Source organism: Hibiscus syriacus, unplaced genomic scaffold, assembly GCF_006381635.1.
Source record: "Hibiscus syriacus cultivar Baekdansim isolate YM2019G1 unplaced genomic scaffold, ASM638163v2 tig00111156_pilon, whole genome shotgun sequence".
Taxonomy (NCBI): domain Eukaryota; kingdom Viridiplantae; phylum Streptophyta; class Magnoliopsida; order Malvales; family Malvaceae; genus Hibiscus; species Hibiscus syriacus.
This window is the reverse complement of record NW_024063003.1, coordinates 464,980-537,068: the sequence shown is the minus strand read 5'-3', so window position 1 is coordinate 537,068 and position 72,089 is coordinate 464,980. Positions and strand designations below refer to the sequence as shown.

The window sequence follows — 72,089 nt, the reverse complement described above, 5'->3', positions numbered from 1 at the left end:
AGAGGCGCCAAGTCACACATGGATCGTTTTATCCCAACTTTACCAATTTTAGAGGGTATTGCAAACATACCTTGGTCTTTTAGTTTCTATGGTAACTTTTGTTGGAAGATGGTAGAGACATGTTCTCCCAAATTCACCTTCTCGATCCTAGTAATTTTTCTCTTTGTTGTGCAAAGGTCCTTCAAAAACCGGGCATATCTTGGAACCTTTCGGATAACCGCAATGAGAGGTATATTGATTTCCACCTTCCAAAATTTGTCTAGTATTTCTTTTTCCTCAGTTTTTATCCCTTTTTACTAACCTCGACGAAAAAGGTGGTGGCACGTCATAGGGAGATGGCGTTGGATCTATTTGTTCTTCGTCACTCTTCTTCTAGGATCCTAAATCAATAGTCTTCTTCCCTTTTTAGATTGTTTCATCTTTTGGAATAGGTGGCGCCACTACTATACCACTCCAAAGAGTGATGGCGCTGACATTCTCCCTTGGATTTACCTCGGTTTGAGATAGAAGTTACCTTGTGATTCCAAGTGTCCTACAGTATCAGCCAATCGACTCATCTTCTTGTCTATCTCTTGGAAGTGGGCTTCAGTAAGAATCTGGAACTTTTCCTGGGAAAGTGTTAATCTTTCAACTATTGACTCTAACGATGTCTTCTGTGGCTATTGGTGTGGTAGAGGTGGTCTTGCTTGATAATCTTGATTCAACCTTGATTTTTGGGCGTAACTAAAATTTGGATTATCCCTCCATCCTAGATTGTAAGTATTACCGTAGGGATTATAAGACCTTTAGGGAGGTCCCAAAAAGTTCCCGACTGTATTGACTTGAGTCGTTGTGTCTTCTTGAATCAGTGGACAACCGTCTATTGGATGATCAAGTAATGCATATATTCCACATAATCTGTTTGGTCCTGTCTTTCCTGCAACAAGATAGTTGACTACTTCAGTTAATTTATCTATCTTATTTTCTAAAAAAGATAAACTTATCTCATGAACCCTTCGAAGAGGTCCATTAGTTGTGCGGAACTATTGGGAATTTGTGGCCATTGTGGAAATTAAATCCCTAGCCTCAATAGGAGTCATGTTCACAAAGGCTCCTCCGCTAGAAGGATCGATCATCTTTATTTCCAGGGGAGTTAATCTTTCATAAAAGTATTGAATGAGTGTTTGTTCGGTTAACCCATGTTGTGGGAAACTAGCACATAATTTTTGAAATCTCTCCTAGTAGTCATAGAGTGACTCTCCATCAAGTTGCTTGATTCCAAGTATTCTCCTTTATAATTCACTTGTTTTTGCCGCAGGGAAAAACCTATCAAGAAAAAGACGAGTCATTTGAGCCCATGTAGTAATAGAATTTGGGCGTAAATAAAGTAATCACTCCTTAGCTGAATCGGCTAAGGAAAAAGGAAAAGCTCTAAGTTTGATATGGTCATCGGTTACTCCCAGTGGTCTCATGCTGGAGTAGACCATGTGAAATTTCGTGAGATGTTTATGTGGATTCTCCTTTGGTAATCCATGGAAGGTAGGAATGAGATGAATAAGGCCAATTTTTAATTGGTTTGGAGTTTCTCCTTGGGGAAAATCAATGCACAAAGGCTCTTGTTCAGTAGGTGTTGTGGCTAACTCTCTGATAGTAGGATCGGCCATCGGATTTGGTTATGTATTAATAGATTCACCTAAATTTGATTATGATTTTGGATTTGATTGTTGTCTCCTTCTTTCCCAAAGCATCTGTGCGTGAAGTCTCCTAGCTCTGGTTTTGATTTCCGGGTCGTACTCCACTAATACGCCCGAATTTTTCCTGGTCATAAATAAAAAGCAAACAAAAATTAGTAATTTTGGTGAAATCCCCGGCAACGGCACCAATTTGACAACTATCGTTTTGATGTCAAAATAAATTCCTTCTTCTCAATTAATAAATAAGGAAATACGTAGTAAAGAGAAGTAAGGGCCGATCCACAATGACTTAGAAAAATTCCAAATTTATATCTGAATTATTTAAACCAAGCGTTATACAGTAAATAGGGGTTTTGGTAAAAAGATTTTAAGTAATAAAAAACAATTTAAAGAAAAAAATAAAGAAAATAAAGATTGTACCGTTGAAAATGAATTCGGTAAAAACAGCCTCAAGCCTCTCTTTGACTTAATTTCCTTCAGATCATCGAATTAGATTTTCCCTCCAGGATTCACGTCGATTACTTTGTCTATAAGGGTAATCCTCGTGACTCTATTTTGTATACCGAATACCCAAGGCAATCTTTGATTTCGACTTCAGGAACTGATATGATCAACATCAATTTTCGTATATCAACTACCGTTTAAGTTCGTAAAGACCGACTCAGATTGTTACTTCAATAACCACCAATTTCAATTGTAATTCCCTATTGGCAAGGCTAGCTCGTCAAGTGTGTTCCTAGGAAGTCGAATGTGCTTTCAATAAGCTGATCCTTCCTCCCACACGTTTAATCGTAACAATAATCTTGACCAAAATCAATCTTTGATTTTGAAAATTGTTTTGCTTTTGAAAAATAAGCTCATAGATCGAGAGAGATATTTCGAAGTTGTTAAGGGTCTTTTTCAATTCTCCCGTTGGAATTAAGTCATTGCTTCAACTCTCGTCTTATGAGAAAATTAGCAAAGAATGACAAAAGTCATACTTAGCATTTTTAAAAACAAAGCTTAAAAATAAAGGAAAAAACCGAAAACTTGAAAAAAAAATGAGAGAATTTTTATAAAACTAGAAAGGAGAAGAAGATTGTAATCTGAGTTGTGAAATTAGGCTTGCCCCAAGAAGGTATTTATAGCCTCTAAAAATCTAGAGATAAACAAAGAAATTAAAATAAAAATAATCCTAAAGATAATTATTTTTCTAATTCAAACTTTAAAATAAGTCTCCTAATGCAACTATGCCCGTCCATCTTCGAGAATGCGCGCTGACTAGATCTTCTAGAAACTGCCACTGACTGGACCTTCTAGAAACTGCCACGTCAGACAGTGTCAAGCCCAAATTCGTGCCCATGTCTCCATACGTGACCAAATAATAAAAAATTGCAGAATGAGCTCATTTTACTATTAATTCTGGAAAGTAAGACCCTGCACGAAAACAAGAATAACACAACCAAATCAGTAGCAATAAATCCATAAGATCGAATAGTTAACGAGAAAATATTACCGATTCAGAACACTCATCAACGAACTTCTCATGCTACCAACCTACCAACAGAAAACATACAAATGCTGAGCTTACAAAGCCCAATAGTATAATCTCTAATCTAGAGCAGCATAAGAATTTCATAAATACAAGCATGCTAAAAACCTGATACTAAGTAGTATGTACATGTATGATCTAGATCAAGTTCTACATACTTAAGACTTAGTTGTTTTATCTCTAATGTAGAGGTCTCGTGCTTCCCTAAATTCTCTGCTAAGGGTTTAGCCACGAGTACACCACTAAATGGTCTCTAACCCTAGTGTTTGTATCTGATGCATATTGTCTAAATGTAATATTGGTTCTACTGTGCATTATCCGAATGTCATACTAACTCAGTCGTGCACTATGTGAATGCAATATTGACTCTATTATGACTCATACACTAGCTAAGTTAGGCATCATGGTGTGGCTGAAGGGTTGCATTTCAGAGGTCACGCACCCTCTATCATGTCAGATACTAATATATGATACACAACAACAAATATGAAGTTGTGGTAGGCATCATGGTGCAGCTGAGGATCTGTATCTCGGAGCTCACATACCCCTCTATCCTGTCGAAATATCCTTGGGTACCTGAGGTGAGATCCGAAACTGCATTGAAGATGTACACCCGGTCCTTCGGATATGTAGGGTAAGATTCGGAGTTGCATAAAAAATGTACACCCGTCAACTTACTTCGTCGAGTCTTAAAGCATCTACGCCCAGATGGAAAGATAAGTGCCTTGGCACGTACTAGTACATGGACATATTGTCAACAAGATAATCACCCTACTGCTAAAGTAACTCAGGTGTCCTAGCTATTTCTCGACTGTCACACAAAGGCTAATTTTATGACGTCCTAGTTGTAGCTATTTATAGCTGTTATTGCTATTATTTTTAACTGTTACTGTTACTACTTCTAGGTCTCTTGAGTTATTATTAATCTTATTTACTATTCACCCAAGCTGTTAACTCACTCATTCTCTAATCTAGAACATTATGTGAGGAGTTACTTGTCTATTATTTCTGATAATCTGTATTGTTCTGGTTATACACTACTCAATGATATTTTAGTCATTCTCTGACTCTAAGGAAGTCTCTACGTGTTTCGAGACTTCACGACGATTAAGTTTTTTACTGCTTACTGAATAGGGTTCTAGTTGGTTCAATATCTGAATCGGGTTCATTTATGGGTAGTGATGCTCTATTCGTAATTCATATGTTTTACCTCAATTCGTAATTCATATGTTTTACCTCAATTCGTCCTCGAATTAAAGGAATAATTGTGCGTCCAACACTCTCAATTGTTCTTGCGGTATACAACACTACTATCTCATAATATGATCACTTAGTCGCACCTCTCGTTAGTACACCCTATGCACTGATCTCCCATCCATGGATATTTATTACGTGTTTATTGAAGATACTTGGATGCATTATGCCTACTATGGTTACACTGGTTGTAAACCACTCCTACGAGTGACTCTGTGCCTCTTTGGCCATTTACGTCTCTCTCAGGCTAAGGCTTATCCTTACGGACCATCACAAGCTCTTACAGACATTAATCGGGTCGAAATTGATCGCAGAAAGAGTGTAGTATCGATACTCTAGCTTTAGTATCGATACCCTAGGGTCAAGTATCGATACCCCCATTAGTACCGGTACAAAAAATGCATTTTAATCCAAAAATAGAGCCTTAGTATCGATACTACTACCCAATAATATCAATACTCACCTTGGCATTATCGATACTCCCTTTGAAAACCCTAATTTTAGCCCTCAATTTAACTAGTATCGGTATTGTTCATCCTAATATCGATACTCAAACCCTGAAACTAATATTTTAGGCTCGAGAAAATACCCAAAATATCTTAAATGACTTAGGTTGGTTCCTAAATTGATTCTGAAGTTCTAGTAAGTTATTTAGGATCCTTAGGTTCATAAAAACACGTCCTTAACACCTAAAACGTGATTTAACCTTGAAATCAAGTTTGAACCTTAATATGCTCAACTATACAATTCTTAGCATGAAATTCATGGAAACTTAATACTCCAAAGGATTAGAAATACACTACTTTGCTGATTGAATCATGAAATTTAGCTCATTGCTTAGCCAAAATCCTTTCCTTAGCAATTTGGATTAAAACCCCAATTTTTCTCTTGCAAACATAAAATCCAAGCTTGAATCTTTAAAATAATGTTGTTGTTTTAATTAGGACGAATTTAAAATATAAAAAGGCTAAAAAATCTTACATTTGCTATGGCTTTGAGAGGAAGGAAATGGAAGAGAGAAAGAGGAGAAAATAAGGGGGAAATAATGATGAAAATGATATAAGAGTTTCATCTTTAAGAAAATGGGCTAATTACACTGTCGATCTCTCTTCACATTTCTACTATACAAAATGTCCTTTTTATGGATAATTGAGCCCAAGTCTAACCCAATTAAGCCCAACAACTTGAATTATAATTTTTGCATATCCACTTAACTCTCGGGTAAACCTGAAACTACTAGCCCAGAATTTGGTGTGTTACACAACTAGCTAGAAATCCTTTTTGTTCTGGTCATTCATACTAGACTCATAGATCCTAGGGGTTTAGGGTAAGTCCTTATGGATGCCTATTATGGGGAATTACGTATTGGTGTTCGGTTGGAGGGCACGATCTCTAAACTTTGTTTTTCTTATATACAAGAAATTATCTACCTCTAAATTTATGCCATTACTGATTACTGTTAAGTTGATTTATAGTGGGGTATTGATTAAGTAGGATTCTAAAGTTATGAGGTTCAACTAGCTGGTAATTATTTTTTGTCCTGTATATTGGGTACTGCATATGGAGTGTCTGGGTGGAGGTATTACATTGATTTTAAAAATTTGTTTTCTGAAATAAACTACTACTGTTTTTAAACTATATGTACAATATTTTCTATTTTATGAAAACATACTAGACGTATGTTTTCAATCTCCTGAACTTGGTCCTCTGAATGTTTCCTCTGAACTATAAGCTTCTTGTCAGTTCCCTGAAAAAACATCAATGGAACGTAAAGTTGTAGATGCCTGAAACAATAAGAAAATTTTATTCTTGTAAGTTATTTGCATGGCCTTCAACATCATCTGATAGTTCTATATTATTGAGCTTCACAAAGCTCACTCTGTTATTTATCATTTTAGGTTAAAGAGTATATCATGTGCAGTTATCGATATCAGCAATGGGAGTTCTTTCAGCATTGCTGACGAGTACGGTACATGTATAATTAGGGGGCACGTAGGTCACATTTTATCTATATATTAAAGTTTGAAATTGGTTTCGATATTGATTATTAATTTACTTTGTTTTTAATATACGTATGATTTTCTGGACTTGTGTTTTTGTTTACAAATTATTTTACGATTTTTAAATGGTTTAACAAAATAATTTAATTTTCACATCGTTTATTGTGGGTCACTCTGGTAGCCCTAATGCGAAACCTCTGATCGGGTCGAATTGCTCTATATCGGTCTGAGAGGGTTACATATTTCATGTTTGATATAAATTCAAAAATAAAAAGTTGGTGGGGTAGTCTAAGTGGCGAGGACCTGATAACTGTTTTAGTGATTGAAAAGAGAGTTGTTCTCTTTTAAGATTTTGAGTTTGAGTAGTTAAACGTGTAGTATCTGTGTACGTTGTTAATAATTAACAAATATTATGAGCAAGTACTATATTATTATCACCAAGTAAAATTAAAAAATTATTACATTAGTCTATTTTAGGATAAATTACATAAGACATCATTGAATTATTCTTAAATGATTATTTTAGTTATTAAAATTTTAAAAATTATAAAATAATCATTGTGGCGTTATAAAAAGATTTTATTTTAGAGCTTAAATTGTATAGCTCTAAAATTGATAAGGTCTTAAATGTATATAACCAAAATAATAGTTATACTTGAGAGGAGACTACTAGTATCATATTAGTAGATCTGAAAATTTTGATTCAAACATGATTATCTCCAAACGAAGATCGTCAGTTGTTTCATCAAGAAACCGAGTCCATATTTTCCGTTGCTCGTGCAGAAAAATCATATCAGGAAACTAAGTCCATATTTTCCATTACTTGAGCAACATTCAATCTAGATTTGTCCATTTTCAAAATATTAAAATTTTTTACTATTATTTCATGTTTGACATAAATTCAAAAATAAAAAGATGGTGAGGTGGTCTAAGAGGAGAGGACCTGATAATTGTTTTGGTGAATAAAAAGATAAGTTGTTCTCTTTTAAAGGTTTTGAGTTTGAGTAGTTGAACGTGTAGCGCGTGTATGTTGTCAATAGTTAAGAAATATTATGAACAAATACTACATTTAATCACCACATAAAATTAGAAAATATTACATTATTTTATTTTAGGACAAATTACATAAGAGGTCATTGAATTATTCTTAAATGATTTTTTTGCCATTAAAATTTTAAAAATTATAAAACAATCATTGTGGCACTATAAAAAGTTTGTAATATGATAAATTTAATAAAAAAATGTGCAATTTTTGAAAAAATTTAATAATTATTTTATAATAATTCAATAAATGTAATTAATATTATAATAATTTGATAAATCTATTTGCTATTTTATATCATTAAAAAAATACAATGACCAAAATGATTATTTAAACCTTGTTCATTGTCCTCTGATTTACTTTATCCATTGTTTTAAATTGTAAACCAATGGCATTGAAACCTTATGAGTGAAGGAGAAGATATTTTTAAAACCTAAAATTAATTGTTGTGCTATATAAGGATCAAACTCCAAAACAGAAACTCACAAGGGTCTTTTTCCTCGTCTTCTTTGCGAGGTGAATTACTGCAATTCTCTTTGATTAAATCAAAATAGGCAATGTTTTTCTTCTAGTTTGAATGGTTGGGTTTTTCTTTTGCCAATTTTTGCAACACCGATTCCCTATCATACTGGTCAACTTTCCTCTTTTTCTTTTCTTTAGTAATTCAGATAAGGTTTTACAGAGATCTATTATGAGGTCATTCTCTCGATTTAATTTACTCTATTCATAATCGCAAGGATTGACCTGATGAAATGGTTGTTGGATTAATTTAATCTTTTAATTTATATTATTGATCTATTTTTTACTCTTAATAATATAACCTTTGTGACATTATATCATGAGTGTCATATTATTAAGAGGACTAAAAATAGGGCGGAATTTAATTTAAAATTTTATATATATAAAAAGAAATTATAAGATTAAGCTAGAATAGTAAAATATTTTATTTTATACTTTTTTGCATTTCATTCTTATCTTTGTAATATAATACAAGGTGTCGATCAGAACTTAGTTCCATTGTAGGGAAAGGCCACAATTAAAAAAATTTCCAGTTTAAATATATTTTAATAAGTCATATTGTTTTAATAAATTTATTTTTTAATGACATTTATTTTTTATCATATATAATTATTTAGTTTTTTGGGTGAAATTTTCACATATTGAACGACGACCAGGGACAAAATTAGAAGATTTCATTTTAGGGCTTAAATTGTCTATCTCTAGAATTGAAAAAGTATTAAATGTGTATAAACAAAATAATAGGTATACTTGAGAATAGACTACTAGTATTATATTAGTAAAGTTCAAATAGTTAGAAAAAATATATTATTACAGAAATCTTAGGGTTTCTTAAAAGTAGTCGTCGCTCCTTGTTATTATTGGATGGCATGCGCGAGAGTCAAGGGATATCATTTATGATCGTACAACATTTTAGACTGGACCCATTAAATGACTGTCAACAAAGAAAAACCGAGGGAGTTTCTTGGATTTTCCGGTGAAGCTTACGAGTGCACTCCACGACAAACGACAGCGAGGCTCGACGAGTGGGTCAATGGGTTATGATCGGACGAGAGAGGCGCTTCCACTGGTAAGGGTAGTGAAGGTCACTAGTGAACGATGACGGAGGCAAGCAATGGGTACATCGAGCGATTTTCTAGATTTTGTGACAGACGATTAACGGATTGGGAAAATAACGTTCGGGGTTGAGGTCGAAAGGGGTCGTTGGAGCAGTTGGTTGTGGCAGTTTAATCCACCGCTAATCAGAGGCGGATGAACACCGAAAGGACAGTGGTTTGAGTCATGCTTGTTGAAATTCAAATAAAAAAAGGAAGAAGATTTGCAAGTGGGGCGGTTGAACCAAATCAACATGGGCGGCTAGATAATTCAACAAAAATTAGGTTGCCTAATTTTGTTGAATTTAGTAATAGGATTAATTATAAAATTGAGTCATTGAACTTTAGGGTATTTTTAAAGATTAGTCCCTAAGCTTCAACTATAAATACCCTAGTTCATTTAGCTTCAAAATCATCCCAAAATCTTCCACTTCTCTCTCAAGCGTGTTTTGTAAACACCTGTAAATTTTCTCTTTAGTAAAAGATCTGCAGCAGTCCGGAGACGTAAGCACAATTGGCTGAACTCCGTTATCAATTTTTCGGGTATTATTTTTCTGCTTTTATTTCGCATTCTCACTAATCTGGTTATAGGGAAATTACTCGTACTCTGTTTATAACCCAACAATTGGTAATCAGAGCTTTTGGCTGTGAATTTTGTCAATTTTTGCGAGGTTACTATTCATTACTATTCATATAATAGTGAATTTCGTGAATAGTAAAAATTTTGTCGGCGATACGAGTTTGTCGACGGAGGTGTTATAATACACGGTGATTCGCACAAATTGTCAAAAACGATCCGAAGAAGCCAGATTCGAGTGGGAGCGATGGCTGCAGACGAAGGGAAGGTGAAAATTGAAAAGTTCGATGGTGCGGACTTTGGATTTTGGAAGATGCAGATTGCAGATTTTCTGTACCAGAAAAATCTATATCAACCTCTCTCAGGAAAACAACCAGAGGGCATGAAGAATGAAGACTGGGCTCTTCTCGACAGACAAGCCCTCGGAGTTATTCGACTGACGTTGTCCCGAAATGTTGCTTTCAACATAGCAAAGGAAAAGACCATGGCGGGTCTTATGGCGGCTCTCTCCAGTATGTATGAGAAGCCATCGGCCTCAAACAAAGTTCATTTGATGAGGTGATTATTCAATTTGCAGATGACGGAAGGGGCATCGATGGCACAACATCTAAATGAACTCAACACAATCACAACCCAGTTGAGTTCAGTGGAAATTGAATTCGATGATGAAGTTCGAGCTTTAATTCTCTTATCATCTCTACCAGACAGTTGGAATGCTACTGTTACAGCAGTTAGCAGCTCGTCGGGAAATAGTAAATTAAAATTCGACGATGTTCGGGATCTGGTATTGAGTGAAGAAATTCGACGGAGAGAATCGGGTGAAGCATCAACCTCCTTAGCCTTGCACACGGAGTCCAGAGGGAGAACTTCAGAAAGAAATTCAAATCGTGGCAGATCAAAATCCAGAAGGGGAAAATCAATAACGGGAAAGAAAGATTTTACCTGTTATAACTGCGGCAAGAATGGTCACTTTAAAAGAGATAGCCGAGCACTGAAGAAAAATACTGGCGCACAGGATTCTGCCAACGTGACAGAGGAGACAGGTGATGTCATGATTCTAAGCGTCAACAGTCCAATTGAATCATGGATCTTGGATTAAGGGGCATCTTTCCACTCAACCCCATGCCGAGAAATCATGGAGAACTATGTCTGTGGTGATTTTGGGAAGGTTCATCTAGCCGATGATGAAACCTTGAAGATCGTCGGAAAAGGAGACATCTTATTAAAGTTGCCAAACCAGACCACCTGGACACTGAAAGGAGTAAGACATATTCATGGCCTCAAAAGAAATTTAATTTCTGTAGGACAGCTTGATGGTGAAGGATTTAACACAACCTTTTCAGGTTGTGAATGGAAGATTACTAAAGGAGCACTCGTCATTGCTCGTGGAAGGAAAACTCGTACTCTCTATATAACCTTAAATTTAGAGAATATTATTGCAGTAGCAGATGCTGATAGAAAATCAAACCTATGGCACCAAAGGCTTGGCCATATGAGCGAGAAAGGGATGAAGACACTTTTTTCAAAGGGGAAGTTGTCAGATCTAAAGAATGTAGATGTCGGACTATGCGAGGATTGCATCTTTGGCAAACAAAAGAAAGTCAGTTTTGCAAAGATTGGCAAGACACCCAATGCAGAAAGGTTAGAGTTAATTCATACTGATGTATGGGGACCATCTCCAGTTCCATCTCTTGCAGGCTCATTATATTATGTCACCTTCATCGATGATTCTACAAGGAAGGTGTGGGTTTATTTTCTGAAGAAGAAATCAGAAGTCTTTGATACCTTCAGAAAATGGAAGGCCATAGTGGAAAATAAGATTGGTTTGAAAGTCAAGCGGTTGAGGTCTGATAATGGAGGAGAGTACAGAAATAGTAGATTCAGAGAATTTTGCGCAAACAATGGGATCAAGATGGAGACAACAGTTCCCATGACACCACAGCAAAATGGTGTAGCAGAGCGCATGAACAGAACTCTAAATGAACGTGCTAGAAGCATGAGGATACATGCCTGATTGCCCAAATTTCTATGGGCCGAAGCTATCAACACTTCTTCTTACCTGATCAACCGTGGGCCCTCAGTTCCCTTGGATGGTGGAATACCAGAGGAATCTTGGAGCAAGAAAGAAATAAACCTTTCACACTTAAGAGTGTTTGGTTGTATTTCTTATGTACACATAGACTCTGCTGAAAGAAGTAAACTTGATGCTAAGTCTAACAAATGTGCCTTTGTTGGTTATGGCGATGATGCGTTCGGTTACCGGTTTTGGGACTACAAAAATTGGAGGATCATCAGAAGCAGAGACGTCATTATCAATGAGAATGTGATATACAAAGACAGGTCAACCTAAAATCAAGTAGCTCCAATACCGAAGCTAAAACAAAGGAATTTGTTGAGTTCGAGGAGATTTCTGGAAATGATGTTCAGATCAATCCTGAAGCATTTCAAGAAGAACCACGCACACCAGAACTGAGACGCTCCTCCAGAATTCCTAAACCAACCCAGCGTTATTCTCCTTCTTTGCACTACTTGTTGCTGATTGACAATGGTGAACCAGAGTGCTATGATGAAGCAATGCAGGTGGAGGATTCAGTCAAGTGGGAGTCTTCCATGAAAGATAAGATGGACTCGCTTATGTCAAATCAGTCGTGGGAATTAGTTGAATTACCACCAAGCAAGAAAGCGCTCCACAACAAGTGGATTTACAGGATCAAAGAAGAGTACGATGGGAGCAAACGCTACAAAGCAAGATTGGTTGTCAAAGGCTTTCAGCAAAAAGAAGGTATTGACTACAATGAAATTTTCTCTCCAGTTGTAAAAATGTCTACAATCAGACTGGTGTTGAAAATTGTAGCTGCAGAGAATTTACATCTTGAGCAGTTAGATATAAAGACAGCTTTCCTTCATGGTGATTTGGAGGAAGAAATCTATATGAGGCAGCCAGAAGGCTTCATAGAGGCAGGCAAGAAAAACCTGGTATCCAGATTGAAGAAGAGCTTGTATGGTTTAAAACAAGCTCCTAGACAGTGGTACAAGAAGTTTGATAGTTTCATGGGTAGTAGTGGTTTTACCAGATGCCAAGCAGATCATTGTTGCTACATCAAGAGGTTCGACAATAACTTCATTATTTTATTATTGTACGTTGATGACATGCTCGTTGCAGGCTCAAACATGCAAGAGATTATACACTTGAAGCAAAAATTGTCGAAGCAGTTTGCTATGAAGGATCTGGGCGCTGTAAAGCAGATTCTTGGGATGAGGATCAAGAGAGACACAAAGTCGGGGACTTTGATGTTATCACAGGCTGAGTACATCAATAAAGTACTCTCCAGGTTCAACATGCAAGATGCTAAACCAGTAAGTACACCTTTAGGTGTTCATTTCAGACTCTTCAAAGACCAATAGGAAGAACGTGCACACATGGTGAAGGTGCCATATGCCTCAGCAATTGGAAGTCTGATGTATGCCATGGTTTGTACCAGACCAGATATTGCTCATGCAGTGGGAGTTGTTAGCAGGTACATGAATAATCCGGGCAAGGAACACTGGGAAGCAGTCAAATGGATCCTCAGATATCTTCGGGGCACCACAAACAAAGCACTTTGTTTCAAAGGTGGAGATACGATACTGACAGGCTATATAGATGCTGACTTAGCCGGAAATGTTGACATCAGAAGGAGCACTACAGGGTATGTCTATACTCTAGGAGGAACCGTAATGAGTTGGGTTTCTCAACTACAGAAGATAATTGCTCTCTCCACAATTGAAGCAGAATATGTCGTTGTTACGAAAGCCAGTAAGGAGATGGTTTGGCTCCAAAGTTTCTTGGAAGAGTTAGGCAAGAAACAAGAAAACAATGTCTTGTACTGCAATAGTTAAAGTGCTATCCATCTAGCAAAGAATCCGTCTTTTCATTCCAGGACGAAGCACATACAATTGAGATATCATTTTATCCGGTCTCTTCTGGAAGATGGGGTTTTGAAACTTCAAAAGATTAGTGGAGCTCAAAATCCGGCAGACATGTTAACAAAGACGGTGACTATGGATAAACTGAAGTTGTGTTCATCTTCAGTTGGCATGCTAGAATAAAAGACCAGAAATGTTACTGCATTGATCGAGGTGTGAAGACAAATTAAAATCAGTCTTCAAGTGGGAGATTGTTGAAAGTCAAATAAAAAAAGGAAGAAGATTTGCAAGTGGGGCGGCTGAACCAAATCAACATGGGCAGCTAGATAATTCAACAAAAATTAGGTTGCCTAATTTTGTTGAATTTGGTAATAGGGTTAATTACAAAATTGAGTCATTGAACTTTAGGGTATTTTCAAAGATTAGTCCCTAAGCTTCAACTATAAATATCCTAGCTCATTTAGCTTCAAAATCATCCCAAAATCTTCCACTTCTCTCTCAAGCGTGTTTTGTAAACACCTGTAAATTTTCTCTTTAGTAAAAGATCAGCAGCAGTCCGGAGACGTAAGCACAATTGGCTGAACTCCGTTATCAATTTTTCGGGTATTATTTTTCCGTTTTTATTTCGCATTCTCACTAATCTGGTTATAGGGAAATTACTCGTACTCGATTTATAACCCAACGATGCTTTCTAGGTAACTTTTTTTATTTTATTTTTAACGAGGAAGGCTTCACGGGGGGTTTATTTTGGGTGAAAATAGAATTATAAAATCCCACTTAAAATGGCTTAGTTTAATTTTGTATCATTTCATAAATTGGTTAAGGTTTAGGTTGGCTAACAAGAGATCATGGGCTCAAACCTCGTGAACCTCAATTTTGTTCTTTTTATTTTAACATTTGAAGGTAAACTTGATGGATAAATTCATATTCGAGTTCTTGAACTAGTTGGAAGCTTATGAAATAGATCCTAAGTTCTCAATTATTCACAATTTAGTCCCCCGAGAAAATAATTAAACAATTTAATTTAAGCTCTAAATTTTGGGTGTTACACCAATCGCATGACATTGCTTACGTAATCTAATATTGTATCTCAATAAATCAAATTATTGTTGGTTTAATTTAATACTTTAGCTTATATTATTGATTTATTTCTTGTCCTCTCAATAATACAACATTTGTGGCATTGTGTCATGTGTGTCATATTATTAAGAGGATTAAAAATAGGTCAAATTTTAAATTTAAAAATTATTATAAATAAAAAGAAATTAAAAACTTGAGTTAAAATTATCAAATATTTTATTTTTATACTTTTCGCATCTCGTTCTTACCTTTGTAATAAAATACAATGTGTAATACCCCAAAATTTTGGTTAGTGATTAAAATGTAATTTTTAAAAGTTTAGCGATATTTACATGAGGCATGGTAAATATCATGAATTTTTAGGGTGTATTTTTCATTTTCCATTAAATGAATTCTTAATTTGTTTTAACCATTAAAATGACAAATGTACTTAGATATTTGTTTAGAAAATTCATGAATTTTGTTTATCTTCTTTCTCCTTGGCCATGACCTCCATAAGAAGTTGAGAAAATATTATTTTTCATTTTCAAGCCAAATCCTTTGGTTTTTGGATGAAAGAAGGACATAGGAAATTAATCTACATGAGATTCTTTATCATTCTTTCCTTGTTTGGAAATCAATTCCCTTGTCGTTGTTGGGGTCTTGTTGACTAATGCTCCTCCACTGGCGGCATCCACTATTTTCATCTCCATTGGTAAAAGGCCTTCATAAAAGTATTGAAGTAACGTTTGCTCACTTAATCTATGTTGCAGACAACGTGCGCAAAGTTTTTTAAATCGTTCCCAATAGTCATAAAGACTTTTTCAGTCTTTTGTTGAATGGAAAATATGCTAATTCAATTCGCTTGCTTTAGCCGCTGGAAAGAACCTGTCAAGAAAATTTTGATTCATGTCAGCCCATGAATTAACTGAATTTGGAGGTAAATAAAATAACTAATCTTTAGCCAAATTGGCTAAAGAGAAAGGGGAAGCTCTCAAATTAATTTGATCCTCAGTAACTCCCTGTGGTTTCATGCTAGTGCAAACCATGTTGAATTCTAACAAGTGTTTGTGCGGATCTTCAGTGGGAAAGCCGTGTAAGGTGGGAAGAAGATGAATGAGTCCCGTCTTTAATAATTGAAACGGAGTCCCGCCACTAGGAAAATTAATGCATAATGGCGTTTGAGTGACAAGAGTTGTGGCTAGCTCTCGGATCGTTTGTTCTTCTTCTGTCATAGGAATGTTGTATGCGTCTGCTTCAGTCTCTGCATTTGATTCTGCTTCTAAACTCTTCTCTTGTTCTTCTTATCTTTTTCTCTTTTCTCGAAGTGTTTTTGTGTGGATTCTTCGTGCTCGTGCTTCGATCTTCGGACCTAGATCTACTAATTCACATGGGTTTCTTCTGGTCATAAATCAAAAACTAGAAAAATAAATCAGTACTTGTAGTTAGTCCCCAGCAACGGCGCCAATTTGATAACTGTCGTTTTGCTATCAAAATAATTTCGGCTTCTTAAATAGAAAGGAAAAGGTAGTGTAGAGAAGCAGGGTCGATCCACAGGGATTATGGTTTTTTGTGATTTAGTAAAACTCTTTGATTTAGAGGAGGATAGAATTCCAGATGAAGTTGAAAAGATATAATAAAATAAAATAAATAATTATAATTTAAAAATAAAAAAAATAATGAATAAAAAGGGAAAATAATAAAATAATAAATAATAGTAGTAAAGATAAAAAATGGGGTTTTTAAAATAAAAGATAAAAATTAAATAAAAGAAAATAATTAAATAAATAATCTAAGAGATTGAGATAAAGAGAAACTTATAGTGAAAGCTGCCTCAGACTTCAGCTTTGCCTTAAATTCCTCGAATCATCGAAACAAATTTTTACTTCAAGATTCACGTCGGCTTACAAGGACAATTCTTCGCTGCCAACTCGGATTGTGTAGTTTCAACAATAACTGATTCCGATCTCAGTTTCCTCTTAGCAAACAATTTTGCTAAGCGTGTTCTCGGGAAGTTGAATATGCTTCAATAAGCAAATCATTCTTCAAACGTTAACCATAACAATAATATACGAACAAATGTCGAAATCGTTTTGATTTGAAAAGTAAGGTCAGAAAACATAGAGAAATTCCGAAGTGATTTAAGTACCTTACAATTCTAACATTTGGAATTGAGCATTCGCTTTAGTCTTCGGCTTGAAAGAAAATTAGCTAAGCATGGCCAAAGTCATACTTAGCATAATTAAAAAGTATGCGAAAAATAGAGAGAAAGCTAGAGAGAAAAAAAAAGATTTTATTCTCAGATGAGAGAGAAATGTTTCTAGGCTTACCTTAAGAGGGTATTTATAGCCTTCAATTCCTAAAACAGCTAAAACTCTTAATCCGGGTTAAAACACTTAAAACTATTTAACTAAATACCTAAAATAATATTTAAAATAATTTCTAAATCCTAATTAAAATACTAAAACCTATTTAAACTAAAAAACCTAAACAAAGATAAATATAAAATAATTCCTAAACTTAATTAAATAATAAAACCTATTTAAACTTAAATACCTAAATCTAAAATACCTAATTAAAATATGGTGGATGAAAGGGTGGTTTGATTTTGAAGTTTTAAAGATTAATTTTGATGTTATTGATGTTGTAGAATCAGTCACATGCTTGTAGGATGATTGAAAACCATTAGAAATGGTTAAATCACGATTCAACCAAGGCTAGGGGGTTTGTATAAAATTTAATTTGGATTGATTTTGATATGGGAATGATTGGAGATGCATGGAAATGATATTTAGAGGTTGAATTCATGCTTGAATCAAAGTGAAAACCATGCCTAAAATCACATGTTAGATTCGACCATTGAAAGGAAAATAAAGAAAAATATGGAAAAATTTTCCTAAGGCTAGAAATGATGTGTGAATGATTCTACAAGCCTTAAGAATGTTGCTTGGACCAAATTGGAAGTTTGTAAAGTTATAGGGACCAATTTTCATATTATGAAAAGTTTGGGATTGAAATGGTGATTGTTCAAAAGTTGATGTACCAAGCTTGAATGCATTGTCGGAATGTTTGAAAATGATATTTAGTGCTTGAATTTGAAGTTAAATGGCAAGGACCGTTTTGAATAATTTGGAAATGTTGAGATGAATTCTAAAAGAATTCATTTTAATGGTTGAAATATAAAGTTTGAAACTGTCATATGAACTATTGATTGATACGAATAGTAAAGGACTTGAAGTGTGATTTTTGGAGTGTTAAAGTTGACATTGATCGTATGAAATGGAATTAGTATCGAACAAGCATTAAATGAATTTTTAGCAATTTTTATGCTAATATGTGCCTACTATGTTAGTAAGATACTATCATGTACTTTGAAATTATATGTGTTTTGAAATTGATTCTTATGTAGATCATGATTAGAATCAAAATCGAAATGAGCTAAATGATAAGGAAAAAGTACAAGAGTGTGGTTTATACCGATATAAAGGTTAGCTAGAGAGGAATAAGGTGAGTGCATTTTTACCTATTTTATATATATGATGTGAGGAAGACTTGTGATGAGTCAACCTCGAATGATTTGAAAAGAAAAGAATTGAAATCATATTTGATTTATTTCCATATTTTTTTTACAAAATGATATTCATATGATTTTGGGTATGAAGTGCCTAATACAATTCTATATGGTATTTTATTAAATGACTTATGGATGGTTTCGGGTATGAGCTATCCAACGCACCTTTATATGATGTTTTGATATGTTGGCATCTATGGATACTTTATATAAATGAATGACATATGATTTTGGTATAAAAAGCCCATTGTATGTCTATTGAGAGTCGTAGGTACAATTGGCATACCAAGAGGTAGAGTGATTATATGGTACATATTTGTACATTCTATATGGAACCTATAGTGCAAATTATCTATGAGGAACTTTCGAGTACAATTTATCTACCACGCACTTTCAAGCGCATATTGCATACACTCGACTAGACGAAAATTGAAGAGTACAGGTTGATTGGTTATTCAAGAGCCAATTTATTGTAAATTACTTGGATTTGATTTTATACGATACTAATGAGAATTGTGTTTTATAGGAAAAGAAAAGACTTTGTTAAGTCAATTATCAATGAGGCACTTTCGAGTACAATTTATCTACTACACATTTTCAAGTGCATATTGCATACACTCGGCTAAATTTGCGTACCTTGTATTCTCATCTAATATACATTGGGCGATACTTATGTGAAAATTGAAAAGTACAGGTTGATTGGATTGGTTAATCGAGAGCCAATTTATTGTTGATTACTTGGATTTGATTTTATACGATACGTATGAGAATTGTGTTTTATAGGAAAATAAAAGACTTTGTTAAGTCAATTTTATATGTTTTCATATTTTTATATGATATTACTGTGTTAGATTTTATATGAGAATTTATATATATTGATACTTTATTTTTATTAATGTCTCACTAAATGAATACTTAGCATGTGATGGTTTCACGTGTAGGTAAAGAAAAGTAATCGGAGTAAGGAGCGTTAGTTGGCATCATCTAATGAGGATCAACACTCCAAGATCAGTATGACATCTTCTTGATGTTGTTTTGATATTACTAGATGGCATGGTATATTTTATATAGTATGTTGCTCTAATGTGAATAGATTTGAAATGGTCTGTAGTATCATATATAAATAGACTTAAAATGGATATTAAGTAAAAATGACATTTTACGTGTTTAGCAGTTTATTAAATTATATTTATTTATTATCTAAAATGGATTTTAAAGTAGGTAGTTTCCCTTCATATATATGAAACAATATTGAACTGTCAAATTACTGTCTAAAATTGGATTTGCTTTGAATGATGACATTTTTTTTTGCTCGATTAACTAGTTTTGGTGATTATTGTTAAATTCTATAAATTTTAAAGAAATAAAATTTTACATATATTTCAAAAGAGAAATGTTTTATAAATCGTCCGTAGCAGTAAAGCGTGCTCCCTTCCCCGCGCTATATGCTGATTTGGCGCTACGTGGGGTATAGCGCGCCCTATGTACCGCGCTATACGCTAACATGGCTTACACGTGGGTATAGCGCGCCCCTTGTTCCGCGCTATAGTTGTTTATCTGACACGTGGGGTATAGCGCGGTACAAGGGACACGCTATACCTTTAATTACCCCCAACTGTCCCTATAAATACCCCCTCGTCCATTACTTTCATCATATCATATTCTCTCAAATTCTCTCAAATACTCTCTCTGTTTAAGGTATATTTTATAATATTTTTAATATTATGTATTTAATTTATTTAAGCATTTTACTTTATTTAATATTTTACTAATATAATTTTTTTACAGATATATAATAGAAGGCGGTCTACTTCACTTGGATGGAAATCATATATCTCGACACTTTACTGATACGGTAAAATTTTAACGTTTTAATTTAATTTAAATTATTTGTAATAATTTGTTGATTATTTAATGCATGATATTAGATTAAGAATTAATTTGTGTAATTATTTAATTTTAGGAGAATGACCGTGTATTAGATCCTTTATTAGGAATCTTAAGTTAGTGATACCTAGTCGTGTCTTGCCGTATTAGTAGAGGCTGGATTTGGATACATAGGTAGATATCAGGGTCACTGTAAGATAGAACCATACCTTATTTCTGCCTTAGTAGAGCGGTGGAGGCTGGAGACCCACACATTTCATCTTCCGTGCGGAGAGTGCACGATTACACTTGATGATGTTGCTATGCACCTAGGGCTTCCGATGGATGGAGATGTGATATCAGGGATCTCGCAGGGTTCCTGGACTACTTTGTGCAGGGATAATCTAGGACGTGTCCCGGAAAGTTTTATCGGAGGTAGGATACCGTTAAATTGGTTAGATGCCAATTTTCGAGAGTTGAGCGCAGACGCCTCTGAGAATGAAGTTAAGATGTATGCACGGGAATACATACAGCAGTTGATAAGAGGGTTGCTGATGCCGGACAAATCGCGCAACCTAGTTCACTGCATGTGGTTGCGACATCTTAGCGACTTTCGTATGGTCGGATCATTCAGGGAGTTACCTGATGATTTAGAAAAAATTAGGGTGCTCATCGATCAACAAGCTGGCACACAGGTATGAATTTTAATGTTTAAAAATCGATTTTAGATTATAGTTATATAATTAGATTATTATTTTGATAAAAATTATATATATTTGTTTTAGTTTGAATGGGTGCCATATTCTACTGATGATGTAAGGGCGGTGATCCCACCTGAGTTGAGGGGCCCATCATATATTTGGATGGCGATGGTCACTCTGATCTGTTATGTGACCGTCGAGTGGCACTCTACTGATCGCGTGCTCCGGCAGTTTGGTTGTTTTCAACCAATTCCGGAAGCACCTCGCAATATGGATGAGTTGTATAGCTTAGATAGACGCGATAAGACAGATACAGATTGGTTGGCGAGGCATCATGAGTGGGTCGTGTTGTGGGAGAATCGACATCGGCGCCTTCCCCATAGAGAGCCCATTTTACTTGACCTCTTGATGGTTGCTGACGGTTATTACGAGTGGTTCAACAGTAACGGGAAATAGTTTCTGCTTCCCGAGGATGCACGAGGTAGACCTTTCCGCGACGTCGACAGAGACGTTCACCGACACAGCACCATCGTCCCCCGACTCATGGACGGAGAGCAGGTGCATTCGGTTCATCCTCAGCTGCATCAGCAGGACCTTCACAGCATCCACCACAGCCATTTATGATGTCGCAGTCTTTCTATTACCAGATGTCGCCGCCGCCGCCTTCACCTGGTTTTATGACCCAGCTGCCGCCACCGTCACATATGACCCCTCCTGGAGGATATTATGGGTCTATGTTTGCAGATCCGACTTGGAGTTCTAATGCTGGATATCTGGCGGGTTCAGCCTCATCACCCATGGTCGCAACACATACACCTCCTGTACAGTTTTCACACTCAGCGATGTCTGGGTTTTATGAGTTTTCCCAGTTTTCGCAGGCCGGTGGGATAGTCAGTCATACACCTCCAGGGTCTTTATTCTATGGAGGTGCTTCATCATCATCAGCTCCTCATGAACCTAATGTACTTGCTCAGGACGATGACGATGACGACGATGATGACGACGATGACGATGATGACAGCGAGGAGTCAGAACCAGTGATACAAAGAAATCATCCTCGAGACCGACAGCCACTGCCCTGCAGAACACATTCGCGACGCAGACATCGATAGATTTTTTCATTATATTTGTATTTCCTTTATTTTGTTAAATTGGAATTTTTTATTATTTCTCATTTAATACTTACTTTATTTTGTTAAATTTGTTGGACTTTTTTTAATGTATTTAAGTTAATTTTGTTTTTTACCATTTAATATAAGTTATTGTAATTTGGTTATCATTTACCATTTATTTCTTATTGTAAGTTTGTTGTATTTAAATACCAAGAATCTGTATCTTCTCCTTCGACAAGAGCAAAAGCAACTGGAAGAATGTTGCGATTGCCATCTTGGACAACTACCATTAATAAAACTTGCTTGTATTTTCCATATAAGAAAGTCCCCTCGATCTGGACCACAGGCTTGCAGTATTTGGCAGCATTAACGCACTGTGGGTAACTCCAAAAAACCCGATAGAATTGGCTTCGATCGTGAAGAACTCGATCATTATGGTATGCATAGGAACTTTCGAAGTCCACAATCGTCCCAGGATTCAACGTCCGCACCAGCTTAAACCAACCTGGAAGTTCGTTGTAAGATGCATCTCATTCGCCATGAAGTTTGACAATGGCATTTTGTTTTGCCAACCAAGCTTTTTTATAGGAGACAGTGTACCTATACTGCGATTGTATAGCTGAAATCAACACATCAACAGCTATAAGAGAGCTTGCTTTTACCATAGGCATGATGGCTTGGCATATCATTTCAGAGTCCAAGTTGGGATGATCTTGGTTGACCCCTCCAGCACAACATGTGCGAGGATCGTTGTATACTGTTATTCCCATATGTTTTTTTTCCTCTTCATTTTCGATACGGGAACCATCCAATTGCATCCGTTTTCCTCGTCGTGCAACATAGCATACATATTTTTCGTCGTCGATTGACTCTCTGGACTGAACAGAATTACGGATATTGTAATTTTTTATAGCCATCACCGCTTCTTCTTTGCTTTAAAACTCTATGCCTAAATATAACTCACCATTATTTATTAATGAGTAATATCCATAGTCACCGAGATGAGGCATATCCGCAAATTCTGCTCGTACATAGCACCATAATCAGCTTCATACATGTGTGCAGGAGGGTCAATTTGTGCCACATTTCCTGGAACTTCATCATCATCAGAGTTGAATTGCGGTGATTCTGGGTGAATGAATAGTCTAGTCTCAGCACCATCCGCACCAGGCTCACGAAGCGGTTCTTCTGGTGGAGATGATGGTTCCTCCGTGCTCTCTACATTTAGGTCGAAGAACCTACTACTTGCACGCCTTCCCCTTGAACTGGAAGGCATATCGACATTGACGTCGAAAAAGCTCGTAGTCAAATGCCTCCCCCTGGAGCTTGAAGCCATCGTGTCAAATGGAAACTGCACAGATGGTTGCGTCGATGGTATCTCTATATGGTTAAAGAAATTTTCAGATGAATGCCTTCCCCTTGAACTGGAGGCGGTGTTGCCATACGGATTGTTCGTGGACCCACCTAGGTACATATCGTAAGGAGTTGCGGATGAATGTCTCCCCATTATGGTATTAAAATCATTACACATTACTGTAGTCGGGCTGTCAACTTGTTCAGCCAGCCCATAGTGGGAGCTTAATGATTGACCCCGAACAGCACGCACTTGAACAAAATGTGCATACATCTCAATAGCGACGTCTGAATAATTACTTTGAGCTTTAACCATCATTTGAACATCATTATTGTTCGAAAGTTCGAACGTTGTATAAGTTAATGGCAACAATAATGTTGGAAATCTGTACTGCAACGACGACATTCTTCTACTACTTCCAACATGAATCTTCCTCGAAATCTTCGTTATCAGCTCCTCAAGAGTTATGTTTCTCTTGAATGATATTTTAACACGCTCATTTGATATGAAAACAACGTCGGTTTCATCTTCTTGAATTTCACCATCATAATAAACAATAGCTGAAAGTCGCACCATTCTTTGAGTTTAAAAGTACGGCAATATTATATCTACAAAAAAATTAACTGAAACAAACATGATTAAATAAATTATATATGAACGAAAATATAACACAATAAATTTTTTACACATCAACGTAAATAATTTAAATAATATAATTTTATATTATTACCTGCACCGCAAAACTATTTTGACGTATGCTCCTGCTTTTCAATTTTACAAACACACAAATTAGTTGAAAATAATTAGAATAATATTTTTTTCAAATAATCATAATAAACAATAAGTATAATAAAAAAGTTATAACAAAATTTATAACGAAAAATCGCACGAACTTCTAAATCAAATATGAGAAAATTATCAGAATTATTACTCGTTGACGGAATTGTTGTATTAATTTATAAGTTGAGAGGAGAGATGTGAGGAATTTAATCGGGAGGGAAGGGTATTTATAACCATATAAGGCGCGGTACCAGTACCGCGCTATATGTAATTATTCAGATAAAAGGTATAGCGTGGTACCAAGGTATAGCGCTGAACAGGGGCGACGCTATACCCCTACGTGGCGTATAGCGCGGAACAAGGGGCGCGCTATACCCACGTGTAAGCCATGTCAGCGTATAGCGCGGTACATGGGGCGCGCTATACCCCACGTGGCGCCAAATCAACATATAGTAGGGGGGAGGGAGCGCGCTTTACTGCTACGGGTGTTAGATCGGGAAATATAATCTGACCGGTGTTAGATCGGTAAATATACCGATAACGGGTGATTTTTCGGGAAAACGCCTTCAAAAGATTTATTTTTTCAGTTAATCGATCATGTCCAAAATATAATCAGAATCATTAGAAAACCAACTCATATAAGAAGACCAACCTGAAAGGATTCAACACCCAAATAGCTTTGTAGTGTCAAAAATTCTAAAAAAGACATGTTAAAATACAACTAAAAAAATAAAAATGAGCGTGACCTAAAATGTTATTGAAAAATCAAAATATTTTAGGTTTGATGCAATTTAAAATGTGATATTATTTATAACATTTTCGGTTATAACCATTCTTCGTAATTTTAATTTACAGTTGAAGTTTAAATTTCAATAATTAAAGTTTCATTTGTTCAAATTTCATTGGTGTGCTTATCATTTATTAATGATGCTAACTACATGTAGCATTATAATTCATGAATGGTGATCTCAAGACTAAATTAAAACATTTTAAAATATAAATATCATATTTAACATTTGACCAAAATATAAATGTAATTTGCAACATTGTTCCAAAATAAATAAAGTGGTAAGAATAAAGTTTTTCATATTTTATTAGAAAGGGATATTAACAAAGTGTCGAAACGGTCTCCGTTGGGCTTTTTAGGGCTTTCTCGGGAATTGGTCTAACTTAATATTGGGAACATGTTGGGTTTTAAATAAATACAAACTTGGAGTCGTCGTCGACTTTTGGGTTAGGTAAGTCGAATACCTAAAAATACTTTTTAAAATAATTCTAAAAAAAATTTAAAATATAAAAAATTAGTCTGCGTTTGACCAGAGATTCACTTTGAAAAGGGTTCGGGAGTTGGTTACATGTTGAGAAGGATTAGCATCCCCACAACGCCCAAAATTGGTACTTACACAATTATACGTCATCTAATTATTAAAATTGACAAATGAGAATAATATTTAAATTATGATATTTGTTTTTCAAAAAAATAGAAAGAAATATTATTTTATACGAATAATTCTTAGAAACACACTCATTGTTAGTTAAGGCGTATTTCTATAAATTCCTCAAACAAAATAAAACTTAAAAATATTATAATTAAAAAATAACAAATATATAAATTAAAATAATAAATTTAATGATTAAATTATAAAAACTACAGAAGTTTAAGGTTCACTATGTAAATAAATTCATATTTTAGATACTAAAATTGTAAATAAAACAATAATAATATTAAAACTAAAAATACTAAAATTACAGAACTAAATTATAATATAATTAAAATTCAAGGCCATAAGTAAAAATAACATAAAATGGCAGTGTAATTTAGCCTTAATCATTTATTCGGATCAAGATAAAAATTACTAAAATGATAGGACTAAATTGGATATTTTACCCAAAACATGTATGCATACCATTTAGTGACTAAAATAGAAATAAATAAAATTTGAAGACCAAATTGAAATACACAGAAAAATGATTTCAGTGACCAGAATGTAAAGTTAAAAAACCTAGAGGGACTATGGATGGGATTTACCCATTTACCCAAAATACGCAAATGGTCATTTCTCAAAACGACGTAGTTTGGGGAGAGATATAAATACCCCAAAACCGGCCTAAAAGGCCATTAAACTTCATTTTCCTCTTTTCTTTATCTCACTAACAGATAGAAGAGAGAAATCTCTCTGCCTTCTCTCTAAAACCCTCCACCGGTGGGAGAGTTGGCCACTGTACACCAGCGTCGGCCACCGTCCATGGTGGCCAGAATTCGAAAAACTTACCCAAAATGGCCCTCTTTTCCTCCTAAACCCAGATCCAACCTCCCTTTAACCAAAAACTCATTTAATAAGCCTAGATATACGTTTTTACCTTCGAACAAACAGCGGTTTGACGACGGTTTGGAGTCTCCGACGAGGAAAACTTCTCTTTGGTTTCTTTTGTTTTTTTTCTTTTCGAAATATTGGTGTTGGTTGATGTTGTTTAGTTGTTGCCCTCTTGTCTATTGTATTTTTTTCGTTGTTTGCTCTGGTCTATTGGGGTAAGCCTCATTCCATCATTGAGATCAAGCATTCATTCGCTTCTTAATTTCTCTTGTTACTTTCTTTCTTTAGTTTTATAAAAGTTTTTCTTTTTCTTTCATTTTATTTTCCTTTCATGTTTTACTTTATTTTCTTTTAAAAATGCTAAGTATGATTTCTATCATACTTAGCTAAGTTTTCCAAAGCCAAAGGCTAAAGCCAAGACTCGATTCTAAATCATGATAATAGAAATGCACATCATACCCTTCAGGGTTACATTTTTAGTTTTTTGAAATCAAGGATTGGTAATCGACCATCCTTTACAATCAAAACAATTTAATTTTAAAAAATGCACATTGGAATTGAATTTCGATTTCGATTAATAGTTGGGAGGAAGGATCTACCTGTGGCACATTCGACTTCCTGTGAACATACTTAGCGACAATCTTCTAAGGGAAACTAAATTTGGGTTAGATTCTCGATTGAGATGGTGCAACATACTTAGCACATTTAAAGGTGTTGAGTTGGTAAGCGATTGTCGCGATTAATTTACAAAGAGTTAAGGTCTAAAAATTGATTTTTAGATGCTTGATTCACTAGAGAGAAAAATAAGTTACATGGGTTGGATCCTGTAGACTGTAACCGGCGTGATCCCTAAGGTAAAATCCTATTCAACGATCGATATGAATTGAGGCAAAGAGCTTTAGCCTAAGGCTGATTTTATCAATTGAATTTTCACTTTAATTCCCTTAATTTACTATCTTTATTTTCATTCAATCAAATCTTATTTTTATTTCAACTCTTAAAACCCCTTTTTATTTACTATTCTCTACAAATCACGCCAGATCAAGAATCAAGAACCAATTTTCGACAACTTCTTTAGTCCCTCCAGATCAACCTTTACTCTCACTATTCTACTTTAATTTATTTATTTTTTTAGATTAAAGTATTAATTATTTGACATCAAAACGATGTATTGTCAAATTGACCCTGTAGACTGTAACCGGCGTGATCCCTAAGGTAAATCCTATTCAACGATCGATATGAATTGAGGCAAAGAGCTTTAGCCTAAGGCTGATTTTATCAATTGAATTTTCACTTTAATTCCTAATTTACTATCTTTATTTCATTCAATCAAATCTTTTATTTCAACTTTAAAACCCTTTTATTTATATTCTCTACAAATCACGCCAGATCAAGAATCAAGAACCAATTTTCGACAACTTCTTTAGTCCCTCCAGATCAACCTTTACTCTCACTATTCTACTTTAATTTATTTATTTTTTTAGATTAAAGTATTAATTATTTGACATCAAAACGATGTATTGTCAAATTGACATCGTTGCCGAGGAACACGAAAAATTAGTAATTAAATTGTTTTTGATTTATGACTAGACAAAACAGGGCACATCAAAAGAATTTGATCCAAAAATTGAAGCGCGAGCCAGACGAATTCACAGTTAAACGCTTCGAGAGAAAAGAAAAGAAACGACAAGAGCAAGCAAGTTCTGAAAACTCAATTGACACCACATACGAGGAATCAACGGATTCCACACAAAATCCAATAATAGGCGAATCGACTTCCACACCAATTGTCAATCCAACCACGACAAATCGATGGGCGACCAAACCATCCACGAACTAGCCGCAGCTCCTGCAGTACAACAACCACTCTACATCACTTTTCCTCAAGTGAAATATCGTTTTAACTCAAGATGGGGTTGATACATCTTCTTCCTACCTTCTACGGCCTTCCTAATGAAAGTTCGCATAAACATCTGGCGGAGTTCCATTTTGTCTGTTCAAGTATGAAATCTCAGGAAGTATCCAAACACCAAATTAAATTAAGAGCGTTCCCATTTTCTTTATCTAACATAGCAAAAGAAGGCTTATTTTATTTGCTTCCAAATTCGATAAATATTTGGGCTGATCTAAATTGTATTTTTCTTGACATGTTTTTTCCAACAACGAAGGCAATATAACTGAGGAGAATCATCCTAAGAATTAAACAAAAGCACAAGGAATCACTTTATGACTACTGGAACCGATTCAAGAAGATATATGCGAGCTTCCTGTAACACTGATTGATCGAGCATATGATTCTTCAATATTTCTACGAAGGGTTGCTTCCATGGAGATGAAAATGATCGACGCTGCTAGCAAGGAGCTCTTGTTAATATGACCTCAAACGCAGCGAGGGAAATAATCTCAACAATGGCAACCAACTCTCAATAGTTTGGCACTACGAGTGAACCTAGCCGACGGGTTCACGAGGTAAGCACCATTTCACTTGAAAATATAATCGAAAAATTAACTAATACCGTTAATTCCCTTGTTGCAGTAAAGAACGAATCAACTAGAGTATGCGGGATATGTACTACGCTAGACCACCCAACCGATTGCTGCCCAACGCTACAAGAAGAAATAGGCGCACAAGTCAATGCAAATAGAATTGATTGCATCAGTAAACAAACCTAAAAAAGGGATCAAACTATTAAAAGACCACTGACAAACATCAAATCAGACTCGATCGACATAAAATGCTATCCACGAATGTAAATTAGGTATCTAAATCCAATTCGATGGTCCAAAGTTGGAAAGATAACAAGATATCAGATAAGTGTCATCTTTATCAGTCGTGGCGATGTCAAATCAACTCTTCAAAAGATAAATGAGAAAACGACCAAACGACCGAAAAATATGCCAAAAGGTAAAAAAAAACGTGCCATAAAGGAATATAAAAATGTGACATATAGGCAGACTTGTTGAAAATCAACACTAAAGTTGGTGCAGCCACCGATCAACAAAGAGGAAAAAGGAAATAGATGAGTGGTAAATCAATGAGAGAAAACTAGGTTTTTTTTCAGTCCCTTTTACATATTATACATACCACCAAACCTGCTTTTAATAATATATGTGATATAATATAATATTTGTTCATAATCTTTCTTAATCATTAATAACGTAAATAAATCTTATAGAAACAAATATTCGAACATGATACCTTAAAAAGAACAACACTCTTTTAACTATTAAGTTCACTCAATAAGTTGATCAACCTAATTAACTTTAAACTAGAGTAAATTGAATAAGTTTAAAACCATTTGAATTAAAAATTAAAATAGCCATTTTATAATTAAAAAATACTCAAATTATTCAACTGTTAGCAAAATCATCCCAGCCGATACTTAATTAAAACATTGATTTTATAATTGGAGTTCAAACTACTAAAATTATTCTATTGTTAGCAAAATCATCCCAAGTGTAAGAGAGTTGGTTTAACTCATCTTTATTTTGATGATGATCTACTGATCTTTTGCAGGGGTAACATTGATTCTAATGTTGGAGTTCAATGTGTTTTGGAGTATTTTTACACCATCTCGGGTCTGAGACCTAACGTTGTTAAATGCAAGATTTTCATAGCTGGAGTATCTGATGATCAGTGTGAATTTATTAGGGAGGTTTATGGATTTCAGTTAGGATGTCTTCCAGTAAGATAATTAGGGGTTCCCTTGGTGACAAGAAAACTTATTGAGAAGGACTATCTTGGTCTTATTGATAAGATTATAAGGAAGCTGGCTATGTGGGCTAATCAACACCTTAGTTTTGTCGGGCATTTACAACTCATTAAGGTTGTTCTCTTCATCATAGCAAATTATTGGTGTCGACAATTGATTTTGTCCCAAGCTACGATTAGGAGGATTGAGCAGTTGTGTTCTTATTTTTCTGGAAGGGTGTTGATGTGGTTGTTGGTGGTGCCCAAATCAGCTAAAGGCAAATATGTCTGCTAAGGTCTAATGGTGGACTTGGTGTAAAGGACATTACTGGATGGAATAAAGCTTGAATTTTGCATCTGATTAGGAGCATACTAGCTGGAGAGGGCTCCTTCTGGGTGGCTTGGCTCAAGGAGTACATCTTGAAGGGTGTGGATTTCTAGAAATTAGAGATCCCCACCAATGTTAGTTGGAGCTTTAAGAAAATCTTGAAGCTCAGGTCTGAAGCCCATCTTTTGTTTGCTGCTGCTGATGATAGTTTAATGAAAGCTAGCATAATTTGGGGCCAGCTTCATTTTGAGCATCCAAAGGTTTTGTGGCATGATGTTGTTTGATTTGCAGGTCGTATCCCCAAGCATAGTATTATTGTCTGGATGGCTATTCTTAATCGTCTCCCTAAAAATGAGAGGCTCTTAAGAATTAGTGTTAATGTTGGTAATGACTTGTGTGTGATTTTTGGTTGTTAGTCTAAAAGCAAGGATCATCTCTTTCTTTTACTCGTGGCTTTGCTAAGGAGTTGTGGGAGGGCATCTTGGCTTTGTGTGGCCTTCCTTGCAGGACTAGCTGCTGGGAGCATGAACTTGCATGGAGAGGAGAGGAATTGTAGGCATTTACAGACACATCTCGCTCGGTTGATAATGTACTGCAGGGCATAAAAAGATGGTGCAGATTCGTCTCAGGGGCAGGAAGATTGTTCATGATCCAGTGAATGCTAGTTTCTGTATACGATGGGATATTACCTAATTTAATTTTTTATTTGTGTTTTATTTCCTGTTATTGTTGGTTGTTTTGTAATTCTGTAGCATGTTTCTGCTCTACTTTAGGTAATATAAAGAATTTATCAAAAAAATTAAGAATATATTTCCTAAACCAATTAAAAGAGTGTCACTTTACTTGTAATTTTAAATATACTTTTTTGTTCTAAATGCTAATCAAGTATATAATTTTTAAATAAATATTGCTCCTATAATAATGACTCGGTATACACTAAACTGCATTTATCAATAGTATTTATCATTTTGTTTAAAATAAGACGATTATTCTTTCCGTCTCATAATTTTTTTCCATCTTGATTTTTAAAATGATTTTACTTAAAATGTCATATTAAAAAAATCGAACAAATAATAATATTTACTTTTTTACTATTTTATGTCTCATTTTTTACACTTATCAAAATAAATCAATTAAATCTATCAATTACTTGGATGGTTTTATCATTTTCTTCATTTTATATGTTATAATATGAAAACGGAAAAAATAATAAAAGCGATATCAACATAAAATAAGACATGCACGGGAGACGAGATTTAATGTAGTTCGGCCTTGCCTACCTCAACGGACGAGATGAACAATAATTCACTATAGATATAGAGAACACGAAGAGTACAACTACATGATATCACATGTATCCCAAAACCCGGTATAAATACCAAAAATCAATGTATCCAAAAACTATATCAATCCCTACAAAACAATATCTGTAACATAAACCTCAAAAGTTACAGAGATCCCAAAAAGAATTATATCTCTCTAAAATAATTCTCTCTTACATAATTAGGTTAAGACATTATCTCTATTTATAAAGCAAAATACTTGATCACCAAAAATTCTTAATCCATAAGAATTCTTGCCTAAAACAATTACAATAAAATCCAACTTAATTACTAATTATAATTTGGGTCAAAATATAAAAAAATCTCCCCTTTACCCAAATTTCATTCAAAAATTAGTCTTCAAGTCTTCAACAACTTTAATCTTCACGTAAGCTGCATATCTGTTGGAGCACCGCTTTCAAGTCTTCAACAACTTCAATTCTTATGCAATATCCATTGAAGTATCAATGGATTAATCGAGAATTACTTCTTTGAAACTGAAAATTCATTGCGGCAAATTCATCTTGCATGTCTCCAAAATCGCTAACAAAATATGCAACAAAAAATTCCTTCAAAATTCCACAGCCCGAACCATAGCTCTGTTACCAATTGTTATAATATGAAAGCGAAAAAATAATCAAAGCGATATCAACATAAAATAAGACATGCACGGGAGACGAGATTTAACGTGATTCAGCCTTGCCTACCTCTATGGGCGAAATGAACAATAATCCACTATAGATGTAAAGAACACGAAGAGTACAATGACCATGATATCACATGTATCCCAAAAACTGGTGTACCCAAAAACTCTCTCAATCCCTACAAAACAATCTATGTAACATAAACCCCAAAAGTTACATAGATCCCAAAAAGGATTTTATCTCTCTAAAATAATTCTCTCACACATAATTAGGTTAAAACATTATCTCTATTTATAAAGCAAAATTTTTGATCACCAAAAATTCTTAATCCATAAGAATTCTTGCCAAAAACAATTACAATAAAATCCAACTTAATTACCAATTATAATTTGGGTCAAAATATAACAAATCTCCCTTTTACCCAAATTTCATCCAAAAATTAGTCTTCAAGTCTTCAACAACTTCAATCTTCACGTAAGTTGCATATCCGTTGAAGCACCGCTTTCAAGTCTTCAACAACTTCAATTCTTATGCAATATCCATTGAAGTATCATTGGATTAATCGAGAATTACTTCCTTGAAATTGAAAACTAATTGCAACAAATTCATCTTGCATGTCTCCAAAATCGCTAACAAAATCCTCAACAAAAAATTCTTTCAAAATTCCAAAGTCCGAATCATAGCTCTAATACCACTTTTTATGATATGAAAGCGGAAAAATAATCAAAATGATATTAACATAAAATAAGACATGCACGAGAGACGAAATTTAACGTGGTTTGACCTTGTCTACCTCTACGGACGAGATGAATAATAATCTACTATATATGTAGAGAACACGAAGAGTACAAGTACATGATATCACATGTATCCCAAAATTCGGTATAGATACCAAAACCCGGTGTATCCAAAAACTCTCTCAATCCCTACAAAACTATCTATGTAACATATACCCAAAAGTTATAGAGATCCCAAAAAGAAGTATATCTCTCCAAAATAATTCTCTATCACATAATTAGGTTAAGACACTATCTCTATTTATAAAGCAAAATATTTGATCGTCAAGAACTTTTAATCCATAAGAATTCTATAAGAATTATTGCCTAAACTAATTATTTGAGTCAAAATATAACATTATATAACTTAATATATAATCAAACTTATCTCCTAAAGTTGTGTTAAATCAACCTGCCACAAAGATCAAGACAAAAATCAAGGAACGGAAAGAGTACGATATTACATTATTTGATTGTTTATTTTCATTTATTATTTGATATATTAATGATAGGATTTTTCTCCATGAATATTGATTTCGGCAACACAGCGTCTTAGGTGGTGTTTGTTTTTACAGTGTGAGGTCTGCAAAGCTCTTATGTTTGCACCGCGCAAACCACGCGCAGACATTGGGCTTCGCAGACCGTTTGTTTTTTTAAAAGGCAAAAGCTCTTCTAACGTCTGCGCGAGGTCTTCTTGTGCATATATGGTTTTATGTCTTCAAAGGTCTTCAAACCTCTTCAAAGAAATTAAAATTTTTTAAATCTATTTTAAAATTTATTTTAAAATATGGATTGATTTATTTTAAAATATAGATTGATTTATTTTAAAATATAGAAAAATTTATTTTAAAATATGGATTGATTTATTTTAAAATATGAAAAATTTTATTTTAAATTATGGATTGATTTATTTTAAAATATGGATTGATTTATTTTAAAATATGGATTGATTTATTTTAAAATATGAAAAAATTTATTTTAAAATATGGATTGATTTATTTTAAAATATGGATTGATTTATTTTAAAACATGGATTGATTTATTTTAAAATATGGGAAAATTTATTTTAAAATATGGAAAAATTTATTTTAAAACATGGATTGATTTATTTTAAAATATGGAAAAATTTATTTTAAAATATGGATTGATTTATTTTAAAATATGAATTGATTTATTTTAAAATATGGATTGATTTATTTTAAAATATAGATTGATTTATTTTAAAATATGAAAAAAAATTATTTTAAAATATGGATTGATTTATTTTAAAATATGGATTGATTTATTTTTTAAAAAAATTATTATTGTAGTTGTATGAATTATTTAAATTTTAATATTATAAAACTAAAATTATTTAAATTTTAGTATTACAAAACTACTTTAAGTTTAAAAAATCAGTTTATTTATATTTAAATTTATTTTAGCAGTCTGTAGACGTTAAAAAATAAACAGTCTTCTTCTTACAGATTACAGACTTTTAATCTACCTCTTCTGCTACAGATACTTACAAATATGATCCGTAGACTACAGACCTTTTACATCTGTAAAAACAAACACCACCTTAGTACCTCATTGATTAGACAAAGTGGTTGATAACACAACTAGGCAAAGCTCATACTAAAGACAAAAGCATTAACTTTTCTATTATCTTCCACGTGAAAATTTTCCGGGAAATTACACAAAACATTAAAAAATAAATTGGAGGATCCCAAGAAAAATCCCAAATCCCCCCAACTAAGCCAACAACACCTCTTTTTCTTTACCTTTTTTGAACCATTTTTCAATTTCCCGGACTTCACTATTCTTGATTCCTACTCTATTTGTACAGCTTTTGTTAAAAGTTGAGTCACTGATATCAATCAAGGCCCTTCGATGTACCGTGTCATCTGACGGAAGAAGGATCAGAAATCAAGTAAGTGGTTTTAGTTTCCTTCGACTAGTCTAATTGCTTTCTGGTTTTTCGATGATTCGTAGTGTAATCCTTTTTTTTAATGATTTTATGATTCAAATAGGTTGTTGAAGATATCTGTTATATTTGGTTAAAGTTTTTCTTTGAAAATGAACTTCAAAATAGATGCTGATGAGAAAAATGGTAGTGGCGATTCTGATAATGGTCAGTTGTTGCGTGACATCGAGGAAATAAGCAAAGCCCTTTACTTGCATAAACCCTCGAAACCTTTGATTTCCACATCCGATTTTAGATCTAAATCTGTCAGGAGAAGAACCCGTCTTTTGGAATCTGATAAGGATAAGAAATCGTCGTCGTCGTGGGATTGGAAGAAGCCCTTGAAAGCATTAACTCATATTATGCAACATCGGTTTCATATTTGTTTCTTTCTCCATGTGCATTCTGTTGAAGGCTTGCCTGCCTGTTTAAATGACTTCAACTTATGTGTGCATTGGAAGAGGAAGGATGAGTTGCTGTCGACTTGTGCGGTGAGGATCTTGGATGGAATTGCTGAATTCGAAGAGACGTTGATGTGGAAATGTTTTGTGTATGGTAGTAGAAGCGGACCTCATAATTCGGCAAAGTATGAGAGCAAGCTTTTCCTAATCAGCGCCTCTGTCGTTGACATGCCGGGGCATGATATAGGACAGCATTGGATTGATCTCACGAGTCTGCTGCCACTTAGTTTGGATGATCTAGAAGGGGAGAAAGGATCTGGTAAATGGACTACAAGCTTTAACCTTTCTGGCAAGGCTAAGGGTGCTACTCTAAATGTCAGCTTCATGGTGATGAAGGAAAATTTAGTTGAATCAAGTGGCGGTATGAATGTGTCACATTTTGTAAATCTAACAGAGAAGGGGTCAAGCACCATGGGAGAGATCGGGGTTCTTTGTGCAACCAAAGGGAATGAGATGCTTCAGCATTGTGGAACTGTTCCAAGTAATGTAAACCGCAGGTCTCTGTCCGTTGATGTAAAGTTCGGTACTGAAGTGTTGCCAAATTTGGGACTGGAACTTTGCAAATCGATAAGCATTTTATATCAGAAATTTAATGAAGAGAGCTTAGATGGTTCGTCGGGATTAGATAAGTTATCTGAACATGTGGAGCCACTTAAACCTGATTCCAAGTCTGCTAAAGTTATAGATGAGTACGAAAAGAACGAGTTTTTTGTTATTGAACAGGGTGTAGAAATGTGTCTGAAAGATCCGACTACGATTGAACAAAGTGGTATTCAGACTATTGATGGCTCTTCCATTGAAACCATCAACGTGGATGAGATCCTTAAAGATTGTGACACAGAAATTGACGAGGAGGCAGATCCAGTTTCAAAAATGTCCTGCTCCGGTCACACGGAGGAGGCTGTGGTAGATGACCTCATACAAGGAAAGAGTAATACATATTCCTCAGCTTTCAATGACAAATTGGTTACAGAATCATTAATATTAGAATCTCCATCTACTTTGGATGAGTTTATTGAGCATGAAAAGTTTATGGAGGCTGAATCACATTACAAGGCTAGCAAATTAACAAAAAAATTGCCAAGTTTGGATGACCTTGCTGACACTGTGGCTAGTGATTTCTTAAAGATGCTGGAAATTGAACATGATCCATTTAGCTTCAACTCTGATGGTGCTCTTGAATCTCCTAGGGAGCGTCTGTTGAGAGAGTTTGAAAACGAAGCCCTGGCTTCTGGTGGCTTCATCCTAGATTTTGTTGCAGCAGGAGAAGAGTTCAACTCCCCCATTCCTGTTCCTTGCTGTGGGGATAGTTACGAAGATTTTGCTTTCCCTTCTGTAATGCCTGGCAAAGAACAGAAGATGGAAAGATTATCACTGAAAGGCCGAAGGGCTGTCAAAGCGGTTGAAGACTTGGATACTGAAGCTTTGCATAAGGGGAGCTTAGTTGACAAGGTGTTCCAAAGTCCTCATGTTCGAAGTGATGGATTTGGAAGTCCGATTATGCTTTCCCCAGAATGAGGTCAATTGATGCCAACAGAAGTGGATTCTAGCATTTCATTCCAGGGAAAGGATGGACTTGTTTTGTGAGCTATGAATTCCACGCTTTTCAGAAATTTTTAAAATGTTGGCCACATGGGATCATTCAAGTATCCTGAGCAGATGTATTTTCTGCAAGATCGGGTAACTGATATTACGGAGACTGCTAAAGTTTGTTTCACTTGGAACGGAGAACCTGTCCTTGCAGGTAAATAAATAGCTTAATGTATTTGAACGATATTGCTGGGAAATCATTGCAACAGATTGAACTAGAAGCTGCACCCAGGGTTGTCATGTTGGAGTGGTGTGCAATCATGTCGGTTGGATGAATTTATGCATTGATCTTGTTTTTTCAGAGCTGATTCAGGCTGGATTTCAGAGATGATCATATATATGCTAATAAGTTAATGAACTTTTCTATAATATTGGGATGGGTGCTTATTGTTCGATGCTGGAGTATCAACGAAACAGCTGCTAGAAAGCATGGGTTGCTGGGGAACAACTTTTTAATAGCGGTCATGGTGTTGCATAGAGATCCCCCTTGGGCACTACGATCCTTTTGGCTCTTTAATGATTGCTTAAATTCAGGTGGAGAGAGCTTTCGGCTATCTATAGCATAATGCTGGGAGAGTGAAGAAAATGCTGAATCATGGGAAGCATATGAAAAAGGAGAATGTACTCCAGTTTTCAAAATCCTTGAGGTCCATGTTGCCGGGTTAAATGCTGAAGCCCTATAATCTGGGGGGAAACCGCAGCGACAGTCTGGGACACATTTGTTACTGGCTGCTGGCACAGCCAACTCTAGTACAGGAAAACAATGTCAAAGTCAAAGGCCATTGTATGAGTGCCAATCGGTATCTAGAAAGGTGCCGGCTGCAAATGTGCTGTGAAGTCTATCCTATAATGTTCTTGAAGCAGGAACTAGTTGGAAAGAATTGGCAGATTCAAGTCCACGTTCTTGAAACCCTGATGTCATCTTCGAAATTAAGGTGTCAAAGTTCATTTTAGATTGCAGCATTTGACTACTTATTAACACGTCTTTATTTAATTACTTTTTTGCATCATTTTTACTATTCCTGCATATAGACAACTTATGTTGGAAAAGATTGTACAGTCCAATAGGAATTATGAATTTATGATCATTTCATGTCCATTTGATCTCTGTACCTTCTACTCTCTTGCCATGTTTTATTCCTGCCGCAGTTGTATGCTCACCATCCTAGTAAAGGATTTAGATTTCCTAATGATAATACATGACTCGAGTATGCAGTTGATGTGATCGTCGACGCAGGTTGATATTGGCCTTATGCAGGACTTCGCTGTGAGGGTATTAGTGATCGAAAAGAACTCGAAGCCGACAAGAAAACCACCGACTCAATAGATGCTCGGGTGATTATGAATCCCCTCATAAGTTGTAATCACATAACTCGAATCCTCTTTATCTCTTTCAACTCTTTTCTTCACGGAGCATCCTTCATACAAACATCTGTAGTAGTTCCTGTTCATCAGATACGAAGAAATCGATGAAGGTACTCCGAAAACGAACACAAAACAGGTACTCATTTAGCTTAGTTTAATGATTGAAAACAAAACATGCATAATATTTATGTAAATATACCTTGGATTTGGGCTGTTCTTCACCATCTTCTTCCCATACTTTCTCCATCTGTACCCATCATCCAGTATATCAACCTCGGACTTCGTCTTGAATGCATATCGTTCTTTGGATTCGGTAGTTTCAGTTTCTCCTGTTGAACACAATCAACAACAAAGAATCATAATACCCAGTAATGTTAGGTGGAGCTTTAGATGATTGTAATGAAAGACCTTTTTCTTACCACTATCATACGATTCTCGAGTAAGTAGGCTACTGTTGCCGGCAAAACCATCAAGTACTTCAATGGCTTGATGAAAATTGTTCTCAATAGGCCATGGGGTCGAAGTTCCGGTATAATCGTCCTGCAACCAGCCGTCAAAAGTGAAGTAAGCATCAGGAAACTCGAACTTGGATCGATCGGAACAGTCACTTTGAAGCGAGTGTTGCACTCTGAAACTGTTATTAGACATTTTGTAACGAAACCGAAGGATGTTCCGATAATGGCTGCGTGCATGTATTAATAAGCAGAGGTGGTTTTCCCATGTGCTTCAAGTGACATTGAAGGAAGGTTCAACGTAAATGCCGAAAGGTCAAAATGAAAATGATGATTTTGGGTCCCAGATACATTCCACTAAGAAGTTTAAAGGAACTGGGATTTCTCAAAGGATGAAGACCAAGACTTTCATTATTTTTTAACGTGACAAAAAAAGATCTGATATGATAAGATTATATATTTCTTAAAAATTAGATTTAGCTGAAACCCATTTTGTCTTAATATATTAACTAAAATATTTATTTTAAAATTTTAATTATTTATAACTTTATTAAAATCATTTTAATTATTCTTATATTCACTAAATTACTATTTTCTATATTTCATTTTTCGCTTTTAAATAATATACTTTGTGTCGACACCGTTTTTGTAGCCACCGAGTATTTGTGTGGGGTTGGCACTGCGTAATCACTGGAGAAAACAAAGTTCTTATATGCACAACCCTTTTGAAGGTTGGACTTGGGAATGCAAATGTATATGGACTTGAAAACTTACTCTTTTCACCTTCCTTTTGTTGAAGATAACTCCCCAAACAAGCATTTGTAGAAGAAAGTTTAAGAGTTGCAGCTCCCCTGGTTTTAAAGTAGGAAGGAGAGGAGAGAAAAGAATAATGGAGAGGAAGATAAACTTTTTTTCTTTAATTTTTCCTTAAACGTCGATCAAAATCTTTGGAAAGCCAAATGTGTGAAAAAATAGTGTCACGTCTGGTTTAACGTGTCATATCAGCATTTCATTATCTTCAGTAAAGGTTATTAACATCGAGTGATTAATTTGTTATAAATCAATCATGTTAGTGGCCAATTTGTTACTTTTGAAATTTTAGTAGGAAAAACAAAAATACTCAAACATTAGTGATCACTTGTGTAGTTTACCCAAATTTTAATTCATTTTAACAAAAATAGTAAATCTTTAAATAATTTCATACTAACCGTATTTTTCTAATTTTCTTCGCGTCTATATTATTTCCCTAAAAAACCCATTAAAGATATCGTTATCAAACTTACGAATATTCAAATTTATATTTTTGGATAAACTTATTTTATTCACCCAAATACAAATAAAATTAGAACCCCACACAACAACTGCTTCAAGAAAAGACCCACAATCAGATGAAAATAACCAAAAAGATAACAAAGTTGGAACTTTAAGCCTCATTCAATGAGTAAAGAAGAAATTGAGAACCCTGACGTCTTACCATGCTGCCTATCACCTGTCTTAATTTAAATCCCTACATGTAAATCAACTAACTTAAGCAAATAAGGTTATTTTTGTTTATTTATTTTTGAAAGTGATCATATTTATTTAATTTTTTACTATTGTATTCATGTTTGTTTATTTATTTTTGAAGTTATTCATATTCATTTATTTAACATTCACGGATGTGTTTATTTAATGTTCATAAATATTCGTTTATCATTCATGATTATGTCCGTTTAACGTTCACGAACATATCCGGTTTTATTTTGTGTTATAATAGGAAAAATGACAAAACTACACAATTAATGCTTAAACTTCTTAGAATTCATATTTTAAACTTTAAATTTCATCATATATTCAAATTAATATGTACATTCACTAATATTCAAAATATAAAAATTAAACATGCTTCTAACTGAACTTCTAAATGAATTTATGACGAATATATACGAACCGTACACATCTATTTTATGTTCGCTCATTTAATAATAATATTCATACTCTTTTATTTAATTTAATAAAATAACATTATAAAAATAATTTACGAATATTCTATTCATTTACTTACTTAATAGTAACTCGTAAAGACTTTTCCTTCCCAAACTTATACAACCAATCAATCAAAATCATCCAACAATTGTGAGTAGAGGAACACCCTGTCATATTTGCTTAGAGCACTCTACAAACAAATAATCACGCGTCTCCAAAACATCAACGTATCATTATCATGTATTCATTATTCTCCATTTGTTTGTATATTTTAATTGTATAAAATATATTTAGAATAAGTTAATTAAATCTACAACTAATAATCAACCGGTAAAAATAAGATGATACACTAGGAGAACACATAACACATTTGATAGAATATGTTTATTCTGATCACAAACTCTTAACCCAAGCATCAAGGGCGATTATTTAAACCAAGAAGAAACCTCACCCTGTCAACATATCCTGACCTCAATGGTCTTGGGTTTCTTAGGCTCCGGCGGCGGCAATTTCTCAACGGTGACCGTCAAAACCCCATCTTGACATACTGCCGAGATGGCATCGGTGTTAGCATTATCCGGCAACACGAACTTCCTCATAAATTTGCCGACCCTCCTCTCCATTCTCACGTACTTGGCCCCTTCCTTCTCTTTCTCTCGCTTCCTTTCGCCGCTGATCAACAGCACGTTGTCGGCCTCCACCTGTACTTTGATATCCCCCGATTTCAGCCCCGGCATGTCGACGACGAAGACGTAAGACTTGGGGTCTTCCCTGATATCTGCCGGAGTCGCCGCCATGGCCTTGGCATCTCGGATGTAAACACGAGATGCGGCGTTTGGGTTCTTGTTGGTGTCGTCTTCGTGGAGATCCATCATGTGGTTGAGGGTGTAGAGGAGTGGGTAGTCGTAACCTATTATTCTGAAATCCATTTTCCTCTTCCTTTTGGACGACGATGATGATGATGATGGATTTATGCTTTTTGCTTACCAAGATTCGATTTCCGCAGAAATTTAAGAGGACGGGGTTCCTGTATTTAAATGGAAGCCATGGGAGTTTTCCTAGTGGAAATGTCGAGAGCTTTCGAGAAGATTTTCCTACATTCTGGAAGAGTCTTGAGAGTTCCCAGAATGTGTTGGAAGGTCAAGAATGTACGACCATGGCAAATTATATGTCGTTACTTTAGTTTTGAAGTTATATGTCGTTGCAAAAATTTTGGTGGATGCGTTCATGAATGTACGACCATTCAAGTTGATTGTGTGAAAGGACACCCAGATAAAAAATATCAAAGTAAAAGAGAGGAAAGAGTTGTTCTTCCCTCCGATTCACGAATAACATCATCCTCTTTAGCAAATTGGCCATGGCAGTTTAGACCACCCTGGGTATTTAGAAGCAAGCTGGAAGCCTTCTAGTCGTTTCTCATTCTCTCTGTTCCTTAAATCCTTTCTCATTCTACAGATCCAACCGTGACAGCATTGTTAAGGGCGAGCCAAGTCGTTGGTTTTTTTTTAATGCAAGCGGTCAAATCATTCGAGACATGTTATGACAAATCAATTTAATTAGTTATTGTCGATAAAAATCATAATGATTTCTTCGAGAATTGAAATATGTGTTCTCACTGTAGTTAAATGCATTCGCGAGCAGGCGTACGTATTTAGATTTATTGCTAGTCATTGATCGACTAAGGAAAGCTAATTTGGTGAGATAAACATATAATTCATTGTACTAACATTCAACAGATCTAATAGTACTAACAACTTATATTCAATTATCTTTATTTTACAGTTCACTATACCGACAATCTTGATGCTTCGAAGAACATTTCCTCAGTGTCACCATGAGTATGTGTAGGCAGTAAATGAAAATATTTAGATATGAATGCTCATATCCCAATATTTAGATATGAATGTTCATATCTTTATTTTTATTTTTATTTATTTCATAGTTTAACTCGATAACCTAATATTTATAGGTAGTAAATGAAAATATGAACATTTCCTCAGTGTCACCATGAGTATGTATCCTTGAAAGGTTAAGTCGTCGTATCCATATCCGAATATATATATCGGGCACGAATATTCGAACAGAGTATTTAAAAAATAAAAAATGGAAACAACATGACAGTACATCACAACTTTGCCAAGGGAAATGGCACGTATGATGTACCTATGCAGATATCCCCAATCGCACACACTAATCCCTTTTCTTTTGTATACATTTTCACCAGCAAAATGCAGGAGGATACGTGAGTTTTATGAATATGCTCACTTCCTGGGTGTTCACATCAGCAGCAGTCGTAATCAAAAGCTAGAAATCCGAATGATATAAACAAACTAGACTTGAACGAGTTATGGGTGTACGGCATAGCGGGCATTCGAGCTTTTCGTTGCACCATTCAATGATGCAGTTCCTACAGACAGGTCATGATATATTAATGAATTTTTGCAGTTTCCCCCCCAAAAAATAGAAGCCATGTCTAGGATTAGTTCCGCAAAAGGGGAAAAAAGGAAAGATACCAGCAGAATACGTGACTGCACGGTGTAGCTGTCGGTTGTCGATTACTTAGCCACAAGGTGCATTTGCTAACAACAGCTGTTGGCTGAATTTGCACAAGCAGTAGCTTAGTTATATAAGCAGAAAGGTGATGAGAATGTGTTTATCAATGATACAGTCCTTTTATGATGAGACTAATGCTCCATAATGGTTTGAAACATTTGATCAATTGTATCTGCCATTGACTAGTAACACAAACACGTAGTACTTAAGGTCTGTTACCTAGCACTTTCCGATGACGAATATTGAAATAAGAAAATAGTAGTGGAAGACGATGAAAACAAAATACATAAACAGAATACTAAGATATACTTGAAAACTTACCTCTGAAGTTGATTCACCGACCCATGTACCTCGGTCAGCCTCCATTGATATCAAGTTGCCTTCTTCGTTTAAAACAGGCAAACCTTGTCCTACAGGCTCAAACAACAATGTGTCAAACAATACATGCCAATCTCTCGTGGCACAACTGTATGAAATGAAGAAAAAGAAATTACTTGAAACATATTTCCCAGCGAACAGAGTATGTTTACTATCAGCTATCTGGAGAGGTTCACTAAGACAACCTAGATCCTTCATTTCAGATGATTGGGAATTTGGGATGGACGTTTTGTACAATTAAGTTGATATTCATTCTAGCAACAATCAAAAAGATTCAATTTATAGGCAAGAAAGGTTAGGTTACATTTGACAATTGGTAATTGGGCATAAATAAGGTTTTCATTTCGAAAGGTGCTAGTTTACGTAAGCAATATAAGGAAACTTGTCGCGGATTAACCTGATGGGTTTTGGCGGAACCCCAATGAGGTCTGATGAATTGAGCTTGTAATTGAAGATAAGTTGCTGTGTCGCAGACCTTCAGCTGCAACGATGCATATCTGAAGTAAGAGGAAAATCCCCAGGATTTGGTACCTGCAGTTAGAGGCAGCCAAAATGTTACGGTCAGTACACTCCAAATTTCCCACATGATGATGAGTTCCACACATTTAATAAGAGATGGCGCATCAAAGCAAACAAGATTTGTAGAAGCAAGTAGCGAACCATGTACCTGGGTCTTTGATTTGATGGCTTCCCTATGAACACGTAGCGAATGCCAGACGCACGTTTGGATATATGATAATAGAGACCTGCCAAGTTTTGTAAGGGAAATTAACAATATTAAGATGAGTAAAGTTCCACTTCAAAAAATCATTAACAACTCTAGATGAGTAAGTTCTACATACCTTCAAAGTAGAAGAACACAAGGTTAGCACGTAGAACCCATTGCAAGAATTCACGAGCTATAGGCAGCATCTGTATGCAACAGCACTGAAATACATCATTCCAAAGTACTACAGCAACAATGAAAAATGAAAACCCCTAAAAGAATTAAGTCCAAAACATAGTATAAAATAGCGGTTGCGGCATCCGTAGCGGTTGCGGTGTCGCGGTTGCGGATGCTGCGGAAGTTACGTAACGTGTTACAACTCTTGCGGGCGTGATTTTTTAATGTGTTACGGCTGTCGCGGGAGGTTGCGTTACGTTAATATTACGTCGCGGTGACCTTCAAAACCATTACGATACGACCGTTACACTGTGTTGTGGCCGCAATTTAATACCATGGTCCAAAAACAAAATAAAAAACGCGGTTTGCATACAGGTGGCCATCTCTGAACTGCGTGCAACCACTTTCCATGCAATTTTCTTTCAACCTCGACAGTGCAGAAACCAATGCAGTAGATTCCGAGGGTAACACAATCTCAGTCCCCGTGGACGACTCGACTTCTTTCAGAACCAATGTTACTGTAGAACTCATTATCAGAGCAGGCTTTTGGGGAGCCTGAGCAATTGCTCAGAGGCCCCCTTTAGATTCAGCTTTTAGTTTCCTATTAGAAAAAAGAATAGTTTTTAGTTTCTCAAATACGAAAATAATATATAATAGGACCCACTTTTAAATTTTCACTCAAAACTAAACCGTAATATATATATATATAATATATAAAATATAAATTTATAACATTTAATTAGTTATGGGGCTCACTTTAAACTTTCATTGTAAAAGTAAATGGTAATATATATAATATTAATTCACAATATTTAATTAGTCATGAGGGCCACTTTTAATTTTAACAGCTAAATTATTTATTTCATATATATTTCTATTTCCCAAATCCCATCAATTTTACATAAACATAACGGAAAAATAATATTTTCAATTTCCCATTATTAAACTCCTTTTCTTTTTTTATTAAATTTCAAATCAAATACAATTATATATATCCCTATTTTTCAAATCACATTCTTCACTTTATTAAAAAAAATTACCTCTTCTTCTCAAATATCAATCCATTCTTCAATTTATTTAAAATTCTTTAATTTTTTTCTTCAATTTATTAAATATTCTTTAAGTATTCTTTTTCATACCATACCCACGATTCAATTCATTCAAATTCAAGAAGAAAAAGAACATTGAATTTTTTAAGCTTTTGGATTTTTTAATTTTCGGAAAACAAGGTCTCAAGGATTGGGAAGAAAATTCAATTTCCGAAATTATTCGACTCAAAAATCAGGTTGTGTTGCTCATACTCTTGCCTATTAATTATTCAATTATTCTTGAAAACTTATGTTTTGCATGTTACAACTACTAGCCTAGCCGTTTAGGATATATGTGTGGTGATTGTGTTTGTATGCTTAATTATTTTTTATTTCATTTTTTATTTTTTACCTACGATTTCTAATTATATAATTATGCTTCATAAAAGAAAGTATAACTCTGGATGATTTGTTATATGTTGTCAATTTGGTTAGTAAAAAATTACAATTGAGAGATATGCTTTATTTATGCTGCCATTGAAAATGTGAAAAAATTAATTTTATTTTTTAAGGAGTATAGAGAGAATGATCTTTCTAATGCTCTTGAAGTTGTTAAAGAACTTGCAATTGACATGAAATTGATCCATTTTCCCTCAAAAGCATCAAATCAAAAGAAAAATATAGTTTGATGAGAATTTAAATGACGAGAGTCCACAATGTGTTGAAAAGTCTTTTAGAATTAATTATTTTAATTGCATCATTGATCAAGTAATTATTTCACTTGATAGGAGGTTTGAACAATGGGCAATGGGCAAAAACCAACGGTTCTTACCTACTCGTATCATTAATCAAGTAGCAGCCATCAAAGGTTCTAGCCCGTCGCTAACGAAAGACTCAGTTGGCTGAAAAGGGCGTGACGACTTGAAATTCTAAGTCAAAACGACATACGAGATTCGATGTGGACCGACTGTTTACCAAAACGAGAAGCTATGGAAAACTATCCACAAACCTCGAGGGATACAAAGGGTGAAAATCTTATATGGCTATTGTGCTCAAATAGGATCATAGCGAACGCTGAACGAATGCGTAGACACATTTCCTTGGACGATAGATGTCCAATATGCGCAGCATCACCTGAAGACGTGGATCACGTCTTTAGACGATGACCCTCAGTTATTGGAATCTGGTCAACTCTAATCATGGCAGAGAAGATCGATGGCTTCTTAACAATGTAAATCAAGGACTGGATCCAACTAAACCTATCCGAACCAAGCAAGCTGGGAATCGCAAACAAAGAATGGAATCTACTATTCGACTCAATCCTTTGGAATATTTGGCTTATAAGGAATGCGATAGCGTTTAACTCTCCCGTGAAGGACAACGGCAGCGTCCTAGAGAGGAGCATGAGACTCTAGGAAACATGTTCTAGAGCAATTAACGCTAATCAAACTGCCCACGACCAAGCAACGAGACAAAGAAAAGCCAACAACCAGCAAACAAACGTGCTATGGACGAAACCACTGGTAGGCTGCTTTAAAGCTAATACAGACGCGAGCCGCAACCCAAGTAATGGAAACACCTGTGGAGGTATCATCAGAGACCACACCGGTAAATGAATAGCGGGTTTTCATAAATTCATCGGAGTTTGTTCGGTACTTGAAGTTGAACTATGAGGGTTTACACAGAAATGCCCATCACCTGGAATAGAGGAATTAATCAACTAGAAGTGGAAACAGACAACCTGGATGCTATCAAGCTACTAAACAGTACTGCACACAATGGCACTCTAAATATTTTGTTACATATATAAGACTTAACAAGAAGATACTGGATCACCCGATTCCAACATGTTCCCAGGAAAGGCAACTAGGTAACTGATGCCTTAGCCAAGCTCACGCCAAACAAAGCTTCGACGTTCAACTACTCCTGGAACCTCCACCCATGGTGGAAGCACTGATTCAAAAGGAAGAAACTAATTTGGACTTTTGGGCTCTGATCTTGTGCGACCTTTTTCATTTTGTTCTAACAAGTTCAATAACTAGTGATTGTATTTAAATCAAAGTCAATAGCTTTTCACAAATGATATAGATTCTTTATATTCTTCTGAAAAAATCAACGTATTTTTCAACAAAAACAAATGGTTACTATTTAAGAAAAGTGTACCAATTAAATGATAACACATATTAGTATCTGATTGAACAAATAACAAAATTAAAATTTTGGAGAAGTTGAAGGTTAAATTTATGTAATTAAGGTTTCATTTGTTTAAATTCAATTGGTTTGCAAATATATTTTTACTGATGTTAACTGCATGTGGCATAATAATCCATGAATGGATGATCTAAGGACTAAAATAAAATTTTTTAAAGAATAAATATCATATATAACATTTATTCAAAGTATATGTGTCATTTGCGACACTGTTCCAAAAATAAATAAGGGATAAGAGCAAAGCTTTTCATATTATAAAAGAAAGGGATAGCAGTACGAAATCTTTTAGACGTCCTTGCAAATTGTCTATGTTATTATTTCAATTTTAGTAGTCCTATATAATTTTTTTATGAAACGTAATATCCAACATCTATTACAACCTGTGATAAATTTTAGTAGCCGTATCTTCTGAAAATTTAAAATTATAATATATTTTAGATTCATATATATATTATTAAATTTTTTTTATTCTTCTAAAATTTTAAAAATTCACCCGTAAACATAAAATTATATGCCTGTCCCTAATTGCACGATAAAATTAGTAAGTTGCGAAAAGGATTTTCAGTAAGTAAACGTTAATTCTTGAAGCAATTTATAGGGTTGGCAATAAGAATATATTGGACCAAGGTGAGGGACACAATTAGGACTTCACATTTTAGGGGCTAAGTTGTCTAGCTCTAAAATTGATAATTTCTTCATTTATATAAACCAAATAATAGGTCTACTTGAGGTTGAGGCTACTAGTAATTGATTGGAAGTTTTTAGTGTAAATTACATTTTGGGTCACTAAACTATGACTAAATGTATTTTTGCTATTAAATTTTAAAAATTACAAAATAGTCTTTAAATATCAAAATGTTACAAAGTAATCATTACGAAATTATAAAAAATTTAAATATTTGATAAGTTTAATGATCCTTTTTTAATGATTATTGTTTGATGAATTTATCGGTTAGTTTGTAACTTTGAAAAGTATAATGACGAAAACAATCATTTAAACATAGTGAAGGAGAAGACTTTTTGTTTTAAAAGGACCAAACACCAAAAACAGAAACTCATAAGCGAGGTGAATCACTACAATTCTCTTCAAACGAACCGAAGTAGGCAAAATCCTTTTCTTCCTTCTCGGAATGGTTGGGTTTCTCTTTCGCCAATTTTTGCAACATCGATCCCGAATCATACTGGTAAGCTTCCCTCTCTTCCTCTAGTTTTTTTTAATATTTCCTTTAATCTGAGACCACTTAATGAGTTTTTTACTTATCGGTTTTGATTTTTGGAAACAGGGACGTTTGCTTAGAGATCTGAGAGTTAGAATGGCCGGGAGGCGACGGCGTAATAGGCGTGTGTTGGAATCATTAGAAGCATGGGAAGCTGCTGCGGTGGTGATGGAGGAGCGAAATCGAAATATTAGGGAGGAGTTGAGGCGACAGTTTGCACTCAATTCCCTTGCTAATCTGTTGGTCCACGATCGTCTCGTTGAGGTGGAAAATGACCCCTTGATGAGGGACGCTTTCCGAAGAACTAACGGTCAGGATCTCAATCTACAGGAAATTTTCTGTATCAACCCACCTCAACCTTTCCTGGGACATCGACGGCGCCGCCGATGATCGCCGTTGGTAGCTGTGACTTGTGATCGTTGGGTAATCTAGGTGGTGGGCCAAGGTTTTAACTATTAGCTTCTAAATTTGTTTTTTTTTTTTACATTTAAATCTTTTAACTTATATTTTTTTCTTATCTATTTTTTTGTCCTCTTGATAATATAACATTGATGACATTGTGTCATGAGTGCCATATTATTAAGAGGACTGAAAATGGGTCAAAATATAAGTTTAAAGATTAATATAAATAAAAAAATTGAAATATAAGGTGCCATATTATTAAATATTTTATTTTAAAATTTTTGCATCTCGTTCTTACCTTTGTAATGAAATATAAGGTGCCGATGAGTCCTTTGTAATGAAATAGTACCTAAATTTAAGTTTAGTTTGATATGTGTTAATGAGAAAATGATAATCTTTATATGTAAATGACATGGAAAAAAATTGATGTGAAACTTTTAATTTGGTAGGTACGTTGATGATATGGTAGAAATGATCCATGAAATAAAGATTAATATTCCAAGATTGATCCATGAAAAAAATTAATTGGGCTTGATTTCCAAATAAATGGGCCCAAATCTTACATAATCAATCAAATTACTAACATTAATTGATCAATTTAGAACTCAAGTTGAAACTCTAATGGACTCAAAATTTGGGTCGTTAAATCATATATTAAAAGAAATGATGTAATACATGTTGGCTCTTCTAATACACTTGTTATTCAAGTTGATTGAGAAACTTGATTATGAATGTAATTACTTTGGAAGATCTTATAACCAGGAGTTGATTGAGAAAATTTGTTATTTTTCTTCTAGTAATAAAAAAATTCATAGAAAATTTTTATTGCTTTGGATTCCGAATACAAATATTTATCTATAAAATCTATTTTATTAAAATTTTAACATAGAAAAAATAAATTGTATGAAACAACCCGGAAGGTGGGTTGAATTAGGTTATGAAAAATAAAATGTGTAAAATATTATGAATTATTATATACCTTGAAGTAAGCTTTCAAATAGTAAAAATGGTAAATTCGATCAAGTGTTAATGACTATTTAAATTGATATATGAAATTGATTAATGAGATATGTGTGATTATTTGTATACATGTGTCAAAATGTTTGTCTTCAACAATTGTTATGTAAAATAAACAGATTTGGGAGTATTAATTCAAATTTGATATGAAAGACACGAGGGAAGTAAATGTTACATTAGAGTTAAAATCATACGGAAATATAGTTCAAGACATTATGTTAATAATTTTTTTTTAGAAAAAAATGAATATTTTGACACTAAATATGTGAGTGCTTGAGGGATAGGTGGGTCCGACCTCGACCCGAAAATCTATCGCTTATACCCCTATCCCACACTCAAACCAATCACGATTTTTAAATTAAAACCCGATCTCGACCCGACCAGACCCGAATATATTAATATTTTAAAACAATTAAATTAATATATTTTATAATAATATATTTATAACCATTTATTATTTTTAAATTATTAAAATAATATATTTTATAATAATTAAATAATATATTTTAACATTATAAAAATAAAAAATATTTAAAATCTTATATATATATATATATACCGGGTTGGGTCGGATCGGTGATTTTTCACCTTAAACCCGACCCCGGCCCACCTCGAACTTACCTATTATAAAACATGTCCCGCTCTAAACCCCGAAATTTCCAACAATAATAAAAATCCACCCTTTAGGGTTAGGTCAGAACCCGTCAAGTTTGGATATTTTTACGATCCCTAGAGTGCTCTTTATGATTTTAACACCCATGTAAGATAAAATAATGTGATCATGTTGTTTAATCCAAGTATGCACAAATTATTAAGAGTTTGATGCACTTGATGAATTTTACAAGACCTAAGACAACATAAATTGTTTGTCGATTGAGCGAGCATACACATAACCTTGATCATAAGTATTGTGTTGATGTAGTAAAGTTAATGATATATCTAAAAATAATAATGATTTATGATATTCTGATTTGTGGGTTTCCCGTTGCATTAAAAGGATACAATGATATTAATTGGATGTCTGATCCAGAAGATAGCAAATCCACTAGTTAATTGGATACAATAATTTATAATATTCTAAAGTAAAGATAAGAGAGAATTATTTATCATTAATTTTTTTTTTGAAATATGTGAGATATTGTTATAAAAAATTAAGATGATGAGCTCGCTTGCACAAGAACTAAGTACAACCTTTTCACGATACTTTCGTTTTACTTTTGATCGTGTCAAAAAAATAGTAAATGATATAACTGATGATTTTAAATTGAGAACCTCTTTTCTTTTTCTCCTACTTATTCTCTCCACCCTCTTGAGTTTGCCGAGTATTCCACTGAGAACCTGAATCCAAAATGATACACATATAAGGTGCAATATTACAAAATTGAAGAGTCGTTTGTACTACGAGTAAGCATTCGATCGAATCGAGTTAATAAATTTTGAGTTATTTGAGTTGATGAGTCATATTTTATTACTCAAAATTAACTTGAAATTTTTCCGAGTCAAGTTGTTCGAGTTTCTATATAAATTTAATTATAATTATTTATGGTATTATAATACGAACTTGTTTCAATTTTTCAACTTTCTCTAAAAATATAAGATATATATATATATATATATATATATATATATATATATATTACATTCTTTCCACAACATAATGTTATTTAATATATCACATACAATCTAAAATTATAAAATATATTAATAATATTATATTTTAAATAAGGTTTTTGAGGATAAAAGATTGATAGGAATACAAAGGAGTCAAAGAATTGATGTGAAGAAAGAATTTGTAAACAGTTGTAGTCAAAACACTAAATTGAGTAAAAAAATAAAGTTAAAGGACTAAATTAAAAGAGAGAGAGTACATTTTTAGTTAAAAAAGAATTTAAGTTAAATAGGCGTTCTATAGTGGTAGGGGAGCATATGGTTTAAATTTGATAAAAAAAGTACTTAAGATGAAAGATAAATTAAAGAAATACTGAAATGATGCAAAATCGAGAGACTAAATTGAAAAGTGTAATTGAAATTGCATATCTATTATATGATGATTTAGGAGTATGTGGTTTAGATTTAGTAAAAAAATATATTTAAAATAGAGGAGGAATTTAGGGAATAGGAAATTAAGGACTAAATCACAAATATGTCAATACATTGATCCAAATTTTTGATTTTTCAAGTTACTTGAAATTTTAAAATTTCAACTCGACTCGAACTCGAAAATCGAATTAATAATTCGAGCTTACTCGAATAACTTAAAATTGAAAAAAATTCGAGTTGAGTCGAGATTTTCTCACCTCTAATTTGTAAGAGCATAAGTTGTTTTATTTTTATTTCAGATTTTATAATTTTTTAATAAAAAATTATAGTTCTTCTAAATGCATAACCAAGAGTAAGAATTTAACATGTGTTTATATGAACCGTTTTTCAAATTTATTTATACAGCTAAAGCAAATAATAAAATACAATAGTCTTTGATAATCATGTGTCATGACAATCTTTTTGCGTGACAAATCATAAGCGCTTTTTCTCAGAAGAAAAGTGTAAACATATAGTTTGCCTTGTGTTTACTATGACAGACGTGTCAAAAGTATACTCGTGGAGTGTTTGATTATTACGTCAGATGACACTACATTGGAGAATTCTAAATGCTAGTATCTAGAAACTCTACATTGTTGTCCGTCGTCAACCTGGCCTTTTAACTTTTAATTCTATATACAATTAAATATCTAATTCTATCGTTATTGGAGTAATCAACTAGTCATTCATATCAGTATGTACAATTATTTAAAGGGTAAATTACACGTTTAATCACTGAACATTATTCTTTCTCTTATTTTACTCACCGTACTTTTAATTTTTTCCAAAAGCGAGATTTGATGGATCTCGCTTTTTCCAGGATGCTAGACACACATTGGAAAGGCGCAATATTTTAAATCAAATAAAATCCAACGGTTCAGACGTAACTCGCGTTCCACAAGACGCAAGGTATTAATTAATGTAAAAAAATCCTAAAATCAATAAATTTATACCAAATATGGAGTTATTACTTTTAAAAACCCCGAAGCTAAAAAATGGGTTGATAGAAATTTTCGTTAAATAATATAGGATGTTAAACAAAATATCTATAAAAATGTTTGAGGTTACAAGCGTAGTTTTGCAACTTATATTCCAGTTGAAACTGATGTGAACACATATAAGAAATTGTAAACAGGGAACGATTTATGTAAATAACTTAAGCAATTTTTACATTTTAATTTTAGCACACAGTAGAGGAAATGAGAAATATATGTTGCCTTCCATAATAAACGGATACCACCACGCCAGAGAAACACAAAGGAAAACTTCGTCTTCTTTCTTCGTGTAGTCGCCAAGGGTGGGCATCGTCTGGGTGATAGTTTTGTAATTAATTTCTGTTTGGGTGCTATTTGTGTAAAATTCGGATGTTAGTTTGGTAAATATTTGTAGAATGTGGCTAATTTTGTAATTAATTTATGTTAGGGTGATATTTGTGTAAAATAGTCGACTGTTGACTGTTAACCGTTGACTACAACTTTGACCGACTTTGACCGGGCATTAAACGACCTTTGACTTTAACCGAATATATATATCCTGACGTTTTTCGACTTTCCAAATCCGATTCCGCAATTCATTTTTCGAAATTCGGACTCGAAGACCTCGAAATTGCTAATCAATCCCGTTGACTTTGATTTTGACCGAAAATTCCAAATTTTTGAAAAGTCATATTTTATGCTTTCGACGTCCTGAATCCGAAGTCCGTTTTGCCAAATTCGAACTCGGTAAGTTGTTTTTGACTGATTTATCACCCGATTCGATCCGTTTTCGAAATTAAACTCAGTTTGTGATGTAATTTCTGTTGATATGCATCTGAGGAAATATTGGAAGATGATTTCAAGATCGAGGGCGTTCGAATGGAATTTTTATGGTCGATCAGTATGTCATGAAAATCGAGGTAATATTTTACTACCTCTTTATGCTTTATGGAATATGTTGATATTGGTAAATTCATGAATAAGATAATGTTGGTCACTTTTATGGAGTTGAATAATTTATACACTCGATATAAATGTGGTAGAAATTCTGTAACTGAATACGGATCGAATGACTAATATAAGAGATTGAGGAATTGTTAGAATTAAATTACAAGTTTGTGATTAGTGATAAAGAAATCAGCCATGGATTTGTAACTTATATTTTATATCATCAAAGGTTGCATGTTAAAGGTACTTGGATGAGAAATTATGAGAATATTTCGATTAGGTAAAATTACGAAATTACCCTTATATTGGAAAATGACAAGAATTATCCCTAGAAGTGGATTAATAAATCTGAAAAGACATATTGATTTGATAAATATATTGATGTGCATAAGAAATGTTAGTTTTACTTGTAATTATGGATAACCGGTTTTTAATCCTAAGAGGGTTTATGCAAGATACTAGAAGTCTGTTAAGGAATCATTTCAAGATCAGAGAATGTTCGAGGAAACAACAAACCATAGGATCTCTAAATTATAAGTATGCTCGTTAAGAGTTAATACCGAAATCATCTGGTTAAGAAATTACAAAAATACACTTGAAAGGTAAAAATAGCTCGAGTTGACCCTGAATAAGAAAGTACTTTGAGGATTTGTACTTAACTCAATGAATTACGGATTTAATTATTAAGATCCTGTCTTTGTACAAAAAATTTCTGATAACTTGTTGGTAACTTCTGAGAAGACAATTGACCTGAAAATCTCCGAGTTAAGAATAAATTATCGAGGGTGCTCTTTTGTCAGAATTATTTGAAAGGTCTGGAATAAATGATAAGTTGGAGTTAAATGATAAGTTGGAGTTAAATAATAAGATAGAATGAAAGGAAATGATTGAAATACACTAGATCTATAAAATGACCAGAATACCCCTATAATAAAAAAGAGTCAAGAATATTACCAAGCTCAGGAATGATTGGATATCCTCGAGCTCTGAAAAGAATGGAATGAAACTGAGCACCAGAATGACCAAAATACTCTTATGACCTAAAATTAGTATAAGTGTTGGATTAATTAAGGAATCCAAATAAACGTGGATGTGGTACTTTTCTTAAAAGTTATGGATCACATATTAAGCTGAGCAATCAATGCTAGTGTATATGTCAGTACCTGAAATGTATAGATGTTACTTGAATGCGTGCTCGTCTTCTCAAGTGTGGTTCGATGATAATTTTGAAAGTACTCAGCTCAACTCAACTCTAGGTCGCATTCGATAATAAGAAATAGATATTTGTTAGACAAATCAACCACGAAGACCAAATTAAATTAAATGGAAGTATTATATGTATCTGAAATTCAGAAACGTCTGGATTATCTGGAAAGCTCTGAAGTAACCGGGATAGACTTGACTGATAAACGAAATGAGTAACCTCAATGACTGAGGATTAAATAGGTGATTGGATGAGTTTGGGAACACTGTTGAACTTACATGATGAATTATCCTTATGGGTCATAAAACATGAATCAAGTACGTTTGTATTTCCTGATATCGTTGAAATATGGAAATGAAATAAAGACTATTGGAAAATATATTTAGCGATGATTACGAAGATGATTTATGGACAAGAATTGTTGGTATTAAAGAGTAAATACTCTGAAAAGGCAGTAAATTGACGGGTCGACATGCATTAGTTCTAAGAGATTGTTCACTTCGAATTGTTCGATAAACCGATCGATTAACATAGATTGTAAATGTCTTGAAGCTTCATTTCTCCTTTATTAGCTCAAATCACTCTGGGCATTCTGGAACACTTTCCTGATGCACCCGAAAATATAGTGGGATTCTAAAGTATCAACCTTAAATGTCTGGCTAGATCGGTTAGTAATCGATTCTCCTCAATAGAACCTTGTTCCTGGAATCTGATCAAATTGCTCGAGTTTCATGTTGTCCTTATTGATAACGATAAATGCCTCTGAAAAATATATGTGGATACTATAGTGTGTTCCAAATGAATTACATGATGGTTTTATATGTTTTGAAATGAGTTTAGTACAAGTATTGATTTACTGGTTTGTGAACCATGACAACATGATAAGTGATTTATGATTATGGTTTTATTGAAAATATAAATTGTTTCTGATTTATGAAATCACAGAAACTACTGGTTTATGAATTATGGTTTTATGTTTCACTGGTTATACTTATTGAAAACATTTTGATGTTTCGATATAACAAATTAAATTAAAAGAATTTTAATTTTAAAAATGATTTTTCTAAGCATATTCGATATATTAAATCGAATATCAAAATATTACTCAAAGTATTTCAAAGTTCATTTTAAATCCTTACTAAAGTGTAAAATTAAGTTTTAATCTTAAAATAATATCAAAATTACAGTTTGTCTAGAGGGAACCGATTCCCTCCCAAGGGGGTACCGATCCCCCCCAAGGGGGTACCGATTCCCCCCTGAGTTATTTGGCTCCGAGAAATTCCAGTATTCTTGGAGGGAACCGATTCCCCCCCACTATTCAACGATCAAAATATTTGAATTTTACACTTAGGGAACTGATTCCCCATGAGGGGTACCGATTCCCCCACGCTCCAAGCTGTTTTATTAATTGATTTCACACTAAAACGGCTATATTATCTTCACTAATCATCCCCAACGTTCAGAAGTGATTCAAGGTGTATTTAAGCAAGCTTATAAGCCATTGATCAATAAAAAGAAATAACAAGCAACTAGAATCAAGAGAGTATCAAAGAGAAATCATCAAACCTCAAGTTTGTGCATTTGAAGCTTATTTTTCATTCAATATTTATTTTGCTTTCAAGAACACTTCTTGTACTCAATTGTATTCATTTTTTAGTGTTCTTTTCTTTGTTCTAGAATTGTGCAAACAATCTACCTTGTGAGGATTTCCTTGTAAGTTTGCAAGTTTGTATTGTTATCTTTGGGAGAGAGTGTTCACAAGAATTTGGGCTATAATTCTTGAGGGTTTGTAAGGTTACTCTTTGTCCTCAAAAGAAAGACAAATTAATGAATTTGTGGAAAATCCTTAGTGTGGATAGCTAAGGTAGTGGACGTAGACTTTGGTTGAGAAAGTCGAACCACTCTAAATCGCTGTTCAATTACTTTTAATTTTCTGCAAAAGCTTCCACCAAAATTTTTATTGCCAATTCACCCCCCTTTGGCCGATTCCATCGATCGATTAACTCAACAATTGGTATCAGAGCCTAACTCATTTGAAGGTTTAATCGCCTCTTGAGTCGATTTGGGAAGAGTTACATCGATAATCAAAGTCATCAATGGCCTCTACATCAAACTTCGACTCCGGTCTCGATTTGATGCCCGTTAACAAGCCTCATTTCTTCAATGGGGCTAACTATGCCTATCGAAAAAATAAGATGATGTACTTCATTCAAGCAAGTGATATGGGAGAATAAAATGTCGTAGAAAAATGATACATCAAGCCTCTCACTCATCCAAGATTGTGGAGTGAATGAGAGACAAAAATGTTCTAGCTCAACTCTAAAGCCATCCATATCATATTTTGTGCTCTTGGACCAAATGAATACGGAAGAGTTTCATCTTGTACAACCGCCAAAGAAATATGGGACAAACTTCAAGTCACTCATGAAGGTACCGATGAGGTAAAGAAATCTAAAATTAGTATTCTAACGCATAGCTATGAAAATTTCAGGATGAAACCAAATGAAGATATCAAATCTATGACGGATAGATTCTCAACGATTGTCAATGGTCTCAAATCATATGGAGAGATCATTTCAAATGAAAAGCTTGTGAGGAAGTTAGTTTACTCCCTTCCAAAATCATGGCAATCAAAGAAGACGACAATTATCGAGTCTAAGGACCTAACGTCCTTAACTCTTGAAGAACTAATCGGTTCCCTCCTCACTCATGAAATGATGCTTGAAGATGAGGTGGACCTCGATAAGATTGACGAGACACCAAAGGAGAAGGAGAAGAAGAAAAACATTAGAGTTGCTCTCAAATCCATAAAAGATGAGAGTGATTCGGATGAAGATGACGATGATGAGGAAATTGCATTGTTTGCCAAACGGTTCAGAAAAATGATGAGACCTTACCGAGGGTGAAAATTCAAACGAAATGAAGGCCTAAAAATGAACCAAAAGAGAAGGACTCGATCATTTGCTATGAATGCAAAAAGCCGGGGCATGTTAAATATGATTGCCCACAATTGAAGAGAAATGGTCAATCAAAGAATAAGCACAAGGCTCATGTGGCTACATGGAGCGATGAAGAAGGTTCCGATGAAGAGGAACAAGAAGTAGCAAACTTGTGCTTGATGGCATTCGGGGAAGATTCTAAGGTAACCTCTAACTCATCTGATTTTGATGATTTATCTTATGATGAGCTATTAGAGGAATATAATGGGTTGGCTTCAGATTATGAGAAATTGTTTTTAAAATATAAAAATGATGTTTCAAAATTAAAAAATGAAAATAAACTCATATCCAAAACCAACAACGATCTTAAAAGTAAAATCAAAGATTTGCAAATCAAACTAGAAGAGTTTGAAAAGAAAATTTTGGATTTGCAAAATTTACTTTCAAAGGTCAATGATGATCATCAAAAGAAAATTGATGATCTTAAAGCTTCTTTTGATAAAGTTGGAACAAAACGTTTTGAAAATGGAGAAAATTCAAAATCCAACTTTGTTAGAAAAAGTTTTAAAAACTACAATCATAGAGGTCCCCAAAGAACCTCTAATGGAAAATCGTTAGAAGTATATGGGTTCCTAAAGAGCTCATTACTACTAAAGATAAAGATATCCTACACAAATGGATACCTAAGGGGACTAGGATTTTGGAAACTAATGAATATAGACCCAAAAGAATTTGGGTACCAAAAATTAGAAATTAATCTATGTTTGTAGGAAAAGGAGCATTGCTACAAGGAACGGGAAACAAATCCAAATTCATTGTACCTTGATAGTGGATGCTCACGACACATGACCGGAGACAAAAGCCGATTTATTAAGCTTAACGCAAAAAATGGAGGAGAAGTGACTTTTGGTGATGATTCAAAAGGTCACATTGAAGGTATTGGTACTATTGGTAATACCTCTTCCATACAAATTAAGAATGTTTTATATGTGAATGGATTAAAGCATAATCTATCGAGTATTAGTCAATTTTGTGATAAGGGATTCAATGTCATGTTTGATATTAATGGTTGTAAAGTCATTGACATTGCATCTAATCGGGTTATGCTTGTTGGTCATAGAATAGGAAACATATACATGGTGCATTTAAATTCTATTAATATGACTAATTTGTGCCTAGTTGCTAAGGATGAGCATGATAGTTGGTTATGGCATAGGAGACTAGGACATGCTAGCATGAGTGTTTTGCAACGGTTAGTTCAAGGAGAATTGGTTCGAGGGCTGCCTAAACTAAAATTTGATAATGATAAAATCTGTGATGCTTTTGCTAAAGGAAAACAAAAGTGAGTTTCTTTTAAATCCATTAATGACGTATCAACTAGTAGAGTATTACAATTGATCCATATAGATCTTTTTGGGCCAACTAGGACTACTAGCTTGGGTGGAAAACAATATGCATTTGTCTTGGTAGATGACTATTCTAGATATACTTGGGTTCTATTTTTAAGTACTAAAGATGAAGCATTAGAACATTTCATCACATTTTCAAAAATAATCCAAAATGAAAAAGGTTACTCTATAACTAGTGTTAGGAGTGATCATGGCACTGAATTTGAAAATCTTGGATTTATTGAGTTTTGTAATTCTAATGGTATTAGCCATAATTTTTTCAGCACCTAGAACCCCTAAAAAAAATGGAGTTGTTGAGAGGAAAAATTGAACTTTAGAAGAAATTGCTAGAACCATGCTTTGTGAAAATAATTTACCAAAATATTTTTTGGGCGGAAGCCACAAATACCGCTTGTTATGTTGTAAATCGAGTAATGATTAGGCCAATTTTAAAGAAAACTCCATATGAAATTTTCAAAAATAAAAAGCCTAACATTAGCTATTTTCATCCTTTTGGATGTAAATGTTTTGTTTTGAACAACGGTAAAGAAAACCTTAGCAAATTTGATGCTAAAAGCGATGAAGGAATTTTCTGGGTTATTCCTTAAATTCTAAAGCTTATCGAGTATTTAATAAAAGAACTTTGGTTGTAGAAGAGTCTATACATGTTGTTTTCGATGATAATCCCCTTCCGAGGAAGGACTCTTGTGTGAATGATGATGTAGGTATTTTAAATACAAATGAAGTTAGACATGACGTTGGAGAACCATCATCAAAGGAAGAAATAAAAGATGAGGTAACTCATGATCCTCTTGAGAATCCAACCATTGAAGAAAGGGAAGTATCTTATCCAAGAGAGTACAACTATGTCAAGGATGGTGAGATTATAGATGATCCATCCAAAGGGGTAACAACTCGATCTTCTCTTAGAAATGTTTGTAATTATGTTGCATTTATTTCATGCATAGATCCTAAGAATATTAAAGAAGCATTAAATGATGAACATTGGATTATGGCTATGCAAGAAGAATTAAATCAATTTGAGAGAAGTAAAGTATGAACATTAGTTAAAAGGCCTAATAATAAATCTATTGTAGGTACTAGATGGGTATTTAGGAATAAGCTTGATGAGAGTGGTAATATAGTGAGAAACAAGGCTAGACTTGTTGCTCAAGGGTATACTCAAGAAGAAGGCATAGACTATGATGAAACATATGCTCCCGTAGCTAGGATAGAAGCAATTAGAATGTTATTAGCATTTGCATGTTTTCATGAATTTAAATTATATCAAATGGATGTTAAAAGTGCATTTTTAAATGGTTTTATAAAGGAAGAAGTGTATGTGGAACAACCTCAAGGTTTTGAAGATTCAAAATTTTCGGATCATGTTCTTAAATTGACAAAAGCTCTTTATGGTTTAAAACAAGCTCCTAGAGCTTGGTATGAAAGATTGTCAAATTTTTTAATTGAAAAAGTTTTTTCAAAAGGGAAGGTTGACACTACATTGTTTTTAAAGCATAAAGGTAAATATTTATTAGTAGTTCAAATTTATGTTGATGATATAATATTTGGTTCTACTAATGATGTTCTTTGCCAAGAATTTTCTAAGCTAATGCAAAGCGAATTCGAAATGAGCATGACGGGGGAGCTCTCATTTTTCTTGGGACTCCAAATCAAGCAAAGAAAAGATGGCATCTTTATCAATCAAGCTAAGTACGTCAAAGATATGCTCAAGAAGTTTGGACTGGAAAATGGGAAACCCCATGACACTCCAATGAGCTCTTCTACAAAGCTTGACATGGATGAAGGAGGTAAATGTGTGGATGTTAAATTATATAGGTCAATGATTGGTTCTTTGCTCTATCTAACTGCAAGTAGACCAGACATTATGTTTAGTGTTTGCTTATGTGCTAGATTTCAATCATGTCCTAAGGAATCACATTTACTAGCTGTTAAGAGAATCTTTAGATACCTTAAGGACACTCCTAGTTTAGGACTTTGGTATCCTAGAGACTCTAGCTTTAGCTTGCATGCCTTTTCTGATGCGGATTATGGAGGATGCAAATTAGATAGGAAAAGCACCTCCGGTACTTGCTAATTCCTTGGAAATATGCTGATTTCTTGGTTTTCAAAGAAACAAAATTGTGTTGCACTATCTACCACTGAAGCCGAATACATTTCAGCTAGTAGTTGTTGTGCACAAGTTTTATGGATGAAACAACAACTTTTTGATTATGGAATTGAAGTAGGTACCATTCCTATCAAGTGTGACAATACTAGTACTATTTGTCTCACTAAAAATCCCATCTAACACTCTAGAACTAAACACATTGAAATAAGACATCACTTCATTAGAGACCATGTCACTAAGAAAGATGTAGTTCTAGAATTTGTTGATACTTTGCACCAATTAGCGGATATCTTTACAAAACCTTTAGACAAGGAAAGATTTTGGACACTTAGGAGAGAATTAGGTTTGACCAACCTATCTTCACTTAGTGTTTAAAATAATTTTAGCACTTTTAAGACTAAATGAAAAATGCTTAAAATAGTAATTTTTTATTGCATTATTGCTATTAGTTAGGGGGAGTTTATGATTTTTGATGAAAATTAACTTTATGTTCAAATATAGTTTAAAGATTAATTTGATTGTTTGAACATGATTAATTTTCAATATATGAATTGGCAATACCACTAAAAAAATTAATTTAGCATTTTGTGTGTTTAAAATCGGATTTTAGCATTTTGGTACAGAGGGAATCGATACCCCCATGAGGGAACCGATTCCCCCTTTGAAGGGGAACTGATTCCCCCTAGGGGAATCGATACCCCCCCTGGGGTTCATGTTTTATCTGGAAGAACCCTTGTTTTTGGCTAAAACCCTCTCTTTTTTCTTCCTTTGCCGCCTATCACTCTCTCCATCTCTCAAATCTCCACTTTGCCTCAAAACAACATTTTTAATCGGAATTCTCTTCAAATATCATCTTCTAAACCTGCTAGCATCATTAAAATCGTGTAAACAACATCAAAATCCACTCAATCTCATCTTTCAAGGTAAATTTTTCTAAACTCTCTATTTCATTAATTTTGAACATAGGACTAGTTTTAATTAGTTATAAATAGAAATAGTGATCGGCATTGATTGTTTAGTGATTAGAAACTAGATATTACAAATAATTTCATCAAAAACACAAGAATTTTCCAAAATTTTGAAATTTTTTAAATAAAAAAAACAAAAAAAAATGTTTTTCAAATTATTGTGTTTTAATTGAATTATGTTGTTGTTATGAAAACTATACTTATATTGATTTTCAAAACCTCATTTTCAAAAACTTTGCCCATTAGGATTAGTTTAAGAGAACCTTGAAATATTGAGAACTCAATTGAGTTTTGGGATTAATTGAATTGCATACATGTGTTTTATAAATTGCATGTTATACATTCTATTCCGATTTCCTAAACCATGTCCAATCCTAAACGTACTAGGTCATCATCGAGTCGCTCAAACCGTCAACCAAATCCACCTCCAAATCCTCCTCCTATTCCTGAAATTCCAATTCATAATCCTAATCCTATTGATCCTAATATGACTATCCAAAACTCGTTCTTCAATCATCCTGGTCCTAGAAATCATCGTTTTTGGTATTATCAATATTTTGACTCTTACAAAATTAGAGAAGAACGTATCCCTTCTCTTCAAGCTATGGTAGATATCAATTTTAAATATCTTCCTCTTTTACAAGAGTGGAAATTTGATAAAATTTGTGACCTTGAACCTATAGTTTACCATCAACTTGTTCGCATCTTCTATTCTAATGCAGTTTGCATTAAAAACTGAGCTCAAACCAAAACCATAGGAGTTCGTTCCTATCTCCTAGGACAATTCTTCCACATTGACTCGGCTTACATAGCCAATGCATTAGGATTAGATAATGATGGTATATCAAATGAAAAATAGATTTTAGGTTCTCGTTATAAAAGGAGGAATAGTGCAAGTGTCTTAAATCTTCATGATCATTTTCTTCATCTAATGATTTTTTGGTGGTTTCGACCATCCGGAGGTCGTTACTCAACTCTTAGAGCCTTGGATCTTTGGTGGTTACATTGTTTCCAAAACAATATTAAAATAAACCTGCCTCAGATTATTTTTGCTGAAATTGTTGAAACCGTAAATCTTGTTCCTAACAAGAAACTTTGTTCATCTCTAGTTTACAGTTGCATTCTGAGTAATCTATTTTCTAAAGCCAGGCTTAGAGTTGGTCTAGATGTTATCTTTCCTCTAATGAAACAAATTAATCTTCTTTCCTTAACGAGAGCGGGATGGATAAAGGATAAGGAAACCGGTGAATGGGTTCGATCTTCTGAAAATACTCCGGGAGCTAGTTCTTCACAAGCTCCACCAGAAGCTGACGACGATCCCGAGCTTGAACAATTAATGCGAGATATCGATGAAGCCGAAGATGAGCCTGAGCAGCCCGAGGAGCAAGCACAATAAACAAATCAAATGCCTCCATATTTTTAATCTTTTATGGAGACATTCGATTTGCGATATGCTACCATAGATTCACGCTTTACTTCTATAGAGTCTCATTTATCCATAATGGGAGCTCAACAATTGGAAATTCTCCGGGAGATGCGTGCAAACAATGAAGCAGCCAACCCTCGTATTAATGAACTCACTCATGAAATGGCAGCTATGCGAGCTCATTTCCCACCTCTCGATCCTCCTACGGATGCTTGAACTTTGATCTTTACTTTGTTTGTTTGGATTGAACTTGGATATTTGCATTATTGTTAAAACATTTTGAATGTTTTTGGATTGTTTTCCTTTTGTTGGATATTTGAATTTAATTGATGGATTATGGATGTTTGAACTTATATATTTGGGTGGTTAAATTTATTCATTATTGCATCATTTACATCATGTTAGATATATGACCAATTTTGCCATGTCACATTGTTTATGAATATTGATTATGAAACTAATGACTAACGTTTCTCTTGATTGTGATCTTAGCAGCTTAACCTATATATAATCAATTGGCTAAATGATTTCAAAACCTTGTTTAAAATCTTTTACGAGTCTTTTTGATTTAACAAAAAGGGGGAGAAATGTTAAAAGCGTTTTTGAAGAGGAGTAGTGTTAAAGTAAGGGGGAGTAGTATTTTTCAAAATAAAATTCATTTTGAAATTAGAAAATCTTAAAATGTTTTGTTATATCAAAAAGGGGGAGATTATTGAAAACATTTTGATGTTTCGATATAACAAATTAAATTAAAAGAATTTTAATTTTGAAAATGATTTTTCTAAGCATATTCGATATATTAAATCGAATATCAAAATATTACTCAAAGTATTTCAAAGTTCATTTTAAATCCTTACTAAAGTGTAAAATTAATTTTTAATCTTAAAATAATTTCAAAACAATTTTACAAAGTATTTCGAACCGTTTCAAAGCCAAAAATTACAGTTTGTCCAGAGAGAACCGATTCCCACCCAAGGGGGTATCGATTCCCCCCTGAGTTATTTGGCTCCGAGAAATTCCAGTATTCTCGGAGGGAACCGATTCCCCCCAGGGGTATCGATTCCCCCCCACTGTTCAACGGTCGAAATATTTGAATTTTACACTTAGGGAACCGATTCTCCATGAGGGGTACCGATTCCCCCACGCTCCAAGCTGTTTTATTAATTGATTTCACACTAAAATGGCTATATTATCTTCACTAATCATCCCCAACGTTCAGAAGTGATTCAAGGTGTATTTAAGCAAGCTTAGAAGCCATTGATCAATAACAAGAAACAACAAGCAACAAAAATCAAGAGAGAATCAAAGAGAAATCATCAAACCTCAAGTTTGTGCATTTCAAGCCTATTTTTCATTCAATATTCATTTTGCTTTCAAGAACACTTCTTGTACTCAATTGTATTGATTTTTGAGTGTTCTTTTCTTTGTTCTAGAATTGTGCAAACAATCTACCTTGTGAGGATTTCCTTGTAAGTTTTCAAATTTGTATTGTTCTCTTTGGGAGAGAGTGTTCTCAAGAATTTGGGGTATAATTCTTGAGGGTTTGTAAGGTTACTCTTTGTCCTCAAAAGAAAGACAAATTAGTGAATTTGTTGAAAATCCTTAGTGTGGATAGCTAAGGTATTGGACGTAGACTTTGGTTGAGAAAGTCGAACCACTCTAAATCGATGTGCAATTACTTTCAATTTTCTGCAAAAGCTTCCATCAAAATTTTTATTGCCAATTCACCCCCTCTTGGCCGATTCCATCAATCAATTAACTCAACAATACTCGAACTATTTTACTGGGATATTATATGGGTAGACTGGAGGTATAGCTCTAATCAAGCTGGAGATTTCTTACGGACCTAAGGGGATCTTTGGGTAGGCTTTCAGGCCCAAGGTACTCCCTTGGGTTAATCATTTGACTACTTATGATGTACAGGTGGAAATTTGATATAAAATTTATTTCATAATCACAGATATGACATATTACTAGATCACGATCCAGGTATTATGATTTACGGATAAAACTGATTTCTACTGGATTTTTATATGGATAGGAATCTGGAGTATGGAGGCACAACCCTGATCCGACTGTAAGTCATTACGGACCTAAGGATATCTTGGGTAGGCCCCAAGGCATATCCTTAGGTTGGTTCCCTTTGTTGTGTGCATAAGGTAACCCTACAGACCTAAGGATATCTTGGGTAGGCCCCAAGGTATATCCTTAGGTTAGTTCCCTTAGTTGTGTGCTTAAGGTAACCCTACGGATCTAAAGATGTCCTTGGGTAGATCCAAGGTATATCCTTAGGTTGGCTCCCCTTTTTGCTGTGTGCTGAGGGCAAGCCCTATGGATGCAGTTCTGGGGAACTGTATAATGGAGTTTGGTTGGGGGTTCAACTATGGTTTTAAAAGATTTATATATTTTTACTGGTTTTGATTGGAACACACTAGACATCCTATTCGATCCCCTGAAAATGTCATACTTTGAATGCTTCCTATGAACTGTGATCTTCTTGGCTTCAACTTGATGAACTACTGATGGAACCCCAGATTATTCCGCAACGGGTATACGTCTGATTCAATAAGGAAATTATATGGCTTTCCATTTATCTGCATGTCATGTAGCATAATCTGGTAGTTCTGTATTACTGAGCTTTCCGAAGCTCACTTTATTACTCACCATTGTAGGTTAAAAGAATTATACCAATATAGCTATCAACATCAGTAAGGGAATTCTTCCGGCGTTGTTTGTAAAGTATGGTACATGTGATTAGGGGGCATGTAATTGTATTTTATTTTATATCTGAGTTTGAAAAACCTATTTTATTTCTGAATAATAATAAATCATTTTATGATTTGACATGTTTTAAGAAAAGTTTTAAAATTTCCGCTATTTTTACGGTGGGTCGCTCCGGTGGCCCTATTGTGACACTCCAGATCGGATCAGGCTACCCACATCGGTCTGAGGGGGTTATATTTAGTGGTATCAGAGCTTTGGTTTGAGTCAAAATTTTCATGATAGACCGGCCGACCGAATTTCAAAAAGGTGTCTGATCAGTACTTGCCCCTAGACTACATTCGTACTTTTCTAAGCTGGAACTCAAGGCTAAATTATTTGTAACAAGCAAACCTAAGTTTTTTATCCGTTAAGACTCTATCTTTGCATAAAGGAATACTAGTAACGTCTATTTGAATTCTGTAAGTACCTCACGAGCCATGTGAGAGTTACTTATTTGAGAAATTCTAACCCTACTCCAGAAATGAAATTGAAATATGTTATCGCTCTAGGAGCCTATTCTCGTAACCAAGGCTGAGTTGTTTCCATAAGGATAAATTGTTCTGATTATTTTATTAGAATGAGGGAAAATTCTGATGATAATGTATACTCAGCTGGTTAATGATTAATAGAGGACTGATATTTCTATAAAAGCTACGTGAAGATATGGAATAATTGATGGAAGTTTTATTTCTGCAATTATGTGACATGAATGAATTTCGAGGACGAAGTTCTTTTAAGGAGGGGAGAATTGTAACACCCCAATTTGGGGGTTAAATTTTAGGAATTATAAAGTATTGGATTTAATTGGTATTTTGGGAGGAAAATTGAGGATTAAATTGAAAAATTTTAAAGTTGGCAGACTTTTTTATAAAGTGTAAGAAATTCAGTGACTAAACTCATGATTTGACCATTTTTCTTTTGGGATGAATTATAACACCCATTTCCCGTGTATTCTGCAGAGAAAAAAACTCTCATTTTTCCTCTCCCGGTCAATAACTTTCAACTCCGATCTACTCGCCGTCCGACCTCCGATCGACGAACCGAAAGCACCATCGTGTTCGTTGTCGACTGAGGAACAAAACCCCTCAAACCTTTCATCGTGAATCATCATCGTTCGTCGTTAATTTTAGTCGGAAGTATCGTCGGTAATAACTTGATTTCAGTTGGTTTTTCGTCGATTCACGACGATCCAGTCATCCGTTTACGACACCTCCCACACAATCGTGTTTCTTGCATCGTTCCAAGTCTACCGGTGTTCTTCGTTTCTCCGTCGTCGTCGACGCGTGGAGGGGTGAGACTGTCAAAGTTTTTGATTTTTCGGAATCGAGCTCTCTGCCGTTCAAAATTGTGAACCGAGCTTTCTAAGTGCCTCAAAATCACTTAAAATAATTTTTAAGAATTTTTCCAGGAATTTATCGACACCGGGTTACTGTTCATGCGCCGCATGCGCCACCCCCCAAGAGTGGGCATCGTCTGAGTGATAGTTTTGTAATTAATTTCTGTTTGGGTGCTATTTGTGTAAAATTTGGGTGTTAGTTTGGTAAATATTTGTAGAATGTGGCTAATTTGGTAATTAATTTATGTTATTGTGATATTTGTGTAAAATGGTCGACTGTTGACGGTTGACCGGCGTTGACCACAATTGACTAAAACTTTGACCGGCTTTGACCGGGCATTAAACGATCTTTGACTTTGACCGAGTATACATATCCTGACGTTTTTCGACGTTCCAAATCCGATTCCACAGTCCGTTTTTCAAAATTTGAATCCGAGCACCTCAAAATTGCTAGTCAAACTGTTGGCTTTGATTTTGACCAAAAATTCCAAATTTTGGAAAAGTTATATTTTATGCCTTCGACGTCCTGAATCCGAATCCGAAGTCCGTTTTGCCAAATTCGAACCCGATAAGTTGTTTTTTACTGATTTATCACCCGATTCGATCCATTTTTTGAAATTAAGCTCAGTTTTTTTATGTAATTTTTGTTGATATGCATCTGAGGAAATTTTGGAAGATGATTTCAAGATCGAGGGCATTCGAATGGCATTTTTATTTTCGATCAGTATGTCACGAAAATCAAGGTAATACTTTACTACATCTTTATGCTTTATGGAATATGTTGATATTGGTAAATGCATGAATAAGATAATGTTGGTCACTTTTGTGGAGTTGAATAATTTATACACTCGATATAAATGTGGTAGAAATTCTGTAACTGAATACGGATCGAATGACTAATATAAGAGATTGAGGAATTGTTATAATTAAATTACAAGTTTGTGATTAGTGATATAGAAATCAACCATGGATTTGTAACTTATATTTTATATCATCAAAGGTTACATGTTAAAGGTACTTGGATGAGAAATCATGAGAATATTTCGATTAGGTAAAATTACGAAATTACCCTTATATTGGAAAATGACAAGAATTATCCCTGGAAGTGGATTAATAAATCTGAAAAGTCATATTGATTTGATAAATATATTGATGTGCATAAGAAATGTTAGTTTTACTTGGAAATTATGGATAACCGGTTTTTAACCCCAATAGGGTTTATGCAAGATACTAGAAGTTTGTTAATGAATCATGTCAAGATCAAAGAATGTTCGAGGAAACAACAAACCATAGGATCTGTAAATTATAAGTATGCTCGTTAAGAGTTAATACCGAAATCATCTGGTTAAGAAATTATGAAAATGCCCTTGAAAGGTAAAAATAGCTCGAGTTGACCCTGAATGAGAAAGTACTTTGATGATTTGTATTTAACTCAATGAATTACAGATTTAATTGTTAAGATCATGTCTTTGTACAGAAAATTTCTGATAACCTGTTGGTAACTTCTAAGAAGACAATTGACCTGAAAATCTCTGAGTTAAGAATAAATTATCGAGGGTGCTCTTTTGTCAGAATTATTTAAAAGATTTGCAATAAATGATAAGTTGGAGTTAAATAATATGAAAGAATGAAAGGAAATGATTGAAATACACTGGATTTGTAAAATGACCAGAATACCCCTGTAATGAAAAAGAGTCAAGAATATTACCAAGCTCAGGAATGATTGGATATCCTCGAGCTCTGAAAAGAATGGAATGAAACTGAGCACCAGAATGACCAAAATACTCTTATGACCTAAAATTAGTATAAGTGTTGGATTAATTAAGGAATCCAAATAAACATGGATGTGGTACTGCTCTTAAAAGTTATGGATCACATATTAAGCTGAGCAATCAATGCTAGTGTATATGTCAGTACCTAAAATGTATAGATGTTACTTGAATGCGTGTTCATCTTCTCAAGTGTGGTTCGATGATAATTTTGAAAGTACTCAGCTCAACTCAACTCTAGGTCGCATTCGATAATAAGAAATGGATATTTGTTAGACAAGTCAACCACGAAGACCAAATTAAATTAAACGGAAGTACTATATGTATCTAAAATTCAGAAACGTCTGGATTATCTGGAAAACTCTGAAGTAACCGGGATAAACTTGATTGATAAACGAAATGAGTAACCTCAATGACTGAGGATTAAATAGGTGATTGGATGAGTTTGGGAACACTGTTGAACTTACATGATGAATTATCCTTAGGGTCATAAAACATGAATCAAATACCTATGTATTTCCTGATATCGTTGAAATATGGAAATGAAATAAAGACTATTGGAAGATCTATTCAGCGATGATTAAGAAGATGATTTATGGACAAGAATTATTGGTATTAAAGAGTAAATACTCTGAAAAGGCAGTAAATTGACAGGTTGACATGCATTAGTTCTGAGAGATTGTTCAGTTCGAATTGTTCGATAAACCGATCGATTAACATAGATTGTAAATGTCTTGAAGCTTCATTTCTCCTTTATTAGCTCAAATCACTCTGTGTATTCTGGAACACTTTCCTGATGCACCCGAAAATATAGTGGGATTCTAAAGTATCAACCTTAAATGTCTGGCTAGATCGGTTAGTAATCGATTCTCCTCAATAGAACCTTGTTCCAGGAATTCGATCAAATTGCTCGAGTTTCATGTTGTTCTTATTGATAACGATAAATGCCTCTGAAAAATATACGTGGATACTCTAGTGTGTTCCAAATGAATTACATGATGGTTTTATATGTTTTGAATTGAGTTTAGTACAAGTATTGATTTACTGGTTTGTGAACCATGGCAACATGGTAAGTGATTTATGATTATGGTTTTATTGAAAATATAAATTGTTTCTGATTTATGGAATCACAGAAACTACTAGTTTATGAATTATGGTTTTATGTTTCACTGGTTATACTCGAACTGTTTTACTGGAATATTTTATGGGTAGACTGAAGGTACAACTCTAATCAAGCTGGAAATTTCTTACGGACCTAATGGGATTTTTGGGTAGGCTTTCAGGCCCAAGGTACTCCCTTGGGTTAATCATTTGACTACTTATGGTGTACAGGTGGAAATTTGATATACGATTTATTTCATAATCACGGATATGTCATATTACTGGATCACGATCCATGTATTACGATTTACGGATAAAACTGATTTCTACTGAATTTTTATATGGATAGGAATCTGGAGTATGGAGGCACAGCCCTGATCCGGCTGTAAGTCATTACGGACCTAAGGATATCTTGGGTAGGCCCCAAGGCATATCCTTAGGTTGGTTCCCTTTGTTGTGTGCATAAGGTAACCCTACGGAC

General features: G+C 34.2%; 4 protein-coding genes and 1 pseudogene across 4 annotated transcripts; 2 read left to right on the top strand and 3 right to left on the bottom strand.

Moving 5' to 3' along the window:
* Nucleotides 1-34,920: 34,920 nt before the first annotated feature.
* Nucleotides 34,921-37,864, top strand: LOC120154984 (protein PLASTID MOVEMENT IMPAIRED 1-RELATED 2-like). Its single transcript, XM_039166580.1, has 2 exons — nt 34,921-35,027; nt 35,128-37,864. The coding sequence occupies exon 2, from the start codon at nt 35,174-35,176 to the stop codon at nt 37,037-37,039; it is 1,866 nt and encodes a 621-aa protein (XP_039022511.1). The 5' UTR covers nt 34,921-35,027; nt 35,128-35,173; the 3' UTR covers nt 37,040-37,864.
* A 377-nt stretch (nt 37,865-38,241) lies between these two features.
* On the bottom strand, nt 38,242-39,157 carry LOC120154985 (probable WRKY transcription factor 50). The gene is made up of 4 exons (XM_039166581.1): nt 38,896-39,157; nt 38,676-38,805; nt 38,413-38,555; nt 38,242-38,371 (listed from the first exon to the last, which is right to left on the bottom strand). Exons 1-3 carry the CDS (start codon nt 39,122-39,124, stop codon nt 38,432-38,434), a joined length of 483 nt encoding a protein of 160 aa, XP_039022512.1. The 5' UTR covers nt 39,125-39,157; the 3' UTR covers nt 38,242-38,371; nt 38,413-38,431.
* Nucleotides 39,158-41,305: 2,148 nt separating this feature from the next.
* Nucleotides 41,306-41,911, bottom strand: LOC120154961 (17.3 kDa class II heat shock protein-like). Its single transcript, XM_039166565.1, has one exon. It carries the CDS (start codon nt 41,820-41,822, stop codon nt 41,349-41,351), a length of 474 nt encoding a protein of 157 aa, XP_039022496.1. The 5' UTR covers nt 41,823-41,911; the 3' UTR covers nt 41,306-41,348.
* A 1,374-nt stretch (nt 41,912-43,285) lies between these two features.
* LOC120154981 lies at nt 43,286-45,238 on the bottom strand (annotated as a pseudogene).
* A 3,756-nt stretch (nt 45,239-48,994) lies between these two features.
* LOC120154974 lies at nt 48,995-49,836 on the top strand. The gene is made up of 2 exons (XM_039166573.1): nt 48,995-49,130; nt 49,230-49,836. Exons 1-2 carry the CDS (start codon nt 49,077-49,079, stop codon nt 49,551-49,553), a joined length of 378 nt encoding a protein of 125 aa, XP_039022504.1. The 5' UTR covers nt 48,995-49,076; the 3' UTR covers nt 49,554-49,836.
* Nucleotides 49,837-72,089: the final 22,253 nt, after the last annotated feature.

Bases quoted from the DNA above. Each gene is read 5' to 3' on its own strand.
- LOC120154984 (XM_039166580.1), top strand. From the start codon at position 35,174: ATGAACTTCAAAATAGATGCTGATGAGAAAAATGGTAGTGGCGATTCT.
- LOC120154985 (XM_039166581.1), bottom strand. From the start codon at position 39,124: ATGTCTAATAACAGTTTCAGAGTGCAACACTCGCTTCAAAGTGACTGT. The intron at 38,806-38,895 runs GTAAGAAAAAGG...TGTGTTCAACAG, and splicing joins TCGAGAATCGTATGATAGTG to GAGAAACTGAAACTACCGAA. The intron at 38,556-38,675 runs GTATATTTACAT...TCTGATGAACAG, and splicing joins AAGAACAGCCCAAATCCAAG to GAACTACTACAGATGTTTGT.
- LOC120154961 (XM_039166565.1), bottom strand. From the start codon at position 41,822: ATGGATTTCAGAATAATAGGTTACGACTACCCACTCCTCTACACCCTC.
- LOC120154974 (XM_039166573.1), top strand. From the start codon at position 49,077: ATGGTTGGGTTTCTCTTTCGCCAATTTTTGCAACATCGATCCCGAATC. The intron at 49,131-49,229 runs GTAAGCTTCCCT...TTTTGGAAACAG, and splicing joins ATCGATCCCGAATCATACTG to GGACGTTTGCTTAGAGATCT.